Raw genomic sequence first — 72089 nt, forward strand, 5'->3', positions numbered from 1 at the left:
AACCTTGTACTCAGTCAACTCTTCATCTTATGTGAGCATTTACTCATTTTTGGGTATTTTCTTTTATTCTTTGGATTTATCTCATCCCAACACTTGGATTAATCCAATTGGCCCATTGGAACCTTAATTGGACCATAATCCACAAATGTATGCCGTCTAGGAAATATGAATAAAATCCTGTATAAAAGGAATGAGATGGCCTTATCCTAGACTTTCACATACTAAAACCCGTCTCTATATCCCTGAGACCACATCAAGGAATAACTCTTTCGGAGTACATCATTAGAAAATAAATTTAATTATTGGCACCTTTCTAATGATAACTACCCAATAAACACACTAAAGCTAGGGTAGAAAAATAACTCACCTAGATACATAAGCAACTAGGCATCAAAGTTGGAATATGTACAAAAGTACAAGTGATATACTCCAAAATTAAGTGTTAAAAATAAAGGCAAATGCTACCTTCAAAGCACATGATATTATCCAAAAAATCAAAAGATCCTTATAAACCGTGGATAAAAGTATAGAAGCTCTTCAAATCCATGAAAACCATAGTTGATCATAAAAATCAATGCATACCATCTACTGGACATTAATCATGCCAAAAGAAGCATTGAAATTGGTGGCCAACTCATCAATCTGGAGTATATGAAGATGGTGTTGTTCAAACAAAACTCCAAAGTAAGCAAGTGAAACACATGTGTGTAACACTCATTAAAAAACCCCTAGATACAAGTGATCTAGGCAGAACCTGATGAGTCCACATAAAACTTAAAAAACATCCAATAAAATCCACCAAAACAAACAGATCAACTAACCCATGATAGAATTTGTCTTAGGCTTAAGAAATTAAGCATAGACCACACTTAAAAAAGTGCAAAATAAATTATCATGGATAAATGTCAAAGGCAAGACACACTTTGAACGTAGATTCTAGCCATCATTTAAAAAATTAAGGAACATGTCCAAAAAGAATGGCTAAACAATGGTAAAAAATCATGAAAATATCATTTTAGACTTAATCCAAACCAAAATAACTACTAATACAAGTTACAATCATATTAATAAGTGCTAATGTCAGCATGTGAACACGTACTTTAACACTAAATAATCCTCTAAAATATTAAATTCTCGAGAAAAAGAATTATCATGATTTTTTCATAATTTTTTCTAATTTTATAGGGTCTCAAAATACTATAATTTTGAATTCCACCAAACCTGTCTTATGGCATTCCAAACCTATATTTTTCCAAAAAAAATTTAGAAATTAGATTTGCCAAAATATCATTGATATTTTAAAAATACCAATTTTTAGGATTTCTAAAAATAATTTCTAGAAAATTTCTAATTTCTCCTGAGAATCCCATCATTCACGAAATTTCCAATTCCGCTCGACAATTCTCAAATCCACTGAAATTTTGTAATTTTAATGGATTTTCTAATTTTTTGGATCAAAAAATATATTTTAAAGGAATTTGAATGGTTACAAGCGCCCGAATGGACACACCACATGCCAATCACCAACTCTACGTTTTCCAGAAATTTAAAATAACCTTCGTCTAATTTTCAAGAATTTTTTGAAATTTTTAATTAACCCCGAACACATTAGAATACGAACGGTCAAAAAATTTCAGAATCCCAACGGTTTTCCTGGAATACAGAAAGCCAACAGTTTCGGGAAAATAAAAAGACAAAAAAAAAATCGAAATGTGAAAGGTCAAAAGTTTTCGGAATCCGAAAGGTCAAGAGATTTCCCGGAATTCAGAAAGCCAAAAGGTTTCTCGAGAATGCGGAAAGCCAAGAGATTCCAAGAAAAAAAATTTTGAAAAATTCCATAGAATTTTTTTCCAAATTTTTGTATTTTCTCCTCTCTCTTTTTTCCAGCTTTTTTCCAAGCTTTGAAAAACTTTTTTTTAATTTTTTTAAAAAAACTTTATATATATATATATACATACATACATATATATATATATATATATATATATATATATATATATATACATACATACATACATATATATATATATATATATATATATATATATTTAAAGCATTTTTTAAAAAAGGCTTTTTTAACTAAGGTTTTTTAAAACCTTAAAAAAAACGTTTTAGGGGGGTGGCATTTTTCGCTGGCCGCCTGCAGAAGCAGCAGCGACCCCCCCTGCATGCGCCAAATAGAGAGGGAGAGATTGGAGCTCTCTCCTCTCTCCAGTCTCCTCCCCTTCTTCTCCACTCTAGCATTTCACTCTCCACTCCCTCCTTCTCTATAATCAGAGAGGAGAATTAACCATTAATTAAATTTACTTTAATCATAATTAAAGTTTAATTATGATTAAAATTTAATCAACTTGTGCCTAATAAGAGGCATTCACACGAGGGAGAGGAAAATAGAAGAGAAAATTTCGATTTGAGAGACAGAGGGTCCCACACACACGGGAGAGCATTCCATGCATCAACATGCTACCCCCTACTGCATTTCAGTAGAAAATTTGCAGAAATTTGATAGCATACCCGCGGAAAAAGCTGCAAAAATGTATTAAAAATATTTTTTAACCATAAAAATGCTCAAAAGTTTTCTTTAAAAAATAGAAAAAATTCCTAAAAATTGTAGAAAATCAAGGAATTCATTCTACCAAAAATATCCACAATAAAATATGTAGTATTTTGGTAAAAATTTTCATTAATGCTTATTTTAAACCATAAAAAATAGGAAAAAAAATAGCAGTAAACTCACAGAATTTCCCCGCAACGTCGATTCATCCATTGAATAGAAGAAACATGTGCTCCACTAGAGCTTGTTCCCATGCTCCCATGCTCACAAGCCTAATGTGGGTTAGCCTCCTAGTATATGCACACATAATGTGCATATAACACGTCCCTTGAGGCTCCCCAAGATCGCTTTTGGAAGCTCCAGTCCTCCAATCTCCACCTCCATGCTGTCACCACAGAGTCGCTCTCACCACAATGTAAGGCAATCTACGTCTCACTCTTCCACACACATGCATAGAAGATGAACATGCATTAGAGTACACTCACTCTCTCTCACACACACACACAAGACAAAGCAAGAGCTCACAGCACAAAGGGGGATTGTGTTCTTTCATTATGAGAAATTACCTTTTATACATCTAGCCCTTATTCACACTTAGGCACCCAAAAATTACTAAGGCCTTAGGTGGCCAGTATCTCAAAATGTACAACTCTTATATTGCCTTTACATAACACTTATTAATGTCCTCAATTGGAGGAGCATCTTTGTTAATCCAAATTGGGATTAACATCCCCCCTACCTAATGTAGGTTTGTCCTCAAGAGCCTTTACCTAGGTTGAAAGACCTGGTTTACAAAACTCGTGTTTGAAGTTTCGACGGGATTGAAGCTTTTGAAGGGTTCTTAGGAATGTTGAGTGGGACGTCCAGAACCCGATGTTGACCATGTCTTCGAACGTGACATGCATGTAACCAAGAAGACACCTTAGGCAATGATAATAAAGCATCATGCCTCTTTCAGTTGGGCCTCTATTCATATCATGTTGGGCCTCTATTCATATCATGCCTCTTTCAGTTGGGCCTCTATTCATATCAAAGCAAAGCTGCTCTACCTCAAATCCATCATGCCTTTCCTTTGGTTGATCGATGACTACTACGATAAACTTCATGAATCTTACGGTAGCTACTATATCTGGATCTGGAATTCTGTGCCATGCTCGTATCCATGTGAGAAATTGATGTTGTTGACTTATTATATCCTAGAATGTGGATGGCGAGAAGTGAGGGAAGTTGTAATAGACATGAGAGTCTTGTTTCTTTGCTTCATGAAATTGGAGTGGAATCAGTCGTCTTTTGATTGGCACGAATAAGGGATCCATTCGTTGTGTTAGTGGTGGGGAGCACTGGTTGTGATAATTGTATTCTCGGAGTATCAGATACTCCTTATGCCAATCTAGCTATATGCCAAAATCTGCCATGCGGTGGTTGGTATCATTTGTTTAGATTGCCATATAGCCTCCCCTTCTATGCACTGGGTGTTGTTTGTGCCATCTATGGAAACAATAACTAATCATGAATGTGACAATTAGGATCTCCAGCAAATCAGCCAAGTGTGGATTGGCTAGCTTAGTGTGATGAGCCACATTCTCCCACAAGGTCCCCTCTCCACCCATTGGTTATAGCTCTTCTAATTCTGGCATTGGGGCTCGGAGAGGGTATGGTACATAAGGCTGCCTCTGTGGCTCCATGTTAGAGTATGCATCCAATAGGATCCTTCTGGTAGGCTCAAATGGTGTGATTTGCATCAGCACCTTAAACATGAGTTTAGGTTTAGTAGGTTGCCTGCGCAGATGAAGATCTCATACTATGTATGTAGCTGTGACAAAGACTCAAAAATAGTCACATCAGTAAAAGCTTGGATATCATCCTAAGGGGGATGGTCACATACCTCACCAATCGGGCTTGGTGGAGATAGAGTTAGTGTTCATCTCCTCGGGGGTAAGTGGTGTTAGTGGGAAATCAACGGGGATAGAAGAGAAGCGAGAGAGATACAATTGGCCTCAGTTTTGTCAGAAGGAGACACACTAGGAAAGGGATTTAGTAACTTACTGGCGATGAAAGAGAACACTCCATAAGTAAAAGATAAGGAGGTTCCTAGTGTTTCTTACTGGCCCTCTCCGAAACTCAGGGGTGGTAGGCTGGGCTTGTTAGTTTTCATTAATTCTTCGAGGTCGATTAGATCAATGGTGATTGTATTAGGATATTCTATATGCTCCTTATCAAAATTATAAACCACATTAGTGAGAATAGCCTCCAAATGCTATTGGATATTTTGATAAAGTTTTATAATACCAAAAGGATGATATAATGTGGATTCTGATAGGTTTAGATGCTGATGGGTATTATAAACTTCAGACCAACCATAACTAATAACCCATTGGTAGCTACGTGGTGCAACAGCCTCATAGTTGGCCGGGGTCATTAGAATATCATCTGGTAGAAACAGATGATATTGGAATATTATCTCATAGAAACAAGTTGAGTTTATCGACACTATCATCTAGGATGTCTGACTGTTTGCAGCACCCGACACCAACTACGAAGGTTTAGCACTATGGGATGTAAGTAAAAAAAGAAAATATTAGCTGGGTCAATTAGAATTATATCCCCCGTAGGATTTCCATTACTATGGTTGGGTCTACATCCCTTTCTATGTTCTGATGAATTAGGGTTAGGACTCCTAAATTGAGGTCTTCAATTAACACTAGTTCTGTAATTGGACACTTAAGTGTTCTGAGACACTTAAGTGTTCTGAGACACTAAAGTGTCCTGAAAAGTTAGCATTTTTCTGTGGGCAATCTATTAAGAGTTTTGAAATGCTTAACATCCACAGATGTTCCTCAAGACCCAAAAAATTCGAGATTTTTTAAATTGCACTTTTCTTAGCTTTTGTAAGGCAATATTTTAATTTTCTTAGATACATGCGGATAAAACGCATGATTTTTGCTGTTTTCAAAATAGTAGTAATTTAGACATAACTTTTAGAAGGGACATAGTTTGATCATAAAACTTGGCTTGATGGAAAGCCCATGATGTAAAATAAATCTTGGAATCATCAAACGACAATTATTGGATAAATTTTTGACTCGCTAATATTGAAATGACGTTTTTTATACAGGTGGAGCATGAATTTTTCTCCTTCCATATGCAAGCTAATAATGTAAAACTTGAGGTGCACCCATGTTATATAGAGTAAATACTACTTTGTTTGGAATTTTCCAAAACTTTAGAGCCACTTTTTGGGCCTCTTCTCATACATGGCCTTTTGCGCAACTTGTTTTTAATACATAAAATGTCTAATATGAGTCTAATTTTGATTTTCATCAAAGGGGAAAGCTGTGTAAGTGCATTATTTGTTATAACTATAGGTGTAGACTACTTATGCAAGCATAATTATGATTAGTTTTTGATAAAAGATGATCAAATTTAGCATTTTTATTTTATACAAATTTTTTAGAACTAGGCGATAAGAACCAACTTAAGTGGAGGCTAAGTTAGTGTCATACACATCAAATTATGGCTTATTTATCTCATCTCAAGCATGAAAACCAATAATCAACATTCTCATTGATAGGGCTACATTATTTTTTAGTGCCGTGATTGAGTTTTGATAATACGCGTTACTTTTGCTGATTTTATGCAACTTTTTTGGAAAAAATTCTAGGAAAGGAAAATGATTTTTTTGGTGAACTTCTACCTCCTTGGACTGATGTATGCTATCAAAATATCTTGGGAAAAATGCTATTGATATCATTGGATTTTTTTTTGAGAGAATGATGCTTGCATATTTGGAAAAATCTTGAAAAATGTTCATTTTCAAGACATATGCTAGTTTGTTGCCTATGTACTTCCAAATAAAAAGGCATTTTATATGTTTAGCATTTTGTACATAAGCATAGGGTTATGTTCTACATGCCCAATGAAGCATTTTGGTTTTTAAAGCCTACATTAGGAGTTTGATTTTTTTTCGCAACCCCCAAAAAAGGACACTTAAGTGTCCTGTTTTGGTACCAAACTAGTGTTAAGTTAATTTCATATTGAAGAAGAGAGAGGGTTAGTGTAGATAAAAACTATGTTAGAGTATTAGGAGGGACCTGATGAGTTACTGGGAACAAACCTATCTCCAAGGCGCATTCGATGAGTTAGCATAATTCATCGAGTTGATTAGTTCTTTGAGTTCTTTGTTGGAGGGTGAGCTAGCGTTCCAGATCTATATTATAGAGTCTTTGGTGGTGTGAGTAGTGTGGAGATGTCTGCTTCCCGCACATCTCAAGCAACGGCGGCTAGCTCTTCATATCTTCTTGAAACTTTCCTCCATCGCAATCCTAGAAGCTATGGCTTGAATATTAGACTCTTTAATCTACTTTATCTGCTCCTCTACCAAGCTTTGGATGCTAGCTAATTGCTGGTGTACATGCTCAAGCACCTATTGATGGTGGCTGACTAGCATTTGATCTATTTCGATCGACTTTGCAGTGATCCTCATTGAGGGTTTTCATTTTCTAAGCATGTGCTTTGTTCAGTTGTTCTCTTTCTGTGTGGAGGCTTACCACTTTTGGTTCTACTTTACCAATGGCTTCATTTCATTAAGTGCGTTGAGTTGCCATGTATATCCCTCTTCCTTAGCTTGGAATGTGGCATTGGCTTCCCTTAGCTTCTATGTATGTCGCTCTTCTTTCTCCTTGGTATATGCCACTTCCTTTTGAAGTTGTGCCTTGGCTTGCTCTAATTTGGCCTTTAGCTCCTCATTTTCTTTTATGGTGTGGTGGACTATAGACTTGTTGATTAACCTGTTATTTCCCTCCAAAGTTTGGGGCCTTGTCTCCTATTCTTCAGCTGCCTTTAAACTCTTTTGGATCACTTCTTTGTGGGTGGCAAATACCACGGGCTATTTGCTCCTTAAGCGCATTTACTTGGTAAGTGGAATCCTGGACCTATCTCCAAAGTTCGACATTCCTGTCATGCAACATGTGAGCAGTAAGCAAATGATATCTCCAGACCCTTTTCTCTTGGGACCAAATATCTACACTTGTGGAGGCTGAGCCTTCTATTTGGTGCACTAGCAGCGTGTCAAGGCCTTCCATGGTTTCTTCTAGGAAGAGATCAGTGTCGAGATTATCCAAGAAGGATCTTTCTCCTATTGTGTCCTCAGCATCCATTCGCCTTCTCTTACTAGGACTAGGAGTCTCATTAGCTCTCTTTATTTTCTTTTCTTCTTGAGCTTCTTGAGTTGCCTCTGGTTGTGTTGAGGTGGCCTCTTCATTTCTCTCACCCACATTTGTATGTGGCAACTATTGTTCCGCTGGAGCCTATGTTGTACCAATCTCCATTGAGGTGGGCTGATCTAAAATTACTGAATTGCAAAGTGTGGAGAGGTTTTTGAAGACTAATTGGGCAGGGCTATGGTCTTTCTGTGTTTAGGGTTACAAGTATAGGGTATTTCACACCCCTGTACAGGGTACCAAAAGCCTTAATGATTCCAACAAAATTACCTATCGCGCGAATTCTCCAAAAACCACCATCAACAAGCTAAAGCAAGTATATGTATCTCAAAAGAATCCCCACCAATGGTAAATATGACAAGTGTGGGTACCAAAAGCCTTAATGATTCCAACAAAAGTACCCTCCACTTCTCCAAAAACCACCGTTAATAGGCTAAAACAGATATATGTATCTCAAAAGCCAATGTTCCAATGAATTCCAATGAATTCCAAATGATTAAGCTGATATAGATCCCAAAGGAAGGGAGGAGTCACAAACCTAAGGGCAGCCCAAGGATGCCAAATGATTAAGCTAATATAGATCCCAAAGGAAGGAAGGAGTCACAAACCTAAGAGTGATGCCAGACAAGGATGGGTAGCCCAAGGATACTACCAACGATAGAGACAAATTTGGGTACCAAAAAAGAAGCTAGCTCGAGGGTGTGACCAACAAAGGATGAAAACAAAAGGGTATCAAAAATCATCATCATGCTCAAAGAAGACACACCCGTAGGTGCACCAAAGCAGGCATGGAAGCCTAAAAAGATTGACAAAGGTAGAGAAGCCATGGACCAAGGGAGAAAGGGAACAACTCCATAAGAAAATTCAACAACTCCCATCGACCTCTAGCTTAAAAGAGATTTCTTTGGAACATATCCCAACAAATTGTACTTCCATAGGGGTGGTAGGGGTAAAAAAACCTATTGGCAAGCAAACCTCATTCTTAGGAAACCCTAAGACCCTCAAGTCTTTATTTATACACGGGCTAAAGCCCTAGTGATGAAGAAGTTTCTATCAACTACACATCGAATCAAGGGATAGAAGAAGTTGCTACTCACCCAATAACAACACAAAGCAAAAAAAGGCAAGTGTGTAAACCACCCAAGTCATTGGAGGTCGAAACCTTCCAAGGGCATAAGGCCAAAATGAGCCCAATTGTAAATCCTAAAGCAGACCACGTTGTGTCCTTCACAACATTTTCAAAGTCAAGTTTCTTATGTTGTAGGGGCAAGAATAAATGTCAAGTCAAGTTGCCTATACATAGGATGCGATAGGCATTGAGGGTTAAGTCCAACTCTAAGTTGAAGGAATAGTGAAGATATGCCCCACTCACACATTATTCACAATACAACTTTTAAGTGAAACCTTGACCCAAGTACCTCTTGGGTGGTCAGCCCCATCGCAGAAACTTTGCTAGATTTTTCCCAAAAGGCCTGCATACCCCTTCTTAGCAAATTCAAGATTATTGTTGCCATTGCGCATGGCTTGTAATGAATGAATACATGCAGTTAATGGTTGTGCCTCATTTGCATGACTAAAAGGACACATGAACTTGCATAGAAGGATAATCTAGATGCAAGTGGACAAGTTGGTATAACAACTGGTAGCCATGTCAGTGTGGCATGAACATGTTGTCCTCACATTGTGGGGTCCAAGATGAGCTTGGATGGTGGTTGGAGAAGGTGCATTGTGGGTGAGGAGGATTCTACAATGTGAAAGCAACTTACAATCCTACAATGTGACAATCATTAATCATTGTTACATTAGATCATTTTATGGCAATATCAACATAAATCTTTTGCCCTTTTTACATATCTTTTAGCTTAACACAAGCCTATTATAAGTCACACTACGATTGGTAAAGTCATTTCCTACTTTTTGTTATAAGATGAAAGCATATCCCTACATTTTAGCATATGTTGTATTGAGTTGTGTGTGTGTGTGTGTGTGTGTGTGTGTGTGTGTGTGTGTGAGAGAGAGAGAGAGAGAGAGAGAGAGAGAGAGAGTTTAAGTATTTGAGTTTGTAATAATATTGATGCATAAATATTAGGTATAAAAGTTTTAACATAAAATATCGTTTTATGTTCAACTCTCCACATAGGCAACCCATTCTCTATAAAAGAAATCGAATTACTTAGACAATAGCCCATATTTCTTATCAATTCTCTACATAGGAAATTGAATTACCTAGATAATAACCCATATTTCCTATCTATTCTCTATAGAAGAAATTGAATTACCTAAATAATAGCCCATATTTCCTAGATATGGAGGATAGAGTAAATGGGAATACTATTGTCTAATAAATTGCCATCTACATAAGAAATTCTCTATGTATTGGGAAGTTCACTATGTAGGAACTACTCCTCCTCTTGCCACTCCATGAAGCCTTGCTTGAACTCATCTTATCATGTTCACTCTCACGATCTTCCCTGTTGCATGCACCACCTTTATTATTTCGCATATGGAGTGAATGGATGACTCCAACAAATCCTAGACGTTGCAAGCAGTGCTGAAATTTCCCCGTCCTCTTTTGAAAAGGTGCTCCATCCGTCCAGTCTTGTTCCTGGCTCGCCCGATAAGAAACCAGTTGAGACAGGAAGAAGCAGAGCTAGCTCAATTTATTATGGAGCTAACTAATCTTAAGAATACCACTAGCTCAATTTATTATGGAGCTAACAAATCTTAAGAATACCATCCTGGAGCTGAGTTAAGCTTCTCTTTATAAAAAAAAAAACACGTCGTATCTGACATGTCTGTCTTTTGAATAATGATAATACAATATATATCTCGTTCTGTCTTTTGAATAATGATAATGCAATATATATCTCGTTCCGATTTAAAAAAGGAAAAGAGAAAAATAAAAGGTGCTGAAGCTCGGGCGCTTTTGTGGTTGGTTACAAGGGACTCTCGACGTTGCCTGGCTGGGGCCGCCGGAGGCGAGGGCGATCGGTGGTTGTAAAGTAGGAGTCTCCGCCGGTGCTGGTGAGCACAGTAGCGTCGACGGTGCCAAGTGGAGCTGAGGGCTGCACTCAACAGTGGTTTGGGAGTAGCCCCTCCAGCAGCTCGTAGGCATAAAGCCTTGAAAGTCTTCCCATACGGCTACCATGGCCGTTTCTTAGCCTGTATCCACCCCCATGTCGGCCTTTTGGCGGGCAGAAATGCAGCGAGAGACTCCTCCTCGTCTTCTCTTCTTTCTATGCCTGCCGCCCCTTTGGCGAACGCCCCCCACCTCCCCCGTTTTCTTCAGTAGCAGGCAGCTTTGACCCAGGACATGTTCCCAAAAGCGAGCGCGAGAGACAAAACATTGCTTCAGACCCCATCCCCGGCATAACTTCTGGTGCCGTGAAGGTGGCGGACGAACTCTCATGGAACCAAACACACGGAGGAGCTCCCATAGCTTTGTGCTCAATAATTGCCGTGAAGGTGGCGGAGGAGCTTCAAGACAAAAAAAAAAAAGAAAAAAGGTGGCGGAGGAGCTTCAAGACCAAAAAAAAAAAAGAGAAAAAGGGGAAAAAAAGGCAAGAAAGCTCTTTTAAAAAACAACGTTAGCAAAACCCGCTTGAGAGAAAAGTTATTTCTTTTAAATTCAACTAGGTAGTTGGAAATACTCCATCTCTTAAGCTCTTAAAAACATTAGTTTTTTGTCCAACTGGGTAATGCCACTTGTTGGAAATACTGCATTTTTTGGGAAGAAATCTCCTTAACTAAATGTGGTAAAACGTGCTTGAAAGAAAAAGTAGTTTTTAAATCTCCAACTTGGTGAATGACACGTGGTTTTTTAATCTCCAATTGGGTGATGACGCGCAGTTGAATCTCCTTTCAGTATTTCAAAAAATGCTCACATGTTTCCCAAGTAAACAAATATAAGAACTTGGTAAACCTTGATTTTACTCATAATAAAGCCAATATGGTACCAAAATTTTGTTTGCACATTAGTTAATTAGTTGTAGTATTAAAACCTTAGGAGTAGCTTGAATAGAAATGAAAGAGGAACCTTAGATATTAGACTTTTAGAGTCATTTTTTTTAACTCGAGTATTCTCTAGAGTGTTCAGAGCATCGACTCTGAAGAGTTTAAAAGGGAGTTGCGCCTTGTATTCAAGCTGGGGCACAGCCCCCCACGCGAGAGAGAGAGAGAGAGAGAGAGAGAGAGAGAGAGAGAGAGAGAGAGAGAGAGAGACGATGCCAAGAGAGTGAGGACGCACTATTCAACTGGGTTGTTGATGATAGCGACGCCCAGAGAGAGAGAGAGAGAGAGAGTCGACGCCAAGAGAGAGAGGACGCGGTATTCAACTGGGTGGATGATGATAGCGACGCCAAGAGAGAGAGAGAGAGAGAGAGAGAGAGAGAGAGAGAGAGAGAGAGAGAGAGAGAGAGAGAGGGGACATTAGAGCCAATATTTTTTAAAACCTTAGAGCCTTAATTAATTAATCGAACTCGATTAATTAATTAATACGTTCAGCCTGAAATATATAGAGTGAATACTATTTGCCATGAGTTTTTTCACAACGTAGCTATTTGTTACATCTTGATTAGTTGCACTAGTCACAAAAGGGTGTCCTTTTCATTAGTTGTAGCGTTCAGCACAAATACGTTCAGCTCGTTAGAGGCAAATATATGTAAGGTAGGTCTAGGTTGCTTTTATTTGAAACCTTTCAACGTTAAAAAAATTTCAGACAAATCGTATTTACTTGGGTCAAAATTTGACCAAAAAGTTCAGTGTTATATCACATTATTTGAATTGGACAAAAATGTGGATGTAAAAATTCATTCAAAATGTTATATCACATTATTTGAATTGGACAAAAATGTGGATGTAAAAATTCATTTAAAATAAAAAAATATGAAGTAATTTATATTCTTTGATGAATCAAGTGAATAAAATGCAACCTAGCGTTAGTTTTCGAGGAAACTAACAATGCATTCAAGTTACATTTTAAAAATTAAATATCATGTATTCATTTTAGGGGCAAAATTTCAAGTTACATTTTAAACGATTTAATTTTCATGAATTCATATTATCAACAAAATCTAAGATGGCTATCTTTTTTGTGACAACTCAATAAGGCTTTACTACTTAATTAAGGCCATCAAAGAAAATGGCCTTCAACAATAATACAAACTACATAAAGATAGAAAGAGAGCTTTCCAAGAATTAAGTACAATAACTTAATGATTCCTTTAAAGTAAACAACAATATGTTTTAGCGATATATGCCTACAAATATCTTTGTTTATACATAAATATGACTAGGATTTGAAATGGATGTTGCTTTAAGATAGATTACGATTATGTCATCATTTCAAGAGTGACATGTGTGATCCTCATATGTGATAATCAAAAGAACATGGTCTTACCTTAGTGAGATTGTAATGGAAATATCCACGAAGGGAAAGTTTATACAAGAAAGTCAAAATAACTCTTAAAAAATAGAATACAAGGCACCTTTTGTGGCTTTCTATTTACACTTAGAGGAAGCCATATGCTCTTTTCTAGGCGATTGATGGGAAATTGTGCCTAAGAAAGTGCACGATGGTCATGTGATCAAAGGGAATGGCAAGCACACATTACAAGAAGAAGAGGACTTGTCATCATGGGTGGAATGGATTTTTTACAAAAAGAGGATGGCAACATGCTAAAATCACAGTGGGGTAGCTTCATACAAAAGCATATCAAAGTTAGAGTAGTATTGACAACTTAGCATTTTGGTATGACTGGGTGGTAAAGAAGCAATTTTACTGGGAATGATCAAGAGATGAATAGGGGGCATGGTAGTTGGAACTTACACTTCAAGGAATGGTAGAATAGATCATTTTGATTGTGTGGATTGCAAAAGTGAAATAGTTGTTCATAGGGTATTACCTAGGGCCAAACTTGGAGTGAGACTCCAACACTTCACTTGAATCTACCAAGTTTTTAGTTCAAGCCTCATAGATTCAATCAAAATCAAGTTTCCTTTTCTTACTCGCCATTTTTACCTTACTCTTGACTTGATGTATACAACCCTCCAACTACTGTAATTAGAGAGATTTTATCTAATATATCAAAGACAAAATGTTGTACTCCCATTCATCAAAATGTAAATTTGCTTCCTATTCATAGGGTGTTCAATAATTAATATCCTTCCAATCTTTAATGGTTGATTAATGAATAGTTAGTCTCCCTCCTTCCCACCACGAGCCATAGAGGGAACACAATTGGTGAACCTCAAGTGTTTTTTGCTATAGTCGTGATAGTAGCTCCATCACGTGAATGCCTCTCATATATGCCCTTCACACATGGAGCTTGCCACCACTGGAAAAAGTTATGGCTTTTTAAGCGTGTAAAAAGCAATAACTTTTCGTGGTGTCTTTGCCAGAAACTCTTGGCTCTATATCGAGTACTAGGACAGTCTCCAACTTCATTGTCTCTTCCAACACATGGCTTGCAAAACAACACACAAGCCTCCACGTGAGGTGTGATTCTCTCTTGCCCGATTTCTCTTGCATAGCTTCAACCAGGCAAGTATGTGTGAAAGCCTTCATTTGATCTGGCAAGTGCAATTGTATGGGTGGCATCATTTGGCAAAATGAAAGAAATGGTTACGAGATTCAAAAACTATCTTTAGCTCCATGGTACGGGTATCTAAACCCATGGTGTTGGAAGTTTAGGTGGGTGAGCCAAGTGAAAGGAAACTATCTAGTCTGGTTTGGAGTGCACTTTGCCAGGCTACGCATCTGAAGTAAGCAAAGAGAATAGTTTAATTATCTTGTATGTAACGAGGCTGAATAAATTATGACTCATGTTTTTAGAGGTGAAGGTTTTTCACCATTTGGGTGGATTTTCTTTTCCACATCTCCTTGAGGACTAAAAGTCCCATCCCACATGGGTGGAGTGGGTGCAGTAGGGTTGCATTATCATCATTATCAACATGTTAACAAAGACATTAGAAAGTACTACATACCCTACTAGCACCAAACATTTTATTAGAAAATATCGGAGTACTACACATCCTACCAGCAGCAGTAAGCAAAATGCTGGGTGCTACGGGGGTGAGGATTAGCATGGCCATAGACATTGTAAATCTTGAGGAAGACAAAGATTTTTTCTCAATATTAGCAGCAGTTGGTTAACGGTTGTAAACATCGTGAATGTTGATGAAGACAAAGATACAAGCTCTTGGTTACAATTGTAAATACATGGCAAATTACATCTTCTTGCCCATTAGTACGCAAGGGCCATAGTTCCAAACTCTTATCCTACTATCATGGAAACCGTGCCAGGCCATGCATGAGCTAAGGTCCAAGGAGGCTTTGAACCTAAATGGGGCCATCACTCATGTTAGGAGGACGGAGGAGGCTTTGAAGCTAACTTGGGCCCATCCACCCATGTTTATTGAATATGAGAGGCTTTGAACTTTGCTGAGGTGGAAAGCATCCACAAAAACAAGCAATTTGCCAGAGTGAAAGAGTACACCGTTCGATGCATAACGGACGGTCGAGATTGCCCAGGATTGTGTGACCGGCTTTAAGCGGTCACACTGGATAGGCGACCGGTCTCGCTCAAGATATTCTTAAAATTGACATTATCAATCTGGGAACGCAATAATTGAAAATATTCGAAAAGCCAATAATATAAAAATCGCCCATTTGAAAAAAATAAATAAAAAATATCGAAAAGCCCTTGCTTTGCCTAATAAAAAATCCTTGCCCTAATAACGTAGCTGGAAACCCTAATTTGAAGCTCTGTTAGCAAAACCTACCCTATTTCTTTTTTCTGAGTTTTACATAAATATCCTTTTTTTCTGTTGCCAAAACAGTAGCATGCGCCGAACCACGATGCGCGGGCGGCAGCAACTAAACCCCAGAATCTGCCGTCCAGAGAAGAATTCTATTAATTTTTTTTCAAAATCAGAAAATAGGCTGGATGCCCCAGAAATTCAAACATTTTGTCCAAATTCACCGCATCAAATAAAAAACAATAAGAAAGCGTGCCCAATTCGGTGGAACATCAAATTTAAGTTTAGAATCCCGAAGTCAAATGTTCACGTTTTTCTGTTACAAAATTATCTCTTCGATTATTATTGTTGAGAGCGGTAAAATGTTTAATTGAGTGGAATTAATTGGCGGAAATTACCAATAAATGAGTAAAAGATTTAATTAGGTAATAATGGGCGGAAATTTCCAGTTAATGAGAATATATAATGGAGCGTAAAGAAATATATATTAAAATAATTTAGGAAATAAAATCTCGTAGGTAATATGAAAGCAAAGAGTCAGAAAAAATTATTCCAAATTTTGGAGATTGGCGATGATGACTTACTATTTTGGTGGAAAGATACAAATCAAAGGGTCACGATGGAACTTGGAAGGTTTTGAGAGAGAGAGAGAGACGGATTAACTCTCTTGTCAACATGACTGCATCCATGGACAAAAACAGGTATGAATCTCCAGGCCCTTTTAGACAATGGTGACAATTACAAAGCAAAAATCTGGCTTTTGCTTTTCTCTGATTTTGATGAGAGAGAGAGAAAGAGAGAGGTATTAACGTCGGTAGAGAGAGAGAGAGAGAGGGCGAGAGCTTTTCTTTCTACTGTTCTATGGTGAGACAAATTACAAAGCAAAAATCTGGCTTTTGCTTTTCCCTGATGAGAGAGAGAGAGAGGGGGGGGGGCCAGAGCTTTGCTGTCTGAAAGAGAGAGAAGGCCCATAGGTATGGGCCATAGTGATGAGAGAGAGAGAGAGAGAGAGAGAGAGAGAGCCCATGCTAGTGTCCGAGGAGGGAGAGAGAGGGGTGGCCATTGAAGGCCTTTTGTTTTTTTGCTTTGTTTTTTCTTCTATTCTGTTGTTTGTCAGATCTGGACTTCCCTTAGGAGGCAGCTCAGCTGAACTTGTGGGCTCTTCTCCCCCCCTCTCTCTCTCTGTCTCTCTCTTCAGATTCCAACCCTAAAAACCCAGCTTTGAGGTGAACGATGAAAGTTCATGAAACCAATGCATGCAAATGCAATCAAACTCTTCTCCTTTCCTCTCCCCCACTTCATACTTTTTCCAATCCTTTCCAACAGCAAGTTCTACTGTACCACACTAGCCGTGGTACATATAGCAGCTGAACAACCACAAAAACAAGATCACCTACCCACCTGCCATAGCCAAAAGCTTTCTTCTGCCAGCTTTTTAAACCACCATAGCAACAGACCACATCACCCTGTTACTCGTGCACACTGCAATTCTGGAAAAGTTCGTACGTCAACTCCACAGGTGTATAAACCCTATGTCTTCTGTTCGTATTGCTATATTCTTTACCTTCTATCCCCCCTCTGCAATCTGTTCTGCTCTCCTGTCTAGAATAGTCTGATCTATCCATTCTTGCCAAATATCATTTTTTCGGGAAGAACAGCTTTGCACACTCTTAAGGAACCTTCTTTTTTAACCTTACTTTCCGGTTCATTGCCTGTATTGTTTTTCTGCAATATTGTCAGATTGAGGAAAAATCCAATGCCTGCATATTCTCAAGGCAAAATGATGATACTGAGATGAAAGCAATGGTAGGGCATTTTTATGGAAATTTGCCCTTTGCCTTCACTTGACTGGCTAGCATTTGCTTGGAACGTCTCATTTACCTTTGCTGATGACCTCAATTGGCTATTGAAATTGGAGAGCTCCTCAAGGTGGAGATGGATAAATGATTGCTCTCAACCGTCCCTTTGTGACAAGTTGATCCCAATCAGCCATTGAAGTCTTGGAAACCCTCGCTATGTGGTATCATTGCTGCTGATTGCAAAGCAGGAGTCAAGTACCATGTTCAAGCCAAGCAGAAAGAAGGCTGTGAAAGCGAAGGAGAAGGTCACCTTCAAGTTTGAGTTTCATGCAAGCAGAGTTAGTTCCTTCTCTCTCTCTCTCTCTGTGTGTGCGCACGCTTGTATTTTGTAGCATATAAATTGAAACTATAGGATCTTTGTAAATCATTTCAAGTCTCAACTTTAGCACCAAAGATTTGGCTCAGCCTTTCACTTTAGGGTGCTTAAATGTGTTTTCTGCCTATCATTTTTTTGTCAGAGATTCTGATAATGGGTGGTGAAGATAGCACAGCTCGGATGGGCAACATTACCCACCCATTTTTTAACCTCCCTGCCCATTTCTATCATATCTCTACACACTCTTAGACTCCTTGCCCAGTCCCTTTTTCAGCTGACAGTCCTGCAAAAAGGGGAGATCTCTCCTCCGCCCTTGCCTCATGGACAAGGTGTCTCCCTTGTCCATCCCCTGCCCATCCTCATTTTCAGCTGACATGCATAATAGGCGGGGATTAGTCTGTAAACAGCCTTATAATCAGCAATTCTATCTTAAAAATCTCTTATTTATTGTCAATCACCGGGAGATTTTTTCTCCGCAGCGGACCTTTGGCTGACCACATGGCAATGGTGCCAGTAGAGAGAGAGAGAGAGAGAGAGAGAGAGAGAGAGAGAGAGAGAGAGGCTGAAACGGTCCATGATACCAAGAAGGTACAATGTGTGTAAGACCTTCAACACAGATGCCTATAGCATCACTTAAAGCTCTTCAAAAAAGAAATAGAAGATGAACTGGGTAGACATTGTAATAAAGCATTGCCGGACTAGTTCTGTAAAGCTCTGCCCAGGTGTGCCTTATCTAGGGCTGCAAGTTCACTTTGTCAAAGCAATGGGGGTCTTAAAGTTGTTGGGGAATCATGTTTTGAGGGATAGGATGTGTCCACTTGGGGGAGAAAGAGAAAGATAGGTTATATTGATGTCTTCTGAGGTCGAATACGGTCTATGAGACTTGATCAAAAGCAGTACAACTGTTTTTGAGAGTGGGAAAGGCGACCTGGTGAGTGAATGTCAGGTCATATCCATGCATCAAAGATGTGTAAGAAGTGTACACAAATGGGAGCATAGGCAGCAGATTCCAGAAAGTTATGCTGTGGAGTGCTCTCTTAACATGGCACCTGATAGGCGTAGCTTGGGTGGCTCTAATACCATCAATGTGCACTGCAGATACACATAATATGTGGCAATCTCCACACGCGCGCGCACGTAGAGAGAGAGAGAGAGAGAGAGAGAGAGAGAGAGAGAGAGAGAGAGTCATAAAAATGTCCGCGGAATGCCTTGAAGGCATATGGGACTAAAAGACATGACATCACAATCATTACAATCCACTTCGGGGTGCACTTAGGTGCAAGTGCGCATAAGCGCGAACATTGAAAATAAAAATAAAAATAAAAATAAAATCTAAGGGTCAACTACCATGTGTAATATGAAATGCTTGTGGTACGTAAGAGAGCCAGTTAGTGGGGCTTAGGCTTATGGAAGTCTTCCAGTTAGAGAGAGAGAGAGAGAGAGAGAGCTTGCCAAGAAAGGAGGTTCTTGAAGAGGTTATGCGTGGTTGGTTCTCTTTCAGCAAGACAAAGTCAAATTCTTTGCAGGTATTTACTATATTTTGAATATTTCTGCTGCTGCAGGTGCCACAACGAGGGTGGGACAAATTGCTGGTTTCACTTGTCTCCCTTGAAACAGGCAAGGTCACTGGCAAGACAGGAAAAGTACCAGTTAAAAATGGGACCTGTCAGTGGTCAGAACCTCTCTTTGAATCCGCACATATTTCCCAGGAATCTAATGGGAAAGATGCCAACAAGGAACTGTATAAACTCGTGGTCTCTATGGTAATCAAGTTTTTTTTGGAGAGAGTTTTACACAGATGTACAGAGGGTTTTTTTTTTGGAGAAACTTCTACTGGTCGAAAGGGGAGACCTCACCTGCCTGTCTGTCATGGGTGGGGGATCTCCCCTGTCCAACTCCCAACCAGTGGGTGGGGGGCTGTCTGTGAAGACCCTTTATATATTTTGGCCTATTTATATATATATTTAATCCATCTCACTTTCTTCCTATACCTTGGGATCCTAATTTGACATGGTTATGTATGTCTAATTTTCAGGGCTTATCTCGGTTCGGAATACTTGGGGAGACTACCATCAACCTTGTGGATTATCTGCAAACAGCTGTGCCCATCTCCTTGCCTTTACCACTGCAGAATTGCAATTTTGGCAGCATACTCCATGTGAATACACACTCAATTCTGGCCACATAAATTTTATTGTTTGCATTTTGTGCTTTTCCACCAAATTTCTCTGTACTCAACATGATTTTTTTCACACAATTGGGACAGGTCAAAATACAGCGAATCACACCCAAGTCTGCCACCAGGTAAGCCATGGAATCCCCTGCACGATTGTTTTGTAGAAGCTTGGTGTTTATTAAGGGGTTAGACACATTCAAAGCACAGGGCACATGAGACAAGCAAAGCCATTAATCCACCATAGCTTCGATTACTACCTGCTCCTGAGCGTAGGAGAGTTAGGACAGGAGAATATATTCGAGCACTTGGCCTCCACACCATAGACCACCTTGCCTGTGGATGGCATTAATTGTGTGCATTACAACCAGCAGGGGGTTCAGTAGTCTTGTAGGCGACTGAGCCAGACCCACACACTGTGGCTTCACCCTCAGTCATGTGCCCCTAATAATAGCCCTGCTTTTTTGGGATTATGAGAACTTATGAACTACTAATTTTCCAATAGCCGATTGCTAACTCATGTTACAACTTGCATGACCCATAGAATATCAACCCTACCCCATGGCATCTATGCCAAGACTGTAACCTGTGTAGTTTTGTATTGACATGTCCCAAAGTTGGTATACTGCTTCGTAGCGATGGGTACTGTAGTTTAAATGAAGTCTTCAATATCGATTATTGGCATAGAGACATGATTATTATCTAAATAAATTGTGAACTAAAAATCCATGCCAAGAATGTAACATGCGTGATTTTGTAATGACATGTCCCAAACTTGGTATACTGCTTTGTAGAGATCGGTTTTGTATTGTAAATGAACTCTTCAATATTGACTATTGGCATAGAGACATATGATGATATCTGAATAAATTGTTTGTTTATGCAGAGATCTGGAAGATCAGAAAGAAGTACCCTTTGATCAAGATTCGAAACTGGCCACATCTGATGGTGGTCAACAAACTGAACTTGATTCAATACATTCGGGTGATAATGTAGTTGATAGTGGTCAAGGAAAGCCTCCAACAGAAAATAAAGTGAGTATCAATTTAATAGGTCAAAGCATATAGCCTGGAATTTGTCATAAAGTGCCACTTCAACAATTGATATGATTGTGCAGGATGATGCTTGCCCTCTGTCCACTTCTAGCCATAGTTTTGATTCAGTAGATGTTCCCTCAACACCTGCAGTGAGTGAATCTCGTCTTTATGGTAGGGATGGTCTGGAAGATGATGAGTTCATGTCACTGTCTAGCTCTGCAAGTAGTTCTGGGAGGCATGAAGCAAGAAGTGGTTATCATGATAACAACCAAGAGTTTACGAGTGAATTTACCTCGCCTGAGATGCTTCCTAAGCCAAGCACATCAGTTGACACTTATAGCTCCTCACCTTATTACTCCAAAAGCTCAGCTGATGGGAACAATAGGCATAATGAAGAGTGGAACTTGCTTGAATGGGGTTTGCCAGGTAACAGTAGTAGTTTATCTCATGGGACTGAGAATTACGATGATAAGAGTAGATGGGAAACTAGCCACAGACGAACTTGTCTACCGAGGACAGGTTCTGTAGCCGCTGCCACTTCATGGGAGCATGATGGTAACCAGGTGGTTGTTGCCGAGATTGAGGCACTAAAGCAGCAGCTGGCCAATGAAACAAGGAGGAGTGAAGAGGTGCAGAAGAAACTATCTGTGCTGATAGCAGAACGTGACAGTATCAAGCAGGGGATGGCAAACCTGAAGACTTTGGAAAAGTCACCTTCATCAAAGGCTGGGGAGTGGGGTCTGAAGTGGCAGCAGCAGGTGGAAGAAGATGCCAGCAGGCATACTGTAGAGGAGTTACAGGATGAATTGGACTATGCAAAGAGCGTGAATTCAAACCTTAGCTTGCAGCTCCAAAAGACACACGAATCCAACTCCGAGCTGCTCTTAGAAATCCAAGACCTCGAGAAGTTGCTGCAGGAAAAGGAGCTGGAGATAAGTGAAAATAAGTTAGAGTCAGGGGGTAGAAGGATAGATGACACAGATAAGGATCTGAGTAAGCATGTAGAAACCCTCCAGAAAGAATTGGAGGAGCTTGAGAAGGACTCGCAGGAACTGACTGAAGAGAATTTGGACCTTATATCGCAATTGAAGCAGGCTAATGACAATTTGAAGGACAAAGATGACATCATTGCCCAGCTTGAAATCAAAAGCGCTTGCATCGATAAAACATCTGATGCAGTTTTTATAGCAGAACCGGAAGCAGATAAATTTGGAGATGATCTCAGAGAGAAGCTGAGAGCATCTGAAGAAGCCAGGGTTTTACTTGAAAGGCAGTCTCAGGGTTGGCATGAAAAAGCCACCAGAGCTGAGCATGACTACAGGAATGCCTTAGAGATAATAAAGGAACTTGAGGCTGCCAATCGAAAGCTCGAAAAAGGGAAAGGCGAAGCTATCATGACCTTGGAAAAGCGGCTTAAGGAGACTGAAAAGCAGGTGTTGGCTGCAGTTCGAAACTATGATGATGTCTTGCAGGTTATGGGAGGTATGAAAGCAGAAAGGGTTGAACTTGACAAAGTAATGTCAGTACTTTTGGAGGAAAAAGAAGAAGCGAATGCCAGTAGAAGTCAGTTGCAAACCATCAATGCCATGTTACAACACCAGCTGAATCAGGAACAGTTGAAAGCCTCAAAAGTCTTGCAGCAAAGCCAGGAAATTGAAGCCAAGTCTTCACAGCTTTATCAGGCATTGAATGCCGCCCAAGCACAGGTAAAGAATATGGAGCAGATAAAAACCGAGCTCCAAACAGTAAGGAAAGAAAGAGAGAGTGAAGTGCTGGATTTGCAGGAAGAGAATAGGCTTAGCAGGTCTCGAATCAAAGAGCTCGAGCTGCATACAGCGGCTTTAGAAGACGAGACACACTTCCTGAAAGCATCAAGGTCTCTGCTTGAAACTGAGATGCAAGACTTGAAGTCACTAAAGGAAAGGTTCAAATCACAAGAGGAAGCCATGAATCTGTGGAAGCAATGCAAATCTGGAATGGAAGAGAATCAAGAGGCCAGCGTGAAAGGGTTCAGACGACCTCTTGAAGAGATAAACAGTGAATTCAATGAGCTGCTGCAGAAGCAGACAAGTGACCTGACACGAAAGCTTTCTGAGAAGGAAATGGAGCAGCAGGAGCTTAAGACGAGAGTCTTTTACCTGGAGGAAGAGCTTCAGTGCAAGGTGAATGCTTTGACCTTTGCAGAGAAGAAGTTGAAAGAGCAAAGAGAGCCCCTTGTGAAAGATGGCAGCAGCCAAGTATCTTACCTTACCAGGTCCATGTCCAGAGCAAACAGCAGAATGGGGCCTAAGTCTGCCATACCTCCATCTCGAGAGGCTAAGGAACTCTCTGATTTGCGGGACAAAGTTAAACTTTTGGAGGTATTTGGACTCACAAACTCCTATTTTTTCATCTTGCTGCACTTCAGGCAGTTGAATCTTGTTGCCTGCAGCTAGATGCTTTCCTTAGGCTTCATCAACAATGCCAGTTAGTGATGTGTGCAATCTGATGCTACCACATGTATGCTGTTAGCTGCCAGTACAGTGGTGCCTCTGTGATGCACTCTCATCTTGCAAGGAGCTAGCTGCACAAGAAGTGATAGTTGGTTTGATACTACTGAATCATCTGTTTTGTTGGCAGGGTGAAGTTAAGAGAAAGGCAGCCGAGTTAGAAGTATCAAAGCAGCAGTTAAGGGAGCAACACACACAGCTGTCCATTAGGATTGAGCATCTGGAACTGGCCAACGAAGAGCTTGTGAAGGAGCATTCAAACTTTAATCTGGATCAAGCATTGAAAGAGGTGACCTTGAATTCTCGTGACTTTTGTGCTAGTACTTTTCCAACATGTTATGATTTGGCAAAGAAACAATGCATGTGAGAGCTGTACACCCTTTATTTTTCTCCAGCTACTGTATGGTCCAGGGACTGACCCCCTTGGTCAGCAGTAAGGGTTTTGATAGTGATGGACATACAAAAGGATTTGTATAGGCTATAGCACCAACCATGTGAGCATTAGATTCTCCGGGTCAGGCCACCTTCTATTTCAAGGGGGCTCATGCCCAAAGATAGACCTTTGGCTTTTAAATGTGGTGGACTGCTTATATTGGAAGGGACGTTAGGCTGTGTTTCCAATCAGATGGTTACTAAGGGTACTTACTGATTGAGGAGTGCCCAATTCTAAGGTGAAAATCAAGTGGTTCCTTATGCTTGGATGGACAATCCCCCATCTTTTTCCCACTGGAGAACTAAGGCCTGATGTGTGTAATAAGCCTATGTAGAATTCCCTTGTGGATGGAGATCTCATCTTCTACAAATCTTGCAAATAGCTATGCTGACTGGTTCCCTTGAGTGAGGGACAAAAAAAAGAAAGAAAATTCCACTTCCCCTGATTGCTCGTTCACATTACATGTTCTGCAGGTTGTTAGATGCACTCTCCAGGTAGAAATAGGTCCGAGTAGCTCCTATAGTGTTCATGGTGCAGTAAAAACTGCACTTTCTCTATAGCTTCTGCCAAATCCATAGTCCAATACCTTCACATTAATTCTAGTGTGAGAACACTGCATATTAGCCTATCTGGCGTTAACCTGCCTTTTTACTATTGACCATAACAAGGTCTCATCTATTGTCCAAATCAGGATGCCAAGATTTCAATTTTGCTGCTTCTTTTCAAGGGGCACCTTATATACATGAGGTAGCTGAAACTTGGGCACACCATGATGAAGGTGGAGCATTATTTAGGGGGGTCAGAGGTGGGACCCTCGAGGTGACGGGGGGGATCACTGGTGGTTGGTTGCTGCGACAGATGCTACTACTTCAGCCCAATCTTTCTCATTCATGCACATGCAACTTTTGCAACATGCTTGTTTTTCCTTTTTGCAACCCTGTTGTAGGTGTACTTGCATGTAAACTCTCTTTATCCCATGCTCTCCAAAATATACATTTCTTGTGCCATCAGCACAGAAGTGACTTATGGATAGCTTATGTGCTTGAGTAAGCGGGCTGCTTATTGGACGATAGTAGACAATCCAGTCCATGGAGGCATTCTTCTCATAGGATATCACTTTCAACACTATAGCATGGTGACTATTTTTTATTAGTCCCCAATGAGGTGAGGGTTGGGTTGGGGTTCCTTGTTTTATATAAATATATACATACATAATAAATATACATAACATAAATATAAACATAAACACACACTTTTTTTATAGTGCCTCATTAATAAAAGTAATGTACATTCATAGCTGTCCTAGAGTGGGACAACTATGACTCAGATAAAAAACAGTGGGAAAACACCTGGAGCTGAGGAAAAGAGAGCTCTCCAAGATCAAAAGAATATGTGAGAGACTGGTAAAGTGATCTACAGAAGAAGGAAAAAGGGTTGACATGAACAGCATTAAAAAAGGGTTGGCATGAACAGCATTAAAAAAGGAGCTGATTCCGGACATGGTAGATAGTTCCTGCCAACTGCTGCCATCATCTGGCAAGCCATCCACCTTTGGTTCGGGAAAGTCTGCACCTGCAGCGTGTCCACACTTAAGTGGCCATTACCAGACTGCCACTCATCACAAAACTGAGGACCCGGGGGAGAGAGTGCTGAAAGTTTGTAAACTCCATCCTCCACTCCGCCTTCCCAAACTACCTGGCCTGTTGCTTTGTTCCGGAGAGCAAAATGCTCATCAAACTCCACCCGTACGCCAGTCTTGCAAACCTGATGCACTCACTGACAACAGATGAAAACCAAGTGATGGAACATACAACACCTGGGAGGAATGCTTTCCCCCTCTGCCATCGGGAACTATCTCCAACCTGCCCTCACTGTGAACTGGGATAGTGGATGTATCCCCAGTAAGAATGTGACCAGAATACTTGCAGAGATCCTGTAAAGTCGAACAGGAAGGAGTCATGTGCCTGGAAGCACCACTGTCTAGAATCCACTCCCGAGTATCTGTAGCGGAGAGTCCTCCAACCTCCTCCTTGCACGAAGAAAATGAAACACCGGTGTCCATAACCTCCATGTGCACAAAAGCTTTAGTCTTCACGGTTGCTTTGAGGATTTTGCACCCTTCTCGGTGCTCCGCTTGGGACACTGCCTCCAATAGTGGCCTTTCTCGCCACAATCATTATAGGTCCTTTCCGCCTTGAGTTTCTCGCGGTCTGAGTCGGACATCTTCTCAGAATACTTCTCCGATGAAGCTTTCCCTTTGCCCTTGTTGTTACGGCCTTTCGATCGTTGGCCAGTTAAGGCCTCCAAACCTCCGCCCTGTGGAGGGTTCGTGAATCTTTCCTCTTGGTCCAAGACCATGGGCACAAGCTCCTCCCATGTGATGGTGCTCAGCCTGCCACTGGTAATCAAAGAAGAGTAGAAAGCTGAGTATTGAGAGGGCAAATGCGATATCAACGTGATGGCCATATCCTCCAATGATATCTCCTTCCGAGCCTGAAGAACTTCCTACTGAAGAGCCTGCAGCTTGTTAATGAGCTTGTTAATGTGCTCCCGCATCGTCGATGACTTTGCAGGATTCATAACCCGCATCTGTACTTCCAAGGAAATCCTCTTCATGGGCGATATCCTGTTATAGAGAGAAGCCAAATGCTGCCATATTCCTCTGGCCAGTGTCATATGCTTGATATGATTGATTACTTGCGGTGTGCAGTTGAGGAAGATGAAAGAACGGACCTTGGCATTGACATGATCCCACAACTGTGCCTGTGCCTCGCGTTCCTTCCGAGTCGAGGGTAACTCCCCTTCCTCTAACTCCGGCCGTGGAACCCCAACAACAATGAAATCAGCAAGGTTGTAAGACTCTAAAACAGATTCCATCATTACCTTCCATACGCCGTAGTTGTTCCCATCCAACTGACGGTCCACTGGGAACGTGGGGAGTGTCGGGATCTTCACATGCTTCTTAGCCATCTCAAGTAAATTTGCCATGGGTGGCTGGGTGGGAAAAAAAAGAACTTAAACGTGCAAGTGGCTGTCCAGCAAATCAGCCCACCTTCCTCTTGCTTCTCCTCTTCTCGAACAGTCCAAAACAGTCCACCAATCAGCAACAAAACAGCCCCTCTCTTGCTCACACAGTTCCCAAGATTTATCAAGAGCCTAGAGCTCTGATACCATGTCAGAATATGGAGCGGAGATGAAGACAAAATCTGAGAACACGAGCAAGTGCACTGCAGAAAAATACAGCAATAGAGAGAGAGAGAGAGAGAGAGAGAGAGAGAGAGAGAGAGAGAGACGTGTAACTCTGCTATATATACACAAGAAAATTCCGAATACTGAAGACAACAAGTGGGGGAGCAAAATGGCCCCACATGAGCAGTCCGCCTGCTCAAAAGATAGCCGACAGGACCAAAATGTCCACGACCAGCACATGTCCCCAGTCGGCCAGCTTCTTAGAGTTGGCCAGCACACAGGACAAGTTGGGGACCAGTAGGGGCAGTCGGCCAGCATCCAGGACACCCAGACCAGCAGTCGGCCAGTGTTTGGATCAGCCAGGAGCCACGGAACATCCTCCCACGCCTGGTAAAAAAAGGAAAAAAATATGGAGAGAGGGGAAAAATGAGAAAACACCTAAATCGGGCGGGCACACCCACGGGCCACAACAGAGGCCCTGGTGTAAATATACATACAGGATATGACTGCTAACATACTTGTGGTGGACACTTCTTCCGAGATTGTGTTTTTTTTTCTTCTGAGATTGAGCTCGAGCTTTTGTGATGGCTGCCCCGACTACTCTTCATATGTTCTCTGAGTTTGCAAAGCTGGATGGCTCGAACTACACTTTGTGGAAGGTGAAGGCGAAATCAACCTTGCATGGAGTGGATCTTTGGGATTGACTTGTTACAATTGCCAATGCCACCCCTCCCACCCTTGTTACTGTTGGTGTGACTCAGGCAGAGATTGATATTTGGCGGGCAAATGATCGTAGTGTTTTCTCTTTTCTGATGTTGAATTGTCAAGATTCTGTTCTCTCTCATGTGTACAACAGATGCTGCACATGAAGTTTGGAAGGCATTTGTAGATCTTTACGAGATTAAGTCTTCGGGTCGGATTTTGGCTTTGGAAAAGCAACTTATGAATTTGTTAGTTTTTTCCTTTCCATCTTTATCTGCTTTCATCTCAAAGATGAAAGATCTCCGAGACGAGCTTGTTGTTTGTGACAAGGATATCTCTATAGAGGTATGGCTATTCGGCTTCTATCCAAGCTTCGAGAGAGGTTTGATACTTACTTTCAGTCTCTTGTATCATCATGAAGAGGAGAAAATCGGTGGTTAAGTAACCATCGTGTCTATATCACCCTGCAAAGCCACAATGCCACCTTTCACAATGTTGACTAGAGCATACCATCTATCTCAGCAGAGGTAGATGCAGAACTAGAAGATGAAGCACGAGTCTGCGTGGAGGAAGGATCAGACCACTAACTGACGTGGCCGTATAAACTTTTTGGCATTAGGGGTTTGCAAGCTGCCTTATACAAAGCAGGTCTACACACATCTATAGTAGCTTTGTCCTTAGGAGACACGTTTTTTTGCATTACTACTTGTTGTGCTTGTTGGGGCACTAATTGTGGCTGCACAACGCCTTTTCTCTAGTATGTACACCAATCAGGTCCTGTTTGGCCTATCTTAGATGAGGGGCATTATCATTAACCAAAGTTGCCGGTGGCAAGGAATCAATAAGGTGTAATTTGAGGGTAGGGCAATCATATGCAAAGTGTTCAAATTTATGACAACGAAAACAAGCTCCTGCAAATGCACCCCATTTGAGCTCAAAACATTTTTCACCCATATCCACATCATGAACTTCCATACTTATTGATTTAGGGGTTGGTTTATCCGTGTCCCACAAAATGCAGAACTTATTACGATTACCCATAAGTTGGCCATAACATTGGGATGGAAAATAACTGTGCCAAGACTTTGTGCCAAATATGGGCACACACACACACACACACACACACACACACACACACGTCACACACACACACACACACACACACACACACACACATGCATGCATATATGTATGTATGTATGTATGTATGTATGTATGTATATGTATATGTATGCGTGCGTGCGTGTGTTTGTGCGCGTGTGCATGTGTGTGTGTATTTATATACATGCATATACATATATGTTTACATGTTTACGTATTACAATCATTAAGGGTATTGTACTTGGTTATAATGTTTTGTACTTTTTGAACTTCTTGTCTTGGTGTGGGCTGCAACTAACTTCTCCTTGTTTTGAACTTGATCATGTAGCTGAACAGTTTGCAAAACCAAAATGCGGTTCTTTTCCAGCGTGAGAATGATCTTTTGGCTAGACTTGCTTCACAAGAAGCATTGCAAAGTGAGATGGAGATCTTGAAAGAGGTGTGCTAACTGGCTCTTCCCTTCTCACATTTTTTTTTGGAGGGTGGCTGCATCTACCATCTTACCACACTCAAGCTTTTTACACAACAGCTTGTGAAACCTGGATAAGTGGGCTATGGGTGGGTCTGGTTGCTCATCCACCACCTGCCTGTTGTTGTCACATGCTCTGACAGTAGGGATGGGTAGGGTATCTGTGTAAGGGGACTAAAAACTATCACTGCGCTGTGATGGAACTTTTCTGTGGGTGTAGCACATCTTGTTTAAAGGCTTTGCGTCCCCTAGGCGTGAAAATTCACATCTTTGTTTCTTGCATGCTTTAAGAGCATTGCTTTCACATGGTGTTTGCAAAATTAAGATTTGTATTCAATGACTTCAGGAAAAGAAGGAGCTTGAAAGTGAACTCTTAAAATTCAATGCAGCTGCAAAAGGCGAAAACATTTTGAAGAGAATTTCCACCCTAGAGACCGAGCTTGCAGAAGTTTCAGAGGCAAATATGATGTACAAGTTACAGCTTCAAAGGTATTCTAAGAAAGTGAGACAAAAAGTTTTATCTCAGGTGTCTAAAGTTTAGTCAGGAACAATTTAGCGTAGTCAACAAAGATAATGAATGTGTGTGTGCATACACATGCGCACACGTGCGTGTGTGTGTGTGTGAAGGCTGGAGAGAGAGAGAGAGAGAGAGATGTATTTATGTTGTCTGCGGCGTAGTATAGCCAATCAGAATTACAGTGCAAAGGTCTCAAAAGACTGAAAGAAAATGACTAAGAACTGAGAAGATAGTGAAGTGATTAGGTACTAACTTGTGTTTGTGTGTGTGTGAAGGCCCATAAAGTGCTTTTTGACAATGGAGCACTTCCTTAATGGAAGCAGCAATGGCAATTGTTTTTCCCAATTGGGAGAGGAAGGTGTGGGTGCATCCTCTGCCATTCCTGTTGCGCTTTGGGACAATCTCAAAGGCAAAGCTGTTGCGACTCTGAGGGGTGGCTGCACTGTGCACAATGTGCCGGCCTACCACCGATAGAGCCAACCAAGTGCCAACAACGAGGTTGTGGTGTGCTAACTCTAGAGGAAGAGTGTGACCTTCCTTGGACTAAAGCTATCCCACAGTCGCTTCCAGAAATCTCCTAGGAATCGGGGTGAAATTCCCTTGGAGCCCCCCTGGTCTACTGCCAGGGGCAATCCCAAAGGCGAACCCGTTGCGACTCCAGGGGGCGTCTGCACTGCGCACAATGTGCCAGCCTACCACTGATAGCCAACCAGGTGCGAGCATTGCGGTTGTGGTGGGCGTACTGCCAGAGGAAGAGTGTGACCTTCCTTGGCCAAAGTCTATCCCCCAGAGGATTCCAAAAATCTTCTAGGAGTTGGGGTGAAATTCCCTAGGGGGCCTAATGGTCTACTGCCACCAAGGTGCCGTCTATCTCATGCATCTGTATCCTGTGCCCCCTTCCTCATTGTGTAGTGGAAGAAAGGGGTGGTTGGGCTCTCCGGGTCTAAGGGAACACGCATCAATGGTTGGCTATTCCAGAGACAAAGCCGCCAAGAACTATCACGGGGCCAAGGTGAACTATCACGGGCCACCTTGGCTGGGGGGTGTGTGTGTGTCGATACCCAGCCCTTGATGTGTCACCATTCTAGGATGGACTGTTATGGCTGCAAGTTTATGGCACATTGTTCAAGCATAAGAGGGCAATGCATGGGGCATCATGTAGGTGATGTGAAAAAAATCACAGCTGAATGGCTGCTGTTTTTCAGCAGATCAGATGGGAGGAAAATGCAGCATGGGAGGCGGCTGAGAGTGCTGCTTATAGGGCTGAAAAACGCATCATGTGTGGCGGGTTTCAGAGTTGAAAAGCAGTAGATCAAAATTGCAAGCAGAAAAAAAATGCAAGGATGAAGCGAGGGATGTATGGCGAAGGAATCAGCCAGGCTCTGATACCATGCAAGAAACCATGGTGCTAGGTCCAGGAGGGAGTGAGAGTGGAAGGAAGAGATGGAGAAATCAAGCCATGGTGTGTGGGAGCATAGACATGGATGGCAGAGAGAGAGAGAGAGAGAGAGAGAGAGAGAGAGAGAGAGATGGGACAACACCACACAAGAGAGCAAGATTGGTCCCATCATACACAATATCCTAAAGATCCCTATCAATTAGACCTATTTTCATTTGAATATACCAGGTATGGTCTCTCGTACTATCAAACTTATATGTCTTGTCCAAAAAGGACCCCATGATATCGGCCATTTTCATACGGTTGGCCACATATACACACTGGGATGGCCTTCTCTCGGTCCCATCGTACACAATATCCCAAAGATCCCTATCAATTAGACCTATTCTCATGTGAATATACCAGGCATGGTTTCTAGTACTATCAAACTTTTGTCTTGTCCAAAAAGGACCCCATGATATCGGTCATTATCACACAGTTGGCTACACACATACACACTGGGATGTCCTTTATAACAACATGACTACAAGAGAGATGATGGAGTTCTCACACAGACAAAGGGAAAAGCTTGAACTTCTCTCACACAGTGAAAAACACACCAAACCACCCTTCACCATATAAGTGCATGTTTTTACTTATGAAATTTGAGAACCCAAATGCTTTTAAATAGTGAAAATAATGAGATTTAGATGATGTATGGTTCAATGGGGTTTAAAGGTGGTTTTATGATTTATGCAATCACCAACTTCATTTGACATTAGTCATTGCAAACTGTGGATGAAGCTCCCTCCAACCTGTGCACCCTCTCCCCCCCTCTGTCCTTGCCTTCGCGGTCGCCTCCCCTGCCACCTTCTAGCACCCTGCCCCTTTTTGCCTCCACCTCCCCTTTGCTGTCTGTTTCTGCCCCTCCTCCTGTGCTCCGCACTCCTCCCTTGCATAGTCCACATGCATCTTTAGCCACCCCGCAGCCCTCTTGTATGTGTGCCTTTATGAGCATTTATCTCCGAACCAAAAGGTGGGCGGCGCCCAAGAGATGTCAGTTTCAGGTTCTTAGTTTTTGTTCCCCCCGCACCCCCCCCCCCCCTGCTGTCTTCCTCCTGTCCTTCTGTTCTGACCTGATACCTCGCCTCCTGCCCTCCTCCCCCTCCTCCCGTGCCTCACCCTCTCTCCGCTCCCCCCTCCATGCACGGCGGCTCCTGATCCCTCTCGACGCCAGCACTCCGGCTTGTCTTGCCGTTTGATCTACCACGATTCTATGGAGATGACGATTGCAGCATCCCCTGAGGCTGCCCTTCCTCCAGAGTCCCATGGCGGTCTCCCCCTCCCGGATCATGGGGGCCCTGGTGGATTGAAGTCTCTTCAAGTGTTAACCAATGGAGGTAAATGAATTCTAGGAGACGGTGGCTCCCCTCTCAGTTTGCCTGATCTTCCCACAGCAAGGCTACAACAAAGCGGGCCTTCATTGCGGGCAGGATCCTCGCTCGCAGTCAGCCACACATAGATTGTGACTACTCTCCATCCAAACTGACTTCCAAAACCCTACATGGTGAGGGTGCATCCAGCATGTCTCGCTCCTCCGACTTCCAAAACCCTCCATGGAGAGGGTGCATCCAGCATGTCTCACTCAATACATAATTATGCAGATTCTCTCTTGGAACATTCATGGGATGGACGGACCCTGCTTTCATGCCAAGAGAGGGGTTCTTCTTCAGGAGGTTTTGAGAGCTTGTGTCGGGGCTCAGTGGATATTCTGCTCCTGCAGGAGTGCCAGTTGTCACCAGGATGCCCGTTGGGCTGCAGCCACCTAGAGTGCCGCCTCTTCGAGAGTTTGGTTCAGGACACATTGGCATGCAGATAGAGGAGATATGTGGCACTCTCACCTTCAGATAGAGATTAGCTGCAGCGGATCTAGATGTGGGGCTTAGAGAGGTTGGATCGCTCTTACAGCATGCAGCCCAAGAGAGACTTGTCTCTTTTGGAGAGCAGGAGACGAGCTTGCACAGGAGCCTCGCCTCCCTCCGCAGAGTGCAGGAGCAGACCCCAGATAGTCCGCATGGAGATTCTCGATAGAGGAGAGGAGGGTGGAGTTCAGTTACCACGCTCATGTATCCTTCTGGATCTGGCAGGCGACAGGGTCACGCGGGATTTCTTCGAGATCACAGGCCATCACCACCGCCATGACTCAGTCCACAGGCTGAGTTGTCGAGATGGCACCCTCGAATCGGATCCCCCTCGGGTGCGGGTCATTGCCATATATTTCTAGATAGAGCTCCTCTCGGCACACAGACATGCTTTATCTAGGATATGAGTATCTTGGATAATATCTTCACTTTTTGGGAGGTGATCTTTTTGCCAGGAAGATTTGGGAAGTGTAGTTCCTAGAGCCTACGACAGAGTGGATTCGGGTTTTTTCGAGGGCACCATGCTCAAATGTGGAGCACCATAGTCAGCTCCTCATTTATGGGGCCAAGGTTGACAAGTTCTGGATTACCAGATCAGTCCATTAGGGATGCACACTCGCCCCCTTCCGCTTCCTCTGTTGCTGAGGTGATGAGCAGTTTCTTGGCTGCGCAGGGTACTGGGTGGTAGGGTATTCGTCTCTTCATTCACTCGTAGGACGAGCTTCTAGACTCTGAGTTTGCAGATGATACTGCCGCATACCTCTCAAGAGAGGAAGCGAATTTTCAGAGATTCGTGTACCTCTCAGGAGAGGAATCTAATCTTCAGAAATTCGTGCAAGCCACCGAGGTCTTACGCATGGTGTCAAGAGCTGAGATCAAGTGGCACAAGTAAGTAATATGGACAAGGTCACATTCACACATAGAGTGGACACACGTATACATAGCCCTTTTGGAGGCAGTTCACACACGATTACAAGCAGGTACACAAGCACGGATACATAAAGAAGATGGACACACATATGAGCTACGAAATACCCAACAAACCCCCCTTCAGAGCGAAGGTGGTCAGATCCCAACGCAAAGAAGATGCTACCACCTACCCCATCCACGTTGCCTAAGAGCTAGACTCACCATATGCACCTTCAGTGCCATGGTAGTCTCTCATATTAGGGTAAGACCATAGTTGTTAGGTATGAAACGAAGGTATGAAAAAACAGTACCGGTATGAGACTTTTAAATTTTGAAAAAATAAGTTCGATTGCGATACGATCCACTTTAAAAAACACTTGAAGAAAAGATATTTGTACACATTTAGAGATGCAAAGTCTAGAGAAGTTGTAATTTGTTATAAACTAGAAAAAAGTTAAAACACTAGTACAAAAACTCAAGAATCGTAAACAATGAATATTGAACATGCCATAAATAAGAGTCGTGTTCCCATAGCCTACAATAGGAAATACAAGAAAGTGTGTTGTGACTAGTCACAACAAGAAGCACAAAAATGTCCAGATTCTAGACTCTAGACTCTAGACTCTAGTCCTCTTCCTTAAAGAAATTACTAGGGGAAGGAATGCCCTCGCTAGAGCTGCTCCCATCATCAGAGGCCAACCCAAAACTTTCCTTGCTAAGGACATTGCCCTCGTCAGCATGCTTGGGCTCTCTGATGCCTGCAATAGGAGCATCCTCTTCTTTAACAACAGGTGATGAAGTGCTCCTTGAAGTCAAGCCGGAGCCACGCCTCACACATGTAGCCACCGGGGTCAAAGTAGGGCGCCGAACAGTGCATCCGTGGCCTCCTACTCGTGTGCCACCTCTAGCTGCGCGACCTCTACGAGTACGAGAAACTCGACGGTCAATCTTCTCTAGCTCCCTATAGAGATCGGCATATATGACCTCCTTATCTGGATTTCGCTCCTTGTGGACACTCTTAAGAGTGTCCACTGTCCACTTGAACTCGTCAACATTCACCTGAAAGCAAAGTTTAAACATTTATAAATTATTAGACTTTAGTCATGCATTTATAAATCATCATTAATGAGTCGAACTTTGAACTTTGGAGATCTCCATGTCTTGCATCTTCTCCACCATGCGCATGTTAGCACGGCAATATACAAGCCGCTCTAACTGCATGGTGCTGAGACGGTTTCGTATCTTTGTGTGTTCGAGTGAGTAGGAACTCTAGTTCCTCTCACATGTCCCCGAAGAGCAATCCTATGAAAAATAAGAGAGTTAGAAATTAGAATGTAAGAACTAGTTAGTAGTTACGACTCTAGAGTATATACTATAAACTTTAAAGTTAAGTCTTAAATCCAATAGCCACCTGTGACGACTCTCAAAGCCACTTTTTGTACGTGAGCCATTTGATAACCAAATGACTCCCACCAAAAAAGTGGCCGGACCATTGACTCCCTACTCGAGCAAAGTGGGTTCGTGAAAGCGGCTCTCCTCTAATCATTATACCAAATGAGCTCTTGGAGAAAGTCTCTTTGCTCGTGGACGGGAAGTATCCTTGGCAAGTAAGCATTCCGATCGGAAAGTAGCTCCTCATCGGCGAAGAGCCTTGGTACTTTGTAGGTAGCCGCAAGACCATGGATAGGTCTACGCATCCATCGCCACCTCCTCTCCACAAGTGCCGCGATCGAATCGTGTCGTGGAGTGGGTGAAGGTTCGGTGGGATCCTTAGAATGCAAAAATTTCACTTTAAGGTTAAGCCCCTAAGGAGCGAGAAAGAGATGTGAAAACGAGATTTGAAAACATGGGACATGGGTTTACCTAATCCCCTCCATAGGAATGTCCGGGTCCTCCTGATCAAGCACGGTGGTCGCACGAATCTCTGCTAGAGCCTCTCGCATGAAGTGGGTGAGTAGCTCCCAATGTGGAGGCTTCCATGTCGGCCATGCGCAAAACCCTATACAAGGGAGTCACTGCAATGACAATGGTACGCACCTCGCGCCAAAAGGACTCCCTCATGCATAGCTGTTGAACGGCTCGGGCCTCGTCCGCACTAGTCACCATCTCCTCTCTTAGCCATGCGACGAAATCCGGGGAGACCATGGTCATCTGGAGCTTTGGTTGCACGCCATAAGCCGCTCCAAGAGAAGACACATGTAGGCAAACTGCGTGGAAGAGGGCTTCTTAAGCTCCAAGTCGCTTTGCTCGCGAAACATAGCAACCACCTTTACCTTCTTTGTGAAGAAATTCACAATGAATAGGCCTTGTGCGACCACCCTTTTCACCCACTCTAGCTTCCCCACAACCTCCATGAGTAGGTCTAGACAATGGGAGGCCCAAGAGGCAAGAGGTCCATACAATGGATGGGAACTCCGCCTCTACCAAGCACCCCATTTTGCGGCAGTTGGACGCATTGTCCGTGATGACTTGAATGACATTTTCACGCCCGACCTACATGTAGCACAATGGCAAATGCAATGACATTCTTAGAAGTTAGAAGCTCGAACATGTTACATAGATACTAGAGAGTTGAGACTTGAGAGTTAAAACTTAAATCGCAATGCACATGTGACATGTGACATAGTACATACCTCTATGATGGCTTGCCAGATGTGATGATAGATTAAGTCCCCTGATGTTTTTTGCCCCGCCTTTCCGGTATCCATGGCGAATAAGAAGTATGTGCCAAGAGCGCATGAAACAAGGATATTCATGATACCCCTCTTCTTCCGATCAGTCCATCCATCGGAGAGGATAGAGCAACCATACTTCGCCTATCCGTCCCGCACGGGTGTGAGTTTGTCGTTGATCCTTTGCCTCTCGTCATCAAGTGCAGCAGTGCGCATCTCATGGTAGGTGATACCATGCCATTCACCATGGGATGGCCCCATGTCCGCAATGGTCTTCACCATTTTGTGCCATTGTGGAACCTTGAGCACATGGAAGGAGAGATTGCAATCGATCACCGTGCGTGCAATCTCCTCATTCGTGGCTTTCATCTTTGCCTTCACATAGGTGAGGCTGTTAATGTTTGCACCGATGGTGGTTTGCCTCATTACCGGGAGAGCTCTCCTCCCTTGGCCTCTTTGATTGGAAGTTGGAACCGCCTGAGGCGGAGCTGGAGTTGGATGGGATGGGCGAAGGAGTCACGGATGCAGAGGTACCAAACATGGAAGCTCCCCCGCGTCCACCTTTGCCTTGGTTGCGGATGAGTGAGTACTTCTTCACTATACCATCCGCAATTTCTTGGGGAATCTCCTTGCACGGCGCCGCTTCCCCACCAAGCTTGGACACATGTGCAAGGAGCCTTGTGACGCTACTTGTGTAACCCTTCCTGCAAAAGTTACACGTCCATTTCCAGGACCCCGAATTACCGGTAGGTTTCTCACCGGTGGTGGTATATAAGGCAAAAGGCTCATGCTTTTCCTTTCCTCCGGACCTCATTGCCAAAGTCATGAGAGAGAGAGAGAGAGAGAGAGAGAGAGAGAGAGAGAGAGAGAGAGAGAGAGAGAGAGGAAAAGAGAGCTTGAGAGAGAGAGAGAGAGGGAGAGGCTAGAGCCTAGGTAGTAGGCCCTGGAGGGCGCTTATACAAGCACCAAGGTGAAGCCACCATGAAGGGATCCTAGGCCATGCCCCAAACGGCTACAACAAACGGGCGAAAAAAACAAGCGAAAAAATGGGCGAAAATAAACGATCAAAAAAATGGAACGGTTTTTTTTTTAGAGGTTTGTTTCGCTGCCGTACCGTACCGCAGGGTACGAAATGTACGTTTTGTTTCATACGTCAGTAGCGAAACGACAGTCGGACAAAAAAAAAAAACGTTTCAGCGTCGTTTTGCTCCGGCTGTTTTGGTTCATCCCGTACTTTACGTGTGGTTGTTGCGGTATGCGTCCTGCAGACAACTATGGGTAAGACCAAGGTATTGAGGCCAGCACTTAGTCACCCCCGTGGCTCCTATTTGGGATAAACTAGAAGAAATACGGATTTTTATGACACAAGGCGTTACAAAACTCCTAAACACTTACATTCATTACAAATGTTTTTCGAGGGCCATCATGGGCAGAGGACCCTTGACACTCACACAAAACAAAATGTTTGAAAGGTTTTAAAAACTTCTGCATCTAGAATGTTAGTGAAGCATGCCGTTTGCGGTGCTGGTGCTTCCAAGTGATGGACACTTGGCCCTTGGTTTATCTTTTTAGGCTTTGGAGCCAAGGTAGAGGACCTACAAGTGCACAAATTGGGAACGGTAGACAAAACCACAAACTTTTGTCAAGGCAACAGCTCCAACTTAATGCATGATACCAATTTGGGAAAAAGCCTCAAATTTTAGAGACTTCATGGGCTTGACTTTGATGATTTTCCCCATAATACAGAAAAGCCCCAAATGTTTGCAATTGTAGAGGCTTCAATTTTGCCGATTTTTTGAAAAAGCCCAAAAATTAGGCGTATGAAGCCCTTGAATGTTGCCGTGGAAGGCCGATTTTACCTAAAAATTGGAGAAGCCCCAATTGTTTGGTTATGTAGGAGGTTTGGATTTCACCTGATTTTTGAAGAATTTTTGTGATTGCAGAAACTCTGATTTGACAATTTTTCTTGATTTGAAGGACACCCCCCCTCCCCCCAAAAAAAAACAGGTACAATCATTGCTCAGGCTGAAGGTGGGCTGATGATGTGGAGTTGGGTGCTGGAGGTGTCGGACGGAGCACAGTGGTAGCGAGGCAGAGGGCGGTAGAGATCTGACGGGCGGCGCTTCTACACGCAGAGGCATTGAAAGCTTTATTAAGCCTTTTAATAAGGTTTTGATAAGCCTCTTAAGGCTTTTAATAAGGCTTACATAAGGCTTAAAAAGGGATCGACAATGGCTAGTGAGATGGAAGCAATGGGAAGTGCCATTGGGTTGTCAGCAGTTCGAAGGCATTGGCAGCAGAGATGGCACACATGAGGCAGCGACCAGATGATGTGAAAGGCGGCAAGCATGAAGCGCTTTAAAATTCACTTATAGTCCAAAAAGCATCTTTTTAATAATAAAAGCTCTTCAAAAAGAAGAGAAGACACAACACTACGGGTCGGAATAGCCTTCGGACGACCCCCCCCCCCCCCCCCAAGTTATAGTAGATAAAACTCCTTGGAGGAGTCTTGATGAGTACAAGTTCTTAGAGCTAGAGAGCTCGTCTTTTTTACATGTCTCAACAATGAGAGAATAGTTGAATTTATAGTTCTTGTCCAAAAGCACTTGAGAAAAGCGCTTTACATATAGTCCAAAAAGCATCTTTTTAATAATAAAAGCTCTTCTTTTTAGTATTTAAAAAACTTTTAATGTTTTTCTTTCGAAAAGCTAGTTGCATCATTCCAAGCCTTTAAGGTGGCCTTGCGTCGCTATCGTGCCACGTGTCGATGCCATGTCATCAAAACCACGTCACTCTCTTTTTTCAATTTTTTTTCTTGCATATTGTGTTTTTGCAACCTATATTTTGATGTATCGATAACAATAGACTAATGCCACATGGCACATACTTATCTTATCCAAATATAAGGGTGTGTTCACAGCTAGGCAAGTGTTCACACACATAGGGTGGACACACATGCATAGCCCTTTTGGAGGCAGTTCACTGCGGTGGATCTTCATGGAGGCGTGAGTTGGTGGCCTCAACTCCTCCTTCGAGCACTGCTTTGCTACTAGTTTGAACAGAGCTTGGGGCCACCTTAAGCCAGCTCTCACCGAGGTACCCCCAACCTCTGGTAAGGAGAGACTTTGCCAGCCCTTGATTTAGAACCCCTCTTGAGGATGCCTAGTGGTCACCCCTTGGGCACTCGCTCTCACATTGCGTGGCGACCCCTTAGCACTGGTCCCGCGTAGTCGTTGGAAGAGTGGGCTAGCTTGAGGACCCCCCCCCCCCCCCCTTCTTTCCCCCTTTTCGGGCGCTCTGTGCGAGAGACTCATCACTCAGGATAGATGCCTCGCAAGGATCAAGGGCCTCGATCAGATCACCTTCGTCTAGGGCCATCTACTCCTCTCCACCACATAGGACTACAATGGTGGATATTTTCAACGAGTGATGATTGTTGGCTTACGTGATCATTAGTGGCACATAGACCCTCCTTCGACCAAGGTGGCCTCGACAATTCTTGGCGCCTATGGCTATGGGAGAGCCGACCTGTGATGCACATCTAGTGGGATCCAGTGGAGTGGGTGTGGTAGGACCCCCTCAGCCCGGAGAGCCGGATCAAACCCTTTTTTCATTACTCCACAAGTTTGGGTCCTTGGAGCTAGATTTATGAGATTAATGGCACCTCGACAAGCAGTAGATGTAAGGTCTCCACAGACCAGGCAAGGATTATCCGACCTAGAATTGAAACCTTAATGAGATTTCATAGACCCGACATGGTCATACGCATCACACGACTGCGATGGATTGTGGCTAGCGATTGACCACCCAACCGTAGGTCTAGTGCCTCGAACCACCCTCGAGCCTAAGATCTAACTACCACAAGCTTGCTTGGTACCGATGTCCCCAACCTAGTGTCCCATACCACTAGGCTGAACCACCCACATTGCAGCTCCTGCACACTTCTGTGGTAGCCACGTGGCCACTTGACCTCTTCTTGCTAGCGCCCTTAGTCCACGTATGAACCCTCTAGGTCCCCATGCCCTAGCTGAGCTTTAATCCTAATCTTGGGTTAACCATCACCCTAATCTAGGGTTAGCACACGTCCCTAGCCCTAATTCTAGGCTTGTGGGGACGTAACAACAGACCACTAGGCATCTTAGGGCATCTCTTCCTGCTTTCTCAGAGATTTTTGGAAGCAGTTTTGTGGTTTTGGGACAATTATTGGCCTAGGAAGGTCACACTCTTTCTCCGACAATTAGCCCACCATAGCCTCGTTGTCGGCACTTGGTTGACCATTGGAGGACGCCCGACACAGTGCGTGCGATGTAGCCACCCGACGGAAATGTAGCGGCACCGCCTTTGGGATGTCCCAAGGCACAAGAGGTTTGGCAGGGGCTCCTTTGTCTTACACGTCGATGCGGTCCACGCCGCGTACTATCACTTGGGGGCCAATAGCATGGGTGATTGAGTCCAGCCCCGCTCTTTTCTACGAGGAGGCTGTTGGTGGGCAGGCCCTCCGACTCTCTCATTGCAAGATTGATACAATCTCTCTCTCTCTCTCTCTCTCTCTCTCTCTCTCTCTCCCTCCCCCCCCCCCCCCCCTCTGATGATTTGACATAGCCGTGGTCTTTGGGCACCAGCCCGAGATGGGAAGCATGGCATATTTGGCGGCCCTTTGTGCATTGAGGCCATTGAGGGTACTCTCACCCCTCCAGCTGAGTCCATTCGCTCCATTTGGACTGACATCATTCATATCCTCTGTGGTTAGTGGGGGAAGCCTCAGGGGGTCACATGCGTAGACGGCGAGAGGCCTTCCTGTGTGCACATGCCAAATGAGTCCCTTTCTCACTAATTGTGCCGGCAATATTACTTGGCATTACAGGCTGCTGATGCCACCCCCCCCTCCTCAAACAACCCTCTATTTTTGTATAAGGTACTTTCCCTCAGAGAGCGGCTACCCATGGAGGGAAACACCCCTTCCCAGTTTGTATTTTGCCTCCTTTGAGGCTTCTTTGCATGTACATCTAGCCCTTGCGATGCCAATTTTTAACTAATAGAAGGAATTATTCCTAGCGAAAAAGTACTTAATTTGGCTTAGACATTCTTAAAACACATTTGAAAATGCCATTAAAGAAATGCCCAAAGTGAAAGGCCCATAAAATAGGAGTCTCCCGCCACTGTTGGAGAGAATGGGAGAGTCTTGTACTTGTAGGAGCCTTGAATCGAGTTGGATTATCAGCTCTATTCGGCTAGGGTTGGGAGCTCCTTATTAAGCCCTTCAATTGCAGCCGGCCTCAGCTGCTTCAGCAGGAATCACAGCAGCTTGTGAAGCTCTGAATGCACCAAAAAAGTCTGCATGGAAACTCCCCCTTCTGCAGCTCTTGTCAAGACCTCCAAAAAACCAAAGTGCTCAGCTTTCTCAACTGAGTTTGGGCAACTTTTTGATCTCTTCAATTGCTAAGGTTGCAGGGATTTAAAGTAGCCAAGGGGATTCAAATTGCGCCCTTTGAAGAGCTCAATTATGAGATACTGTCATGCCAACTGATGCATAAGGTATCTGCAATCAGCCACCAAATTTTAGGCAAAAACCAGAGTGCCTTTTCACCTTCTGCGCCCAACCTTCAACACGTGAATCAAGGGCTGGTACAACTGGTTCTCGGTTGATTTGAGGCAGCCATAGAGCTCACAAGATTGCACCAATCTTCAAACTGAACTGGATTGCTTTGAACATGGTCAGGCCGGCCAGTCTCTTGCACATACCACTGACGGTGCCACAGCTGAGTATACTGTAGAAGCCAAGGGCTGGAGGTCCGCTTCGGACAAATGGCAAAGGGCGTGGCCACTGCCGGGGATGACGGAGCTGCTGCCATGGAGTCGTCCTGATGGGGTGAAGACCAGAAAGTGCGACACTCACCGAAAAAACTAACTGCCCGAAAGATGACAAGAAACATGTCGAAGGAGAGGCTGAAGAGGATAGGGCTTAGGTGAAGGTAAAGAGGAAAAGGAGGGGGTGGAACTCGACGACGGAGAAGGGAGGAGGAGGCAGGCAACACTGAGGGCAGACGGATCGAAGGAGGAGGTGCTGGCAAAATGGCAAGGAAGCGGTGGGCAGGCAGGCAGAAAGCAGCGACGGGCGGGTGGTAGGGGCAGGTGGGGGGGTGTCCTGGAGGCAGGAAGGCGGGGGAAGGCGCACGCAGCAGGGCAGGAGGGGGCTTAGGTGGAAGCGGGAGGGCACTGAAAGGAGGGCGACTGCAGGGGGGTGCTTGCACAGGGGCACTGCGGATGGAAGGGATGCACAAAGGCCCCGCAGGGGGTGGGGTGGTCTAGCTACGAGGGGAGCCCTCGCGCTTATGTGAGAATTGTTTTACATATTATTCTTGTTAAAATAGTTTTTTTCTTTTGGAGAAAAGCTTTGTGCTTTTTGGCTGCCTCAAGAGCTAGTACGCACGTGTGTGAGTACAACCACACATACACATGCACATACACTCATAGTGGCACCTACCTTCCTATCGATCTCTGACTACATTAATATTCTACAGAGAGCTCTTGAGCCCAAAATGTTTTTATTAAAACCCTCATAACCCATATGTGAGAATGTTGACTCCTTAAAACAATCCCTCTCCTCTCTAAAAACTTACATTTGTTTTGTTGGTATTGATCTATTGAAACACCCTTTATGTTTGTCTCCTGGTTCCTAACCCCAGTTGCCCCGGCCCGGCTCATGGGTGTGAGTTAAAATCGCTCAGGAAAAAATTTCAACCACTGAAATCCTTCTTTTCAAACCCACCTGATGGCCTTACACATCCTTGAATCAGCTGCTGGAGGGTGCCACTCATTTCCTCTTTCTTAATCTTTGTTTTCAGTGCTTTTGCGAAGCAGCAAAATGTGCATGCAGCTGCGCTGGAGAATCTTGGCAGCGTTGATCAAGTCCTTAAAGATCTAGCAGAACTTAAGAGGAAAAATCTTGTGCTTGAGGATGAGCTCTGCGACATGCGGGAGAGGTACTTCAACATGAGCCTCCAGTTTGCTGAGGTGGAGGCCGAAAGGGAAGAACTAGTCATGACCATCAGGAATCTTCGAGGTACCAAAAAGTTGATGCCTTACAGGAGTGCAAACTTCTAACAAGATTCTCTAAACTGTTTTCTTCTTGAGTTCACTGACCCATTCTATTTAAAAAGATGCAATTTATGTTGCTGTACATAGGGTCCAAATTATAAAAGTTGTAACATGCAAGGCATGGACTTTGCGTATGTGAAGAGAAGGCATTGGTTTTAGTTGCCTACGAATGGCATTTTATGTACTATCCTTCATTTAATGCCCAAATTGGCAACCTTATTTTTTCTCCTGGACCCTTCATGATTTCTACACACACACACACACACACACACAGGCCTCTTGACTGCACTTACAATCTTCATGTAAACATGATTTTTTATATTTAATTGCACAAATATGTTTATCTGGAGTGCCTGCCCTCTTTCCAAAATGGCACTTTGGAAAGTTATCCAACAGTGCATGCACATGCACATGCATGTTTTGTTACCTTTAGTGTTTGTGTGCCTGCAAGTTGGATCGAACATTAATCTTGCTCTTAATCACTAATTGGACAAATCACTATCTTTACTCATAATGAGAGGGATCCAGAGACACCTCACAAACTAGGGTAAGGGCATTGGAAGAACTTTGTAGTTGAAATGTGTGCCAATTAATTTTCTAACTGGATCAAGAAATTTTTGAATCATTAAAGAGATTGATTAGATGCCTTTGCATTTTTCAAAGTGGAACAAGTGACTAAATAGTGACAAGAGGACGTGGGGGTTAGGTTCATGATGACATTTTTACACAATTATTATCTCCACCCTGACATGGAAAGCTCTTAAGATAAACATGGTGGTTGGATGCTGAGCTTTAGGAGTGGAATTACAATGCTTTGGGTCCAAGCATTGGCACAATTATTCACAGTTTGATATGTATGACAATGCAGGTTACAACATTGAGACTATGTGCATATAGAAAAGTCATAGGTGTTGGATCTTTAAAATGCCTTGCACATGACTGCTCGTCTGCAACTGTGCTACCAAGGCTGACAATGGAGAGTATATAAGTGTTGTATTTAAGTGAGTCATAAAGTGTTATTTTAAATTTTTGTGTCTCATGTGCAATATCAATTGTCAAGATAAGGAGAGCCTCACATGCCTTTCACTACAGCCTCCTTTGGACTTATTTGTGGCTTACCTTTAGAACCTATCCTTACCCATTTCCTTAGTTGTAACTTTGATTTTGAGCTCAATGTTTCCCCTCTTACACAATGTGTTCCAATTTTAAAGTTCTCTTCGGTACTAAAGCTCTTCGAGGCCCCGAGTACATGAACAATTCTTGGAACATTTTTTAGGCCCTACATAAGATGTCATTGTAAAATTATGTACAAAATCTCCCAATGCAATGCATGCTTTAATTCAATGCTTCCAATGACCACCACAAACGGTATGACGGCTTCAAGCTGCTTTTCATGCTCACAAGGAGCCAACAATGTGCAACAATTTATTTTAGCTTGTAGCTATTGATGCTACTTCCATAGAGTAGTTTTTGCTCATCCAAAGGGATAGGCAAGACTTCTATCCCATAGGCAAGATTTCTATCCCATTCGTGCTAAGTAGTTGATAAGTAATGAGAGGAGCAATCAATTTCCAAATCTTGGACATCCATATCATTCAAGGACTCAATATTATCAAGAAACGCTTTAAGCCTAAGAACACCATTAGACTCATCTCCTTGATAAAATGATAAAAGCTAAAGCAAATCAACTATTAATGGAGACAATGGTGAGGACAAGTTATTGATATACATCTAGAGTTACTGAGTCATGGTATCATTGCTCTAAAAAATTATCACATGTTACGGAAATGACTGTTCAAAAACAAACATGATTTAGTACTTTGTGTTTGTTGTCATGGTCACTTATAATGTGTTGTAACATTACACATATAATGTGTGTTTTTATAAAAATGTCAATCTTTAGTACACCCCTACCTTTTTAAAGACTTCAAGATAATAATCCAAATCTGTCACCACATGTAACTTTAGCAATTCACAAAGCTTATCATGACTTCAATGTTGAATTTGTATGCACAACAAGTGACAAATTAATCAAGGCAAGATTATCAAGGTGGTTTATTAGTGTATATAATCATTTTATTATAGGCATTAGCCCAAAGGCTTAGTGTGAACCCTTAATGCTTTTACATAATAGCATAAGTTAGACAATCTATTACTATAGCTATAGTCAGCAAGGGTCTATGGTAAAGCCTATCTTAGAGGGTTAACCATAAATATTAGAAGATCCAACTTGATAGTTTATAATGTTTTCATGGGTAATGATCATCACTTTAAAGAATGTGTAGTAAGAAGATAGTTTGAAGTTACTAAGAGTAGAATAAGCAATATGATTAGTGTGTGCCTATTACTATAGCCATAGTTATCAATGAGTCTATGGTATACATAAGTTAGCATCTTATCGTGAAGGACATAACAATAAACTCACTGAGATTACCATATTCACCTGGCATTTAACCCGCCAACAAGGTATTATATGGATGACATAAAGATTAAATTGATTTGGGAATAGTTGAGGCTTGCATTGGAGAGAAGTAAATGAGGATGCAAGGCTCTATACTGCACCCTTAGCCCTTTGCGCTCAAATAACCCTCTCTCATGTGGAGAAGCTAGGGTCCTCAATCTTGCCTCTTTTAGTGTCACCATAAGGGAGCTTATGGAGAAGTAAATTAGGCCTTAGCCCTTTGCCCTTTGCGGTCAAATAACCCTCTCTTGTGAAGAAGCTAGGGTCTTCAATCTTGCCAGGGAGCTTAACACTTGGGTACGGAAAAGCAAAGAAGGTGAGAGCTATGGAAAGCCCAATCTCAACCTTAATACCTATGTGAGTATGAGAATGGGGAAGAGATGGAGATGGATAGGGAAGAGGAGAAAAAGAAGAGACAAACTAACATCACCCTACACACTCACATGGAGAGGGAGAGAACTATGGAAAACCCAATCTCAACCTCAATACCTATGTGAGTGTGAGAATGGGGAAGAGATGGAGATGGAAAGAGAAGAGGAGAAGAAGAAGAGACCAACCAAAATCACTCTTACACACTCACCATATAATCTAAACAAGCAAGCATGCATCAAGAGAAAGCAAACATACAAGTAAGAAACACCACAAAAGCACATAATCTAGGATCAATTGTGATAATGGGATTATGTCCATTAAAATTAGTTTCTCATTAGTCAAGAGGACTTGTATACAAGCCTCATATTTACAATGTCTAGCCACCCATATAATATCTTGGGGGAGGCAAAAGCTAGAACTGGGGCACAATTACAATTGGTTGAGATTTTTTCCCATTCTACCCCATCCTTTGTTGGGTGCGGCCTCATTGATGATATCTTTGATGTTTCCCTAGGGATTGGAGATGTCTTCTCATATTGATCAATGACCTAGGTAAGTGAGTCGAGTGCGAGGGGATGATGAAGGTGTGGACACGACGTCTTAAGGATCCTAGACTTTACCGGTGTAGTGGTTGGCATCATCAAATGTGGAAATGAATCTCATGCATGTGAAGAGGTCTATGCCCCATATGGGGAAAGCCACCAAGTCTTAACTTGTCTATGAAGGTCATCACCTTTTGCAGGCGAGAAATGTGTAGTTGGGTGTAGTGTTGTCACGTGTTTTTTGAAAAGCAGGGAAAAACCGAGGAGGGAGCTCTCCTTGGTGGTGGTAGTAGAGATGGTGTACTCCCATGAGGGGCTCACCTCAAGGTCCTTTCTAAAATTTGCGAGTGATGTGTAGAGGTTGGGAGAGTAAAAGGAAGTGTGGATAAAATTGGCAGCTGCAAGAGTTTGGCTAGAAACAAAGAGAGGAAAGCAAAAAAAAGTAGGGGGTTCAGTGAAGAAATTGCACGTAGGAATGACGTGCATTGACATGATAGTGAAGGAATGTGCATTCGATGGTGTTGTTAGGCAATTTGAAGGAACGAGCATATGAACACGTGTTCGTAGATGAGTGAATGGTTGTGGGGCTAGATGAGGGAACATGCATTCATAGGTGGAATGTGCACGCCCAACTAAAGCCAAATGAAGGAACATCCATAACCCAAGGAAGTGTAATTGAGTTATTTGTTTTATTTTATTCCATAATCCTTGCAGGCATGAGGAGTCATAGGATTTAGAGCTCGTAAGTGAACATGATAAGTGGGGTGAAGGATCTTGGTGGCACAATCTTTTGAGTCTTTTTGTCAATATCCCTCCAAGGTTTATACCATGGTCAAGGATTTTTCCCTCCATGCCCCCCCCATCCAATTTGGATATGAGGAAAATGTTGTGGAGGTGAGTGGTGTGCATATACTTCCACATCACACCCCTCCAACACTTATGCTTCTTTCTTTACCTATATTCTTTAACTTTTCTTTCACAAGTGCTTACGTCGACATTCCATTGCTTTCTTTGGCACCCCTCGACAAAGGATTTGTAAACGTTTCTTGCTTATATGGTGAGGTTAGTGAATTTGGCTTGATTAGGCCTTTTCAAGATACCAGTATATGTATCAAAGCCAACAACATTATTTAAGTGCATTTATCGATATTCTTTCCATGGTCCATCATGATAATATATATTTTTTTAACAAACACTTGGTCAAAAAAGGTTTGATATTATTAAAACTTGACACACATGAACATTATGTACTTTTTACAAAAAATGTCACTTCCATAGCCAAAACTTTGTGTGGATGTTAGATTTTGGCACCAAAACACCCAAGAAGTTCAACTTTGTTAAAATTTAATGAACCTTGACGTGCAAGAAGAAAATCTGAGCCAATCCATCTCGAGAATTCCATCCCAAGAAAAAATTTGGGGCTCATCTGAGCCAATCCATCTCGAGAATTCCATCCCAAGAAATAGTCAGCTTTCTAAGTTAGTGATTGATTAAAAGTAAGGTATACCAATGCAAGTGGAATTGGCTAGTGGAAAGATTATTTTTCATGCTCCATGAGACAGACATGATCCAGTTCTCTTGAAATAGAAATCTAACTACATGTAAGTTTAGAATGTTTCCCTTAGGCATATACAATGGAATTTTGAGGATGGATTGTCTTACTCAAAACCAAGCTAACATCATATGTGCTAGCTTGCATTTGTGCTTTGATGCAATCATGTATATACTTTTATTTTTGCAGATTCTTTATGGATATTCCAGGTTCGTCATCCGATCCATTTGCGTACAGCAATTGGTTGATGGAGATGCTAAATCATTTTGGGCGCCATCCTGGTCTAGTTGAGCTTACAGAGTACATGTATGCCCATCCCCCTCCTTCCATGCCTGGTGTCTATACCCCTACCGCGAGTATCCAGGGCACTCCACTGCCATCTATGCCTACGAGTCCGACGAGACGGCATGCAGCTTCTCCTCTTCCACGCCCACGGAGGAGACATACCTCGTCCCAGACACACTCACGCACACCCTCCCAAGCACCGTCACGTCAAGGCTCACAGCCACCATCATGTACTCCCTCAGAGCCACCGTCACGTAGACAATCCCCCAGTCGTGACTCCACCCGCAGCAGTAGGAAGAGTGGGAGTCGAGGATGCGGCGGGTGCTTTGGTGGGGAAGGTAGTAGGGCACGCGGTGAGAGAGGAGATAGAGGGAGAAGAGTTAGAGGAGACAGTTCGGATGAGGAGGAGATGAGAGAGGTGGAGGGAGTGATCTGCTATGATATGTGACGGATAGGGGCGGGATAGTGATGGATGCGAGGGGGAAAGAGGTAATGGAGTACATGTGTGGGGTAGTATCAAACTTGTATAGAAATTGTTTTATTAGATTTAAAGATCAAAATAGCCGATTAGTTGGGGAGGTGATAGAGGCTGTACATAGTCGGTACCCCAATCCCCCACATGCTACATTCTCGGATATATGGGGAAGGACGCGAATAAGGGAGATCTTAAGTAATAAAAGATCTCACCTTAAAAAACTCGCGTACGATGATGGGCTAAATGTAGCTGCGGGTGACTATCCTGCCGAGAAACCTGCCACCACTGCGCACAAATGCGAGTGGAAGGAGGCAAAGAAACGAGCAGAGGGTGGCGTGAAGAGCAGGCAGCATGTGGAGGCACGACGGATCCAGATGGAGACCATTGGATCTTTGCATTTCGGATCTGGCGGCGTCGAGTCATGGGAGGCAGAGTTCGTAAGTATCTTGCCGCTTTATTTGATTGTTTACTTAATTCATTGATTCTATGATTGTTTTAATCTTACAAATTGTGTTGATTATGATACAGCGACGGGTTATGGGGAGGAAGCCCACAGCCCACGATACTGGGTATGCTCAGCCCTAGAGATGCGAGCCTTTGATTGGGTCCTCATGGGCCTCAGATCCACCCCCCAACAAATTTGATCTGGTGAAGACATCATTGTCAATGAAAATGGTATAGCGCAAGTACCAACCAATTTCAGGATCCAATCGACCAAAAAAAGAGATCATGGTTCCTTATCAAAAGAGTGCAAGGAGTGATTCTTATGCTTTCTATGCTTGACTATGACATAAATGCCATTTACTCTCTTTTAGGTGTTGGAGTATTTGTCTTGATGCATTTTTCTTTTCTCATACATGGTGTTTGTAGATGTATGTAGTTATCGGTGTGCTCAGGGCTAACTTATAAACATAATGTGAGCCCAACAATATTCAACAAATCACAATCATTGTAGAAAGGATGGAAACCAATTCCTTAGTTTTATTAATGCCACTTTTTTATTTCTCAACTCTATTTTTGGCCTGACATATCATGTGTAAGGTATGTGTAATAGGAGTATGTGGAGTCATAAGGTGATGTTTGTCACAGTGCACAATATGATGGCATTTCCTGAAGTGTTACTACCTTGGCATGTCCTCAAGTGCTACCACCTTGGCATGTCCTCAAATTCTACCATCTTGGCACCTTGGTTGTCTACACAAATGAAGAGATCGATTTGTGGCATGCTACACAAGGGCTTAAAAAGCATATGGATCTTGTCTAAAAAAATGTTCAACAAGGTTTGTGCTAGTGGGATGGCAAGAGATACCTTTACCTTTCATACTGTGCTAACATCTTGATTGTTGCAGGTAACTTAGAAACCTTTACCTTCTTGCAAGATGACCCTAATGCTATAATTAGTTTCCATATCTAGGTCATGAAAAAAAAGTCCATCAGCCTTTTGATGATACAAAGGAATGACCATTCATTTTAGGGATTCAAACACATTGGCAATAAGAAATGATGAATAAGCATGACCAACATAGTGTGCTTGGCAACAAGAAATGATGAATAAGTATGACCAAGATAGTGTGCTTTCCAAGGATGCTACACACACCCACAAGCCCCCTCAAGTAGTGTCTAAAGATGGTTGGTGGTGATAAATTAGCATAGTTAACAAAGGTAATGAATGTGTGTGTGCATGCACATGCGTGTGCACGTATTAGAGAGAGAGAGAGAGAGAGAGAGAGAGAGAGAGAGAGAGAGAGAGAGAGAGAGAGAGAGAGAGAGAGATGTATTGATGTTGTCTGTGGCATAGTATAGCAAATCATAATTACAATGCAAAAGACTCAAGAGACTAAAATAAAATGACTAAGAGTTCAGAAGATAGTGAGACGATTAGGCAACTAACTTGTGTGTGTGTGTGTGTGTGGGGGGGGGGTGTGAGGACTCATAGTGCTTTTTGAGAATGGAACACTTCCTTAATTGAAGCAACAATGGAGATTGTTGCTTCGTGTGTTTGCTTCATAGGCACACCATTCAAGCAAAGTTTGTTGCATTGTCGTTACACACCCTTTGGTAGCACATTGATACGTCTTGTGTAAGTCCATGTAATATGGCAGAAGCATGATCTTATTAATGCTAAGCATAACTAAAAATATTATAGGAGACCATGTAGATATTGTGTGTATTTACAAAACATGAATTTATCTAATGAGTTTTAGTATCTACACTTGGATTTATTGTGTAAATCCGTGCATATCTACCATGCAATATAAGTCATTGTGTCCTTTGGTGGATAGGTGATGAGATGACTACAAATATGATGATCTAGATGCCTTAGCTTTTTAGATTTTGATGTAATAAAAATGTTGTTTCTTTATTTTTGTATGCTTAGATGTTTTGGTTCAACGTTATAATTGTTTTATTCAACTTTTCATGTACCCAAAAATTTACTTGGATCTTGAATGTGTTGATTTCACATTTGACAAAGTATCATTTGATTTAACACAATTAGTCAAAAATAATTAAAATAAATATTAGAGTTAAAAGAAATAAGACAAGCTAATTAAATGACATAATATAAACAAACAATAAGAGGGCGTTATCCTCGTCATCATAATCATAAAACTACATATATCGTTGTTTGCATAGTTACATGATTAAATATATGTAATATATCTACATGCTAGTGTTATCTCCTGGAGAATCCCTCCATCTTTGCATATGATGATCTTGTCATGGATAACAGCTATAGCAAACTATCGCCAAACATGTCTACTAGTTATGCCTTTGCAACCAATGGTAGATCCTCCAATGCTTGTGCTAATAACTAATGATATAGTAGTTGGCTTGAACATGTCTTCTAGGTATGCCTTTGCAACCAATGGTAGTACCTCCAAGCACAAAATCTCCTTAAGCCCCCTCAACCTCAGGTCATCATTGATATTTTGTATAAATTGGTGGATGGGGCTATAGGGATAAGATTATGCACTTTCTTGATAAAACCTTGTCTGGTGTAAGGCTATAGTTCTTGGTCTCCATTGATGCTGACAGTGTTACAGTGGCATGAAAGGATTTTGGGCTAAAGGAATGAAATGGGGATGGGATTGGGGGCTGAGGAGGAGGTGGAGGCTAGGGCTAGGGTGGGGGATGGGACTAGGGTTAAGGTGGAAGTTACGGCTAGGGGCTAAGACTAGAGTGGGGGTAGGGGCTAAGGCTCCTCCGACGACGACGGGATTTGCCTTCTCACCTTCACAAGCTTTACCAGTACGACATGTGCAAGAGCATGATCTAGGGGAAACGAACCCACAGATTACCCAAGTTAGTACACACTCGTGTGAAATGCAAAATGGACCACCTAATCATGATCCTTATAGAATCACATTAGAGACTTCAACGACTAACCCAAACTTAATGTCATGACCCATGCACAAGCACTAAAGACTCAAGAAAATGAAGGAGAACCTTTAGCTAAGTCTTCTACTCGTATGTTGGGAAGAAGAAGAAGGGCTAAGAAGCAGGTGATTTCTCATCTCAATGAGCAAATCTTAGATGTGCACATTGTCACCAGTTGCCATCCTCACAAAAGAGAGGGATAAGTTAGCTACTTAACATAGGTAGCGATCAAGATATAACAAAGGCACTAGAAACACAAGGGCAAGGGTGACAACTCTCTAACAGCAGCTCAACCATCAAAGCAAGCCTATTGAGGCCAAAAGTGATACCTATGGTAAGCTAATGGAAAAGGCAGCCCCTCTTGATAACCTTCCAGTGGTTCCTTAGGCCCCTTCACAAACCTTCACTCTATTTTTTGCTTCACTAATCCTCTTTCTCTGTCAATATAATATAAATCCAAGTGAGGGACTAACATAAGGGGACCTATAATTAATTAAACAAAATACCACTCGATATGATATAACATAAATCCAAGTGAGGGACTAACACAAGGGGACCTATAATTAATCAAACAAAATACCATGCGATATGCAGATCCCAAAAGTCATAATGGCTATCTTTAATGGGGATCTGGAGCTCAAGGAGGGGCACTTTATATATATATATATATATATATATATATATATATATATATATATATATATATATTCCCAACATCTAATTGTATTGAATTTTCCATCCTGGTGTAGAATACTATTACATTCCACTTACTTTACTGTAGGTGAGGAACTCCTCGAACTGATGAAACCTACTAACATTGACACACATCAACATCTAATTCTTCTTAAACTTTTTCTTTTTTCTGACTAGCCTTGGGCCCAAGATCCTCTCGTAGTTACCGATTTTTCATTGCCTGTAGTTGCCTACCCATGGGCACTTAATTATATGCTCATAGGCGATGCCGCCAAAAGGAAGCACCAAGGGGGGTTTTGAACCCAGGACCTCTTGGTCCTAGGCAAACACCTTCACCACTTGAGCTATCACCTCATTGGTGGTATTCTTAAACTTTTTGATATCATATATACACACTTACGTACTCTACAAACCACAACATTTGGGAAACCCCTCATCAAGCTGAAAGCTTCAACCATGAAGTTCATACAGCTCCTTTATAGAAGAAAACATGACATAAGTAAAGGTTAACCAACATGATATGCCTTCCAATGTGTGCATGTGGTGCATTTGCAAGAACTCATATAAATGATAGCATTAAGTCCGGGGCCATAAGAATCTCTTCTTTACAACCATGAAAGTCTTCACATAAACTGGGTGTCTTGTAATAGGGCTATCACGAGAAATATTATCTTCAAATCTCCACCTTCATAAATAAACAATCGATTGCTGAAGTGCATGAATCAATAGGCTTTACCTGAATCCTTAATCTTTGTTCATTTCTTGCGCCATCTTGCTTTTTTGCTTAAGCACATATGTGACCACATTCTCTTTTTTGAACCTAAATTTGATTTTAAAATCTATCTCTTAAATAGTTTGCATCCACCTTCTTAGCCTCATGTTAAAATTATTTTAAGTGAAGATCCACTTTAAGCTCTTATGATCAGTTACCAGAGTGATCAGATCAACTTTAAGCTCTTATGATTAGTTTATTAGAGTGAACTTCTACCCAAGAAGAGTCGCCAAAGCTTGAAGGTATACACTATTACAAGCAACTCTAAATCATGGACATCTTAGTTCTTTTCATGCATCCTCAACTTCCAAGATTCATATGCTATGGGGCATCCTTCTTGCATTACGATTCCAACAAAACCAAATCCAGTGGCATGACTTTGAAAGGGTTTCCAAATTCTCGTAGCTTAATACAACCTTTAACTAATCAAAGGCTCTCTGACACATAGGATACCATCAAAATGGAGTGTCCTTTGAGAAGCCCAGTCAAAGGAGAAGTAATCTTGGAATATTGGGGGAGCAAAGATTTGATACCACCCTGCTAAACCTACAAATCATCTAACTTCCTTCACTATATTCAATTTTTGCTAGTTATTATAATAGCTTACACTATGAATCCTAGATATTTAATTCAATCGATGAAGAAGGTACAATGACTTTCTGAGAGTTTCGAGGACTTTATGAACATGCTCCTCATACAAAATCAAATGCAATCTAAAGATTTCTTGCATTAAATGATTGAAGGTATTAGATGCATTTGTTGGTCCGAATGGCATTATTGTAAATTTATAATACCCATATCAATTAGTAGAGACCATCTTAGGATTATCCTATCCTTAATCCTAATCTGATAGTATCCTGACTTTAAGTCAATCTTTGTAAATATATGGGCACCATGTAATTGATCTAAAAGCTCATCTATCTTGGGTTTATGATATTTATTTTTGATGCTTAGTTGACTCAACCCATGAATATCAATGCACAGCGTAAGGGTCCCATCCTTCTTTTTTTGAAAAAGTATAGATGCACCCCCATGGGGATACAATGGGGGTCAGACAAAGCCTTGATCCAAAAGTTACCTCAGTGATTTGGGTTCCTTAGTATCTGATTCCTTGCTTGTAGGATTTATCTTAATTATACATAAATTACCAGCTCTTTCTAAGTCTCTTTAATAGTTTAGATGCCTTTACAAGTTATATAAGGTAGGAGCTCCAGTTACTCTTTGTTAGCCCTTGTGTGAATGTACTCCATGTGCACACCCCCTTAGTAGGAGCGTAGTATGCACTTACATTAGCACTAAGATAGAGTGGGATTATACTCTTTGTTAGCCCTTGTGTGAATGTACTCCATGTGCACACCCCCTTAGTAGGAGCGTAGTATGCACTTACATTAGCACTAAGATAGAGTGACTCTTTGTTAGCCCGTCTGTGCATGCACTCTATGTGCACACACCCTTAGTAGGAGGATAGCATGCACTTACATTAGCACTAAGATAGAGTAGGATTACTTCATTAGCGGTAATTGTCCATTCAAGAAAAGGGGTTACAAGCATGAGGAGTGGTTGGAGGTTACATAGGAGGGAAACACCCACATGCTTGAGAGAGTGGGCTAGTGGGGTAGCCATCCATTGCTATATAAGCACCCCAGTGTATCTTGTATGAAAGGAGGGAGATGATAACAAGATCCTATGCTTATGCCCCAATTATGAGTGTTCATTAGTTCTTGTCATGCCTTAATTAAGAGGAAGCTTTAATGGAAACCTCTCTCTTTCTTTCTTCTTCTCTGTTTTTTTTGCAATTAATTCCCTGTTAGGGCTGTGGGCCCTGACACTTTGGCAACCCACGATTATTCGAATTCCCCTGTTGGTGACGATGGGTGCTTATGATGGTGATGATGCTGAGGACTTGAGGTCCATGGCAAGCCTTGGGTATCTGGAGACGTAGATTGAAACCCTAATGTGTGACAATGGTCATTTTCTTCGCCATCAGCTCTTAATTTCGGACTATCCTCTGGGGGTCAGAGTAGCGCAGTAGCATGAAGAAAGTCCACGCAGGATTTTTGAGAATCTGACATTAAAGCAAACTATAAGAGAAAATTAAAATTTCTTAATTCTATTTTTTAAAATTTTTAGTTTTTTATATTGTAATTTTAAAATAAAAAACAATTTTTATTTTCACTTTTTAAATTTCGTGTTTTTAAATTTTATATTGATTTTTTCATGTATGAAATAAAATCAACCATTAGATAGTTAGATTAATAAAATATCATTTTAATACTATATAAATGTTTTTTAAATAAGGATGTATGGAGCCATGGGAGAGGATGTGATGATGTGGCATCATGCATGCCATGTGGCACCATGCGAGTTGACATGGCAATTCCACATGGGATGCATGGGTTGAGATGTAGATGGATGATGAAAATGGCATGTCTGAGCAGGAGTCCTGTCCTGAGGTGCTTCAGCTTGCCGACTCTTCTGAACAAGCCCTGCTTGAAGCACTCCCTGTAGCCTTCTTTTTTCATCCTGGAGCTCATGGTGTGGCTCCCTGCACACGGGAAGCTCTCCTCCATGCACTAGGTCCTCCATCCTCTGTTTGCAGCTCCGCAAGCTGTCTTGACTGCCCCACCTCCGCGCACTATCAACTCTGCTTTTACCATCCACTGGAGATAGTCCATTTGCCGAATATGAATGAGATACTTTGAAAATTGAAGGAAAGCATGACGAAGAAGCAGACACTGGAGAGCATGCACTTGATGAAATACATAGTAGTTTTGTCTCTAGGGGAAGGGTGCATTGGCAAGAATGGTACCATTGGAAAAGATGCAGTATGTAGCGGATACACAGAAATGGGTTTTTCGAGCTTCCTCCTCAGTAGACGGTGAGAAGCTGGCAGTGCTTCGAGCAAAGGTGATAAGCAGCGCGGATGGCTGAATGCGATCGTGCAGCCAACAGCGTGTTGTCATAAAGCATGAAAATCTTCAAGGGGCCGTGCTAGGCGTGGGCGGTGAGTGGCTTGTACCGAAGATGGTGCACTAGGTCAGAGGCGGCTGGACAGCCCCATGATCCCAAAGACATAGCTCGTGGAGCAGCTTGTTTACCTCATGGATGCTCACATGAACGAGAAGGATGTTTGCTTTGAGGATGCTCGAATAGATAAGCACGAAGGGTGGCAGCATGCACCCATGGATGAGGTAGAGGGTGAGGAAGTGGAGGAATTGTGTGGCCCCGAGAGAGCCTAGGAATGGCCTCAGATGTCGAGACCCCTCAGATAGATATGCAGGAGAGCATGAAGGACGATCTCCAGGATTCTCAAATGCAGGAGGACAAGGGTGAGGTTGTGGAGGAGCAGAGTGGCTGCGAGAGAGCCTAGAGAAGCCCTCACATGCCAAGACCCCTAGCAGGTGGATCACCAGTATGCAGTTGGGTGGTTGCAAGATGAGGGTACTCACTTTCGTTCACTCTCTCTAAAATTGGGACATCCATGCATCTCGGGCGGAGTACCTCGATCGTGATAGTGCCGCGAATTAAAAGACGACACGTGCCTCCCGAGCCTAAATCGACATATCTCGATCGAGATGCCAACTAATGCCACGCTAGCAGGTGCGGGTTTCCAGGCGTCATCCATGTCACCAATACATGTCACCGCCACCACATTATCTCGATCGAGATATCTATGCCACTCGGATCCACATCAGGGCCACGCTGTATCTCCCGAGGCATATTTGACCAGCACATCTCCATCGTCCACGTATCTCGAACGAGAAATTAACATCAAATCGCGACCATTCATTGTTCGAGGTAATGGGATACAATCTCCACCGTCCCCATATCTCGATCGAGATACTGAGATCAAATCTCAACCGTCCAAATATCTCGATCGAGATACAGAGATACAATCTGCACCGTCCAAATATCTCGATCGAGATACGTAGATGCAATATCCACCGTCCAATTATCTCGATCGAGATACGTAAACGCAATCTATACCGTCCATTCACGTACGTTGGAAGATGCGATCTCGGCCGTTTAAATATCTCGATCGAGGTATATAATGAATCTTGACCGTCGACATACCTTGTCGTGGTAATGACTTTAAATCGTGGCCGTCCATGTACCTCGAACGAGATAGTAATATCAAATCTCAGTCGTCGATCCTTCCCCAACCCTAAAATTAGGTGTGTATCTTGGCCGTATGTTGCACTAACCCTAATATCCAGAGCGTTAATCTTGCAAACCCTAAATTGCATGATGTTACCGAACCTCGATCGAGGTTATAAAACCGAAAAACTTTTTTTTTTTGCCTCATTGTCACAAGTCGTTTTCACTCTCCTTGCTCTCTTGATTTGGATTAGCATTAGTGAGCCCATTAGCATTGTTTTATAGCTTCATTAGTGCTACTTAGCACTAAGCATTAGACCCTTCACATTGGACCTTTGTGTTTGGCTTAGGTTTTAGCATGGAGTCACACGAGGAGGGCCACGAGGAGGGCCGCTCATCTGTTGCGGACCTCATTGCGGAGATAGACCGCAAGTTAGCGGCTATCCGTAGGAGTGCTAGAGACACACCGTCTACATTACATATCGTGGCAGACTTGGAGGCGATGCTTGCGTCCCTTCGTAGCCTTCACGATATTGTTTATGTAGATGAGTGGATAGCCCACCATCGCGTTGCTCCTGTGTCACATGGCCTGACATATCGTCAGGTCTGTGATCTTGCTCCTATTAGGGATGGAGCCTACCTAGATCTTTTCCTCGATAGTCGTGGGATGAGGCCTGGGGCGGGTAAGCCCCTTACTATTTCGCGGTGTTCGCATCCTCGTATGGCGGCACATATCTATAGTCGATATGTTGCCGCATATGGGAGGATGCCGAACAACCGCCAGATTCCCATATACTTCGCAAAGCAGTTATATGCGGAGTTTGTCTTAGGGGAGGAGGTGGATTACACCAGCCATCGTTCGGGTGGTGGTGCTGGCCGAGGCCGTCTCCAGGACCAGGGTAGGCGGCCTCCACCAGCCCTTCGTGTAGCACCTACCACAGATCCTTCATTTGTGCCATTGTCGACAGTAGAGGCTCTTGGCACCCAGGTCGGCATTGACATACGGAGTACCACGGAGAGCATCCAGCACGTGGTGCGCCTGTTCTCACGATCTATACCGACGACAGATGTCGAGGTATTTACATATATATTACGTCTTAAGTTTTTTTGGTCATTTATCTACATGTTTATATATACTTTTCTATATTTTTACATGAGCAGCATGGTTGATTGTGTCACGTAGGTTCCCACACCTACCACTGAGAGACTCACTCAGGAGTTGGTAGAGGCGAGAGCGGAGATTGACCGCCTCAGAGCTGCATTACAGATGGCAGAGGCAGCTACTGCAGAGGCACAGCATCTGAGAGAGTCCGACATCCAGCAGGTAGGTTTCTCTTGCACGTAAAAGAGTTATAATTAAGGTCCTAAGTTATAAATTTCTTTAAGTAATACCTAATGAGAGACTAATCAATTATTTTAATGCTTTACTTTTTTGCGTAGGCTCGGACCGAGGTAGAGAGCTCTAGAGCTGAGGCACAGCATCATCAGATTATGGAGCAGATTGCCCAGCATAGGGTAGAGCAGCTGATGCTGCATGTTCGAGAGTTTCGTAGATCCTCGGACGTGACAGTGCCTTACCTACCTTTATATCCACGGCCTGTCATCACAGAGGTTTTTCGACGACCTCTCCCGCAGGATGCACCACCCTTCCTACGTGATGCGTGCTGCGCTTTATGCATCGAGGACATTGATAGTACAGGTGGATATGCCTTGGGATGTGGACATATTTTTCACTTGTCTTGCATCACCCAGGAGCTAGTCCGGTTCTCAGCATGCCCCTCCTGCCGTGCACGCGTCGACCTAGCGACGTACAGGGTTTTGGGCATCGATGATCTTCACCCAGGCCTCGTTCGAGTAGATGCCAGGACTGGCAGGCCTATGGATTTTACATCAGCTATTGACTTGGGACTCGACGCCTTCGACGATAGAGCCCAGGAGCCTGAGGTGCCTCCTGAGATAGAGTGGAGCTCACGTGAGTTCGATGCTTACCAGAGAGTCCTACATGAGAGCCAGATCACAGCATATGAGCGCGTGGGTGGTGCTGGCCCTAGTGGCACCTCGGGTGATGGTGCTAGCAGCAGTGCTGCTTCTCATGAGCAGCGTGTCCTTACAGCAGAGGAGCTTACACGAGCAGAGTGGCAGACACGTACCATTGCAGATTATAGATTTTGGGTTTACAGACAGAGGCGTCTTGCATTAGCACGACATAGAGAGAGAGAGAGGGCCATAGCAGCTTTTGGGACTCGTGAGCTCCCGAGTACACCGGCACCAGCTCATGATTCTGCCTTTGAGGCATACCTCCCCGCAGGCATTCGACGACCCCCGCCGCAGCCGGCACAGCCTCCTCGACGTGCACAGCAGCCTCGACGCGCACGTCGACCGGCAGTTAGAGATGACGATTTTGATTGGGTTGCCGTTGATAGTGACTAAACTCAGACTAGCGGGGTTAGCTCACTTACATTGTACTTAGATTTTTGGGCAGTGACTAACCTCAGACTAGCTGGGGTAGCTCATTTTCATTCTAATATACTTATTTGATGTTTATATCATTATGAGTTTTTTCATTATTGAGTATCATTACATTTTAGTTGATGTTCTTGATTTTATTATATTTTTTAACACTTTGGCTATCATATTGTTTAATGAAAATCTCCATGCCATCGTACCCAAACATGCTCTGATGGGGACCAAACTTTGCAAGCATGGGGGGGCACCCACCCCCACATGCTTGCAAAGTTTGGTCACAATCAGAGCATGTTTGGATTGGTAATTAGCGCCCAGTGCGGGTTTTTGAAGTCTCTTGGTGCTTAAGAGGCCATGGAAAATCCGGGCCTTCCCCATACCATCGTACCCAAATATGCTCCGATGGGGACCAAACTTTGCAAGCATGTGGGGGGGGGTCCCCCCCACATGCTTGCAAAGATTGGTCACAATCAGAGCATGTTTGGATTGGTAATTAGCGCCCAGTCCGGATTTTTCAAGTCTCTTGGTGCTTAAGAGGCCATGGAAAATCCGGGCCTTCCCCATACCATCGTACCCAAACATGCTCCGATGGGGACCAAACTTTGCAAGCATGTGGGGGTGGGTCCCCCCCACATGCTTGCAAAGTTTGGTCATAATCAGAGCATGTTTGGATTGGTAATTAGCGCCCAGTCCGGATTTTTCAAGTCTCTTGGTGCTTAAGAGGCCATGGAAAATTCGGGCCTTCCCCATACCATCGTACCCAAACATGCTCTGATGGGGACCAAACTTTGCAAGCATGGGGGAGGCACCCACCCCCACATGCTTGCAAAGTTTGGTCACAATCAGAGCATGTTTGGATTGGTAATTAGCGCCCAGTGCGGGTTTTTGAAGTCTCTTGGTGCTTAAGAGGCCATGGAAAATCCGGGCCTTCCCCATACCATCGTACCCAAACATGCTCCGATGGGGACCAAACTTTGCAAGCATGTGGGGGTGGGTCCCCCCCACATGCTTGCAAAGTTTGGTCACAATCAGAGCATGTTTGGATTGGTAATTAGCGCCCAGTCCGGATTTTTCAAGTCTCTTGGTGCTTAAGAGGCCATGGAAAATCCGGGCCTTCCCCATACCATCGTACCCAAACATGCTCCAATGGGGACCAAACTTTGCAAGCATGGGGGAGGCACCCACCCCCACATGCTTGCAAAGTTTGGTCACAATCAGAGCATGTTTGGATTGGTAATTAGCGCCCAGTGCGGGTTTTTGAAGTCTCTTGGTGCTTAAGAGGCCATGGAAAATCCGGGCCTTCCCCATACCATCGTACCCAAACATGCTCCGATAGGGACCAAACTTTGCAAGCATGGGGGGTGGGTCCCCCCCACATGCTTGCAAAGTTTGGTCACAATCAGAGCATGTTTGGATTGGTAATTAGCGCCCAATCCGGATTTTTCAAGTCTCTTGGTGCTTAAGAGGCCATGGAAAATCCGGGCCTTCCCCATACCATCGTACCCAAACATACTCTGATGGGGACCAAACTTTGCAAGCATGGGGGGGGGACCCACCCCCACATGCTTGCAAAGTTTGGTCATAATCAGAGCATGTTTGGATTGGTAATTAACGCCCAGTGCGGGTTTTTGAAGTCTCTTGGTGCTTAAGAGGCCATGGAAAATCCGGGCCTTCCCCATACCATCGTACCCAAACATGCTCCGATGGGGACCAAACTTTGCAAGCATGGGGGGGGGCACCCACCCCCACATGCTTGCAAAGTTTGGTCACAATCAGAGCATGTTTGGATTGGTAATTAGCGCCCAGTGCGGGTTTTTGAAGTCTCTTGGTGCTTAAGAGGCCATGGAAAATCCGGGCCTTCCCCATACCATCGTACCCAAACATGCTCCGATGGGGACCAAACTTTGCAAGCATGTGGGGGTGGGTAATTAGCGCCCAGTGCGGGTTTTTGAAGTCTCTTGGTGCTTAAGAGGCCATGGAAAATCCGGGCCTTCCCCATACCATCGTACCCAAACATGCTCTGATTGTGACCAAACTTTGCAAGCATGTGGGGGGGTGGGCCTTCCCCATACCATCGTACCCAAACATGCTCTGATTGTGACCAAACTTTGCAAGCATGTGGGGGGGTGGGTCCCCCCCACATGCTTGCAAAGTTTGGTCACAATCAGAGCATGTTTGGGTACGATGGTATGGGGAAGGCCCGGATTTTCCATGGCCTCTTAAGCACCAAGAGACTTCAAAAACCCGCACTGGGCGCTAATTACCAATCCAAACATGCTCTGATTGTGACCAAACTTTGCAAGCATGTGGGGGGGACCCACCCCCACATGCTAGCAAAGTTTGGTCCCTATCGGAGCATGTTTGGGTACGATGGCATGGAGATTTTCAACAAACAATATGATAGCCAAAGTGTTAAAAAATATAATAAAATCAAGAACATCAACTAAAATGTAATGATCCTCAATAATGAGAAAACTCATAATGATATAAACATCAAATAAGTACATCAGAATGAAAATGAGCTACCCCAGCTAGTCTGAGGTTAGTCACTACCCAAAAATCTAAGTACAATGTAAGTGAGCTAACCCAGCTAGTCTGAGTTTAGTCACTATCAAGATAGAGATCTAGTCAGCAGCACCCTCTCTAGCTCTCAACTGCTCTAGAATGCTCTCATGGTCATCCACTCGAAGCCGAAAACGAGGGTGAGAACTGTGTTTTCGGCTCTGTACTCGAACAAGAGTGAGCCTGGTAGCAACCACTAGATGAGAGAACTGAAATGCCTCTAACTCCCACTTCCACTGCTGGAACTCAAGACTCCCCCGATGAAGTCGAATCTGCTGGTAGAACCGGCCTGCCACAATCATGCTATGGGCGTCATAAGAAAACCCATGATCATCCACTGTATCCTGGTCAAGCATGCACTTTGGCCTAGTGCAACTCATCAGATAGTAGTCTACTCCCTCGCTATTTCCCTCACTGGCAATAACAGCAAATACATCACCCTCCTGTAGCAAATCTGTCAGGTCATCATAACTGACCATGAATGCAGGACCTGTGTGCTCATTAGACACCACTGGGGAGAGGAATGTCTGTATCCATGCATCTGCCCATCCTCTCGAGGCACAATGTGACCAATCGCCATCCATACATGCTCCATAGAAGCATGCAAACCGTCGTGTGTAAATCGTGGGGGCCGCCATGCACGTGCTCCTGATGGAATGTAAGCCCAAGGTGCCAGGTACTGTGTCACAATCATGGGAGGCTCTACGGTCAATCATGCCACCATCCACATGCCAAAAAAATCTCATGACAATCCGAGCATCACGTTTGGGGTACGATGATGCTGCACTCCCACACAAATGTTGGGAGCACCACTCGACTACGTGGCCCGCATCTCTGAACCGCTGAGCATCCTGTCGCAGCTGATGACGCCTCAAGGCACGTTTCACACACGCACCCGCACCATCATGCTCTCCCTTCCCGTGACCAGTCTCAAAGAATGATCAAATCACTGGGATACTAGACTGCACATGCCACCTATAAATCCATAAAAGATAGTCTTAGTTATTGTTTTCTTTAAGATGTTCTAGTGAATTTAGTTTAATTGTAAATGTAAGAAAGCCATAAGTACTACCTGTAGAGCCAATAGAATTGACGTGATGACTTGAACTGTGCGCCACAACCATCCGACCAAACCCATCGCTGGACATGTCTGATCCCACAATCTCCTAAAAAATCATCATGGAGACGAAAACAGTGTTACACAAAATGTGCATCATGTGAACGATCATCACTGATATAGAAATGATACTCTCGAATAATGACACGGGTCTCGGGGGTACTCGCTATCCCATCTACATGAGCCTCTGCATGTCGATAGCTAATGTGGACCATAATAGCAACCTGGTGAGGTAAGCAATACATACGTTTAGGTCAAATAAGTAATGTAGCTCAAACATAAGACAAATATTACAAAATATAACCATTACCTGCTCTGAGAAGTAATACTCAGATTGTATCTCCTGAAAAGGTGTGAAAGTGTAGTTCTCTGCAAAATCAATCACAGAGACGACCACACTAATAGGAAACTCTGCTAGGCATGCTCGGAACTGACGATCCTGCCACTTGGCACAATGACTGTGCCGTATGTAGGGGTAGATCTGCTCCCTAAATGTGGCTGTGAAGTGACAACGTGGTGTATGTTTGTCCACGAGCTGCAACTTCCTAGACTGTCCACCACTCTGGAGCTGGTGTGTCACATACTCATAACGTTGCCATGCCACTATCTCTTGGTCACTTGCATCAAGATCTACCATCTGTAGATGTGCAAGTGAACCACATGATGTGCATTGCTCTCCACACAAGGCATCCTATGGAACTGGGCATCCTCCGTGGGTGCACACAAAAGAGAGTGGATGAAATCACGTGGACTACGAGGCAACTCTCTATGCCCACTAAGAGAACGGAACACATCATAAAAAAGTTTGAACTCAACATGGTAGCGACAACAACATGTGTCACGCTGACGTGAGTACCTCACAAACCAAGGCTTACACCCCTCAAATGACCTTTGCCCAATTTTAAGCTCTGGATACGAAGCCACAAACTGAGAATACAACTCAGTTTGGGTCATTTCAAGAAAGCAAGCACCGTGCTCAATGAACACTCCTCTTGTCACTCTCTTACGCAAAGCTTTCTTGAAAACTGGCGATGCACGACAATTCTCCTCCCAAAAACTTTCTATCAAGGTTCTAGTGGTTTCATCTAGTAGGCGATCATGCCTAGCTACACGACCACTACTCGCCCACATAGCACCAACCTCATTGGCATCTAAACTTTGTCGCCTAATAGACCCAACTCTAAGTGCGTGTGGTGCTATGGAAAGGATGCGAGATGTGGCACTAACCTTACCCTTCATTTGGGAGCTACTTATGGATGGCTGCCACAATAGCCCGTCGAGTAGCCAAAGCGTCCGCAGAGTTCCTCTTCTTGTTAACTATATAGGAATGACGAACACTTTGTAGCACCGCCATGCCAGCTCTCCTCTCTCTTCGACCTCCAATGTCGAAAAGCGCCCTGCAGTTGGCCATGTTGGGCAGATCAATCAAAGCATCAAGCACACATGCCTGTGAGATGAAGGCGTGAGGTCTTTGAAATAGGAATGGAAGATTGCATGGGCACGACGATGTGCCCCTGACTTTGATAGTTCTTTCCTATCCACACGAAGGGCGCCCAAAGGAGGGGGGTGGGTTCTTGTAGGAGAGAGGACTCAAGAAGGGCGGGTTCATGTGGATTATCTAAACTAAGGGGTAGTGGAGGGGAAGAGGGCGTAGGGAGAGGAAGTGGAAGAGGAGGAGCAAGGCTTGGATCATCGCCAAACGGAAGGTGTTGCTCGTTGACGTGCTCTCCACTCTCTCTTTCTCTCACGAGCTACCCTTCTCCTCTCCTCCTCTTGAACTTGGTGGATGGGGGGGAGTCTAGTCCTATCACGTTTCCGACTCCTACGACTTTGAGAACCCATTCTCAAGGAAGCTAAGAGAGAAAATATTATAAAGGCTCAATGATGGGATAGTACTAGAGATAAGTGTGGGATAGTACTAGAGATGTGTGATTATATAGGAAAAATAGGTTATCCACTTCAAATCTCATTGGATTTCCTATCTAAGATTGATTGGATAACTAAGATAAACATAAAGATAATTAAAGATAAACTATTATCCACTTAAAAATCAATATTATTTATAATATTTATTAACAAGTCTAAATATTTATCATTACTAGATATATAAATATATCTTTAAAGATATCTTTTATTTTATAATTATATAACTGCTTTTTTTAAATAAAGTATTTTTTTCAAATTTTATTCAAAGGTTTATTCTACATAAAAAATTTTCAAGAAATATTAAATTAATTTTTTTTAAATTAATAATATGATCTTTAATAATATTTTTATTTATCTAATCCCAAAATATAATTCTTTAAAATTAGTGATTTTAAATTCTTTTATTTAATAAGTTATATATATTTTATTATTTAAATTTTTATATTCTATTTCTCTAAATTACTAAATTAACTTTTCCAAAAATATGTTTTTGAAAAAAGAGGGGAGGTGGGAAGGAGATGCCACGTGTCACAAGCGTGTATGACACGTGACATTCTCTTGACATGTGGCACTATTATGGTTGATGTGGCAATTCCATGATGTGGCATGCAAAGGTGGCAAGATGATGTGGCATTAATGATGACTAGGATGATGAGGTGGGGAGTCAACTAGGTTGACCATGTTGACATGGAGGGTGGAGGTGGCAAGCTGCTTATGTGGATCCTCTCGATGCTCATGTGGACATAAAGTGGCATGCATATATAAGATTTGTGCCTACCCAAGCCTCACACATGGAATGAAACCTAAGCTGTGAAGTTTACCAAGCCTAGATTTCCAAACCTAACTAGGATTGGTTTTAGACTTGAAAAGGGGAGAGTGGACACAATATGGGAATTTTCACTTGGGAGGATTGAAAATGGACCTTTCCATACTCAATTGAAGCCAATTTTTTTTTAATAAATTCATGGCAACAAGAGTATTGATCCCTTGAGTTTTTAGATTGAAAGATTCAATATTTAATTTTCTAGAATTAAATTACTATTGATTTAATGGGCCTCTGACAGTCATAATAAATTTTCCAAAGTAAATCTACAAAAATCCAATTGTTAGATTTGTAATTTTACCTTATACCCACATTATACTAATCTTTCCCAATCTAATCATCACTAGATCCATACAATTTGAGCATTTTAAATGGTAGATGTGGTGGAAAGATAAAATAGTATGTTTTTTAACAATTCTAATACCTTTTAAATAATATAGAAAATAGTAGAACACGTCAAAAATTACTCGATAAATCAAGTTAAGCTCTATGTTATTTGTATTTGTGATATGCAAAGTGGGAACATCATATGAGTAATAATGTAAAAGTTATAGGCAATTTACTCACATTCACTGTACCTGTCTAAACCTAGGACAGGGCCTGTATACAAACTTGGTTCCCAAAGAAAAGGGGATTTTTAATTATTGGATATTCGATCAGATTATAGTTTTAGGTGCCCAACTTTGCATATGATGTTTCGTTAGAAGACCTTGAAGTGAAACTCCTTGGCTAACTATGAGAGATTGGCTATTCTTCTTGAAAAAATGCCTGTTTTCCAGCTAAAGCCAAGGGCGCCCACTACATGAAACTAGATAACCTCATCTTGCAACCACCCAGTTTTGCTTTCTTCTACCATGGATGTGGTGAGAAGAAGATGGCTTCTTAGAGTGTTCCTGTACTAGAATGAGGAAAAGATACCAACATATTTGTTTGGAGTGTAGCATCCACTTACATTAGAGTGGGATTACTTCATTAGGGGTAATTGTCCATTCAAGAAAAGGGGTTACAAGCATGAGGAGTAGTTGGAGGCTACATAGGAGAGTGGGGAACACCCACATGCTTGGAGAGGTACACTAGAGAGTGGGCTAGTGAGGTAGCCCAAGAATCACTCATCCATTGCTATATAAGCACCCTGTTGTATCTTGTATGAAAGTTGTATGAAAGGAGGGAGATGAGAATGAGATCCTATGCTTATGCCCCAATTATGTGTGTTCATTAATTCTTGTTATGCCTTAATTAAGAGGAAGCTTTAATGGAAACCTCTCTCTTTCTTTAATCTTCTCTGTTTTCTTTGCAATTAATTCCCTGTTAGGGCTGTGGGCCCTGACACTCTTATCCCTTGCACTTTATTCTCGTGAAGATCCATGAAGTCTCCTTATGATAGTGGATGGTAGCCTAATTCTGAGTGAGCTAATCAATCCTAATAATTTTGTCATATATGCCTAAGGGTAAAGTTTTAAACTTACATTTGGTCAAGTTTCCATCTAAGGAGAATTTAATCACATCCATCTTCCCACTAGCCAAATCCACTTGCATTAGTTTACCCCTGTTCTGGTTGATTACTAATTTACACGAGCGCATCGATGCAAAATGAATGAATGAGTGTGCTTTCAAAAGTTTTAAATCTTTACCTTGGTAATTGGCCGAGGTATAAAGTACTGAGAATTTAGCCTTGATGCCCATTAGCTCTGGGCGGCCTCTCTCTTATTCATCCTAGTGGTGGTCAGCTAAACTACCATAGTAATGGTGGCAAGTGTGTGATTACTTTGTATTGAAACTATAGGTCTTTGGTATTAGAATCCTAGGAAAGATAGAGTTGGAAAGGTAACAATAATAGGTGCATTCATACAAATCACTCATCAAACAAGTGACCTCGCTGCTTTGTTGGCATTTGAAACATTTACGGTCCTTGAGATAAAATTACAATTTTGTTGGCATCTGGGGGTAAGAATCCTAGTCTTTTGGTCCATTGGACTTTAAGACTTGGTTCTAATCCTATCATTGAATTCTTTTTGGTTTAGATGAAATTTGTTGGACTTCTCTTTGAGGGAGGGGGCACGAAGGATTTTTGATGGGTTGACTCCTTAGGAAAATCTTGCACAAAATTTTCAACCATTATTTATTGCTTCAGCTATGGAAGAGGGTTTCACATTCTTCACCAGTCTATCTAGGGGAGGATCTAACCTTTGAACAGCTAGATAAAGAAGATTCTAATCATCCATTGTTGGGGCATAACAGACAAGACGCACTTAACACTAGTTTGGTACCAAAACAGGACACTTGAGTGTCCTTTTTTGGGGGTTGCGAAAAAAAATCAAACTCCTAATGTAGGCTTTAAAAACCAAAATGCTTCATTGGGCATGTAGAACATAACCCTATGCTTATGTAAAAAATGCTAAACATATAAAATGCCTTTTTATTTGGAAGTACATAAGCAACAAAGTAGCATATGTCTTGAAAATGAACATTTTTTCAGGATTTTTCCAAATATGCAAGCATCATTCTCTCAAAAAAAAAATCCAATGATATCAATAGCATTTTTTCCAAGATATTTTGATAGCATACATCAGTCCAAGGAGGTAGAAGTTCACCAAAAAAATTATTTTCCTTTCCTAAAATTTTTTCCAAAAAAGTTGCATAAAATCAGCAAAAGTAACGCGTATTATCAAAACTCAATCACGCCACTAAAAAATAATGTAGCCCTATCAACGAGAATGTTGATTATTGGTTTTCATGCTTGAGATGAGATAAATAAGCCATAATTTGATGTGTATGACACTAACTTAGCCTCCACTTAAGTAGGTTCTTATCGCCTAGTTCTAAAAAAACTGTAAAAAATAAAAATGTAAAATTTGATCATCTTTTATCAAAAACTAATCATAACTATGGTTACACAAGTAGTCTACACCTATAGTTACAACAAATAATGCACTTACACAGCTTTTTCCTTTGATGAAAATCAAAATTAGTCTCATAATTAGACATTTTATGTATTAACGCAAAAGGCCATGTATGAGAAGAGGCCCAAAAAGTGGCTCTAAAGTTTTAGAAAATTCAAAACAAAGTAGTATTTACCCTATATAACATGGGTGCACCTCAAGTTTTACATTATTAGCTTGCATATAGAAGGAGAAAAATTCATGCTCCACCTGTATAAAAAACGTCATTTCAATATTAGCGAGTCAAAAATTTATCCAATAATTGTCGTTTGATGATTCCAGGATTTAGTTTACATCATGGGCTTTCCATCAAGCCAAGTTTCATGATCAAACTATGTCCCTTCTAAAAGTTATGTCCAAATTACTACTATTTTAAAAACAGTAAAAATCATGCGTTTTATCAGCATGTGTCTAAGAAAATTAAAATATTGCCTTGCAAAAGCTAAGAAAAGTGCAATTTAAAAAATCTCAAGGATTTTTTGGGTCTTAAGGAACATTTGTGGATGTTAAGCATTTCAAAACTCTTAATAGATTGCCCACAAAAATTCAAGAAAAATGCTAACTTTTCAGGACACTTTAGTGTCCAATTACAGAACTAGTGTTAAGACAGATGGTATGATTCGATGTATTTCCTCCCTCTGAGATAACCCCAAGAATTCATTTATCTTTACCTCCTAGAATCTTTGGGGACAAAATGTTTGTTAGAGGTATGCTTTCATGTCTTCCCATGTGATGGTTAGATTCAATGTGATTCCTTTAACTATATTGGTAATCTTGAGCTACGCAAGGGCAGTCATTGTTTGTACTCTATGATGTCAAAGCATTTATTCATGGAATTAGTCTAGTTCAAAACTGCTTCTCTGAGATTATTTCTTTCCCCTTGAAATAATCCTAGTTGTGATCTATGAAGTGCCTCTTTGCCATCATTACTTTAAGTACACCGTTTTGTGCCTGACATCCACACTTATGATTTCTTTTGAAAGAAAAGACTCTTCTTGAATCAAAATCTTTATAACAATTAAGTAATAAGTTTACTTGAAGATAAGAAAAATACTTCTTTTAATTCCTCAAAATTTATTACATTGCTAGGGGAAAGTCTCAATCCAAGGACCCAAAAAGTTAGAAATGATGATATTCTAAGCTCACATTTAAACCTGGCTTAGCTCTGATACCAGATGTGAGACTCCTACCCCTCTATATCTATATAATATTCTGGTGGAAAAAATCACACTAACAATATTATCCTCATGCGTGGCTATTTTGTTAGGTCCCCTTAGTCTGACTAGAATAATCCTTACATAAGGGAAAGTGACTCATTCTTCCAAGTGTTTTCCCTTCATAATTCTCGCAAGCAGGTTAGATCGATTGACTCCCCAAGGCTCAACAAGATCTGCTAACTCCTCGAATATAAAGGCAATTTCTCTATCCTTCATGATCATTAGTTTAAACTACTCAGCCTAAGTTCCTCATTCTATAATACAGCCACCTTAGTTATTGTCATAAAACCTTACTTACACGGTGCCTTCCACAAGAGAATGTTCACACGCACTACTCATTTGAAGCTAGTACTCATACATATGGCACGCCCTTTTCCAGCCTCATCATCCTCTTGAGCATACCCTTTTATACACAAACTCTTGAGTCTCTAAACCTAAACCTAAAGAAGATTCATATAAATTCACATGGGAATATCCCAATTGTATAAGTGCATATGCTAAAACACTCACAACCATAGGCAAGCATACATCTCACATGTTAAAGTTAATAAAGTTGCCACATTTTTCCCAAAAGTTTATATACATCCATTCCTCAACAACTATCACAAGGTGGCTTTTC

General features: G+C 42.4%; 1 protein-coding gene across 3 annotated transcripts; it reads left to right on the forward strand.

Moving 5' to 3' along the window:
* Positions 1-16157: 16157 nt before the first annotated feature.
* LOC147630539 (uncharacterized) lies at positions 16158-44020 on the forward strand. 3 transcript variants are annotated; one of them, XM_086810437.1, is made up of 10 exons: positions 16158-16232; positions 19269-19469; positions 19742-19864; positions 19973-20010; positions 20766-20913; positions 20997-23276; positions 23536-23694; positions 29159-29269; positions 29646-29788; positions 43543-44020. In XM_086810437.1, the coding sequence occupies exons 2-10, from the start codon at positions 19467-19469 to the stop codon at positions 43799-43801; spliced, it is 3264 nt and encodes a 1087-aa protein (XP_086666563.1). In that variant the 5' UTR covers positions 16158-16232; positions 19269-19466; the 3' UTR covers positions 43802-44020. The 3 variants fall into 3 exon arrangements, 2 of the variants coding, with proteins under 2 accessions (XP_086666563.1, XP_086666562.1); XR_015267660.1 differs by lacking the exon at positions 16158-16232 and adding an exon at positions 16569-17668 and having other exon boundaries at positions 29689-29788; XM_086810436.1 differs by lacking the exon at positions 16158-16232 and adding an exon at positions 16569-17668.
* Positions 44021-72089: the final 28069 nt, after the last annotated feature.

The sequence above is a fragment of the Cibotium barometz genome, chromosome 16 (genome assembly GCF_041138505.1).
Source record: "Cibotium barometz isolate CiBa-2024 chromosome 16, ASM4113850v1, whole genome shotgun sequence".
NCBI classification, from domain to species: domain Eukaryota; kingdom Viridiplantae; phylum Streptophyta; class Polypodiopsida; order Cyatheales; family Cibotiaceae; genus Cibotium; species Cibotium barometz.

What these genes read in the sequence shown, in the direction of transcription:
- LOC147630539 (XM_086810436.1), top strand. Translation starts at nt 17,591, where the DNA reads ATGTTCAAGCCAAGCAGAAAGAAGGCTGTGAAAGCGAAGGAGAAGGTC. An exon ending in ACAAAGTTAAACTTTTGGAG is followed by an intron (nt 23,277 to 23,535) that starts GTATTTGGACTC and finishes TTTTGTTGGCAG; the next exon opens with GGTGAAGTTAAGAGAAAGGC. An exon ending in AGATGGAGATCTTGAAAGAG is followed by an intron (nt 29,270 to 29,645) that starts GTGTGCTAACTG and finishes CAATGACTTCAG; the next exon opens with GAAAAGAAGGAGCTTGAAAG.